Source organism: Piliocolobus tephrosceles, chromosome 4, assembly GCF_002776525.5.
Source record: "Piliocolobus tephrosceles isolate RC106 chromosome 4, ASM277652v3, whole genome shotgun sequence".
Lineage (NCBI taxonomy): Eukaryota > Metazoa > Chordata > Mammalia > Primates > Cercopithecidae > Piliocolobus > Piliocolobus tephrosceles.
The window spans coordinates 46,270,262-46,342,350 of record NC_045437.1 but is presented as its reverse complement, the minus strand read 5'-3'; positions in this window follow the sequence as shown (position 1 = coordinate 46,342,350).

Below are 72,089 nucleotides of genomic sequence, written 5' to 3'. Positions count from 1 at the left end.
AAGATATCCAGGCTCTGGCCTCCCTTGGAAGTATAATTCCAACATCTGACCCATTTAAAGTTGGAAAAACCTTTCCTATGTGGAAATGGAGAATAACAGTTCAGCCTGCTTCTCTAATAACTTAGAAGTAATTATTGTCACATCTTTTGTTTCTCAGCTTCTATCATTAGAGTTTGGTTTTTCTCAAAATACTTGGGTTTTTTTCCTCCAGATTCCCTCCAGTTTTTTCCTTGTGTCTTTTAAAAATACAGATTGAAGCTGGCGGGGAGAATGTGACTATCCATTTCCTCATTTGTGAAGTGAGACAAGATGATTCCTCAGACTCCTTTTTGCTCAAAGATCTTAATTATCGAGAAATTTTGCACAATAACCTAAGCCAGGGATCAGCAGTCTTCTGTAAAAGGCCAGGCAGTCAACATTTTAAGCTTTATGGCCACGTAGTCTTCGTTGTAACAACTCAACTCTGCCGACTTAGGGCAAAAGCAGCCATAGATAATACTTAAAGCAAATGATCATGACTGTGTTCCAATAAAGCTTTATTTACAACTACAGATGACATGCTGGATTTGGCCTATGGGCCTTAATCTGCCCCTGGTTTAAAAGGAAAAAAAAGAAAAAAACAAGCTCTATATCTCCATACCACCCTTCCTGTTCCTGTGTTCAGGCTCAGATTTTCTAAAATGATCCACAATCATTCAGCCATTAGTGAGCCTGGAAATCCCTCAATTGCCTACATTTATAATACACACACGCACGCACGCACGCACACACACACATACACACACACACACGGGAGGGTGGCAGTGGAGAGCCAAACTTGAATAGCAAAATGTCTTCTGCTTTTTGTTGTTTTTACAAAAAACCATTCCTGACTCTCAGGATAAGGGGAAGCCTACAATTTTACTTACAGTGTTTTGTAATGAGACTCAACTTTTACATTTCTTGGGCCATATTTACCAGCAATTCTGACCATATAGTGAGTAGGAAAGTAAGGTCCATAGACCAGTAGCCTCAGCATCACCTGGGTGCTTCTTGGAAATTCAGTGTCTTGGGCCCTACCCCAAACCTACTGAATCAGAGCCTCCATCTAATCAGATCCCCACGCAACTCCTACGCACATTCCATTTGAGAAGCACACAAGGTCAGGGCAAAAAATAATAGATGTCAACCTCAGGTGGAGTGAATGGAGAGGTGACAACGAAGGGACGGCTTAATGGGATGCGGCAAGAGGTAGATGAACCATGGGATGGGAGGAATCTTTGGACCAGCAACAGCTGAAGCCATTACAACACCTGTGGCTGAAGGGATATACAGGAGAAATTGTGATACCGGAGTCCATTTTGCACTGGAGTCCTGGAGGAGGGGCAGTCCGGTAGAGCTGTCTTTGAAGAGGAGACAGCAACTTCTGTAGATGCATCCCCAGAGCAGGGAGCAAATACAGAAGAAATAACCCAAGCTGTCTGTACTCCTGCCTGTCAGGCTCTTGCTGGTATCTTCCACTGGCCAAAACTAACCAGAAGATAGGGGGCCCAGGAGATACAGTCCTCAAGGCCCAGGCTCTAGAGCACTGAGCAGAGAGTCAGGGAAGCAGCAGAGAACAATCGGCCCAGCCAGAGAGTGCTTCCCCCTGGGGTCTGGGTCCCCTGGGGCCCTAAGGTGGCATCCCTTCAGCCAGTGGTTCTAATCTGTCATTGTCACTGGCACTGGTAGCTCTGTGTCCTCGGTTAACACTAGACTGTTGGCTTCTCCTTTTATTCAGAATGCAAAATTGCCCAACCTGTATTATTGCCCAAACTAAAACACCATTAAAAGAAAAAAAAACTTTATATATCTCCATGTCACCTCAAGAAGCCCACACCTCAAAATGGTTTCTTTTTTTTTGAGACGGAGTCTTGCTCTGTCGCCCGGGCTGGAGTGCGGTGGCCGGATCTCACCTCACTGCAAGCTCCGCCTCCCGGGTTTACGCCATTCTTCTGCCTCAGCCTCTGGAGTAGCTGGGACTACAGGCGCCCGCCACCTCGCCCGGCTAGTTTTTTGTATTTTTTTAGTAGAGACGGGGTTTCACTATGTTAGCCAGGAAGGTCTCGATCTCCTGACCTCGTGATCCGCCCATCTCGGCCTCCCAAAGTGCTGGGATTACAGGCTTGAGCCACCGCGCCCGGCCCAAAATGGTTTCTTTTTACTCTCACTCCTTCATGCCAATTAAATTATAATATGCCTGTTTTAAGCCATCAAAGTAGCCAGGCTGTGGGAAGGACTGCCTACCTAAGCTGGCAATTAGCTTGGCTCAGAGAAGGCCACTTTTCTCTCTCTTCTACCTGCAGCAAATTCCCTGAGATGGTTTTCAACTAAGACTTCACTTTGTTTCCTGTCACACAGAGTTATTTCTAAGTAAAATATAAGAATCTACAGTGTTGAAAGGGTAAAGAAAGGAGGTAGTAAGTACTGCCCCTTAGTCACCTTGTCTTTAAGTAAATAACTTCTTATGACAGTTTCAATATCTAAAATGGAGCATTAAAATAATTAATTGGGAAACCATTAGACTGAGGTAGCCCTAGTGCCAGGTTCCCATGTAAGTGAACCCAAACTCAACTCAATGTGAACCGCCATATCCGAGAAAGTGAAACTTATGTTTTCCCAATAAAAAACTGCCAACTAGCCTCTATCTATGGACTTTACCAATTAGAAACCAACAACTATCTTCTAACTATGGACTTGGAGGTTATTGCTCCACTTTAACCAGTCAAATATTTTCTTTGCCTTGCTTCCTAGTTTTGCTTATAAAAGCCTCGCCCAACCCCTCTTCGTTGGAGCCCCAAACCATCTGCAGTCTGGAGCTGCCTGATTCAAGAATCCCAGTCTGTTCAAATAAACTCATCAAAATTTTAATATGCCTCAGTTTATCTTTTAACAGGGATAATAATAATATTACCTATCTCGCATGTTTAAAACAACAGAAATAGCAGTGTATCAGAAGGTTGAAAAAGAAATGATATAATAAAAACACTTAGCTGGGCTAACAGATATAACTTAGTACCATGATTGATATTTAGCAATATTTCACATGCTACCAGAGGAGTTTTTCATTACTCCAAGCTAACCTACACTTCCAGGTTATCATCCAAGCTAACCTACACTTCCAGGTTATCAGGAAAAGGTCCTGTCAAATACATCATCTTTGCTCAGGGACAGCATGTCTTCCCTTTATCCCATCAGGCCAATCTGAGTCATATGAACAACTAGAAAGAAACTGCAGGGTCCTCTTCCTCCCAGTTCTGGGTCTAATAACAACAGCCCCAGGGAGGAAGCTCGCAGGATCTCTACCTTCCAGCCTCATGCGACTGTCTGGCTCTTCAGAGACAAGATGTCTCCAACAGAAAACTACAGGACCTCAGTACCACCCACACCACCCGCCTGTCCCAAAGAGAAAGCATATGCATGACATCACTTCCTGTTCTCTTTTGGGTTCCCATCCATTTTCTCCTAGTAGAGGTCAGAGTTCAGGCTTTGCATGCAGGAGTTGGGGAGGGGTATTGGCAAGAAAGAAAAAGCTGGGGCTGGGGGTTGACCCCACACCCTCCCTGTCTTTTCCATTTTCAGATAACTTTGACCAATCATTTATTGCCAACTCCCTACACCTCTCCCTACATCTCCCATTATATATTCTTGTAGCCACCTACAATCTTTGTCTGAAGACATTACAGTATGGTAGGACAGATAGGGTTTTATTTGGCTTTTTTGTGTGTGTACATCATCGGATTACACAAAAGGTGAAATAAACAGTACTGGGGTGTATGAATTGCAAAACAAAAGCAAAGAAAGACAAAGAAAAGAAGAAAGAAGGGGAAATAAGGAAGAAGGGAAGGAGGGAAGGAAGGGAGGGAGGGAGAGAAAAAAGGGAGGTAAGGAGGCAGAGGAGGAAGGGAGGGAAGGGGAGGGGAAGGGAGAGAAAAGGATGGGGGAAGCGAGGGGAAGGGAAGTGAAGGAAAGAAAAGGGAAAGGGAGAGGGGAAGAGGGAGGGAAGGGGAGGAGAAGGGAAGGGAAGGAAAGAGGAGGGAAGGGGAAGGGAAGAATAAGAAGTTTGGTATACTAGGCTGTTCTCTCATTGCTATAAAGAAATACCTGAGACTGGGTAATTTATAAGGAAAAGAAGTTTAATTGGCTCATGGTTCTGCAGCCGTACAGGAAGCCTGATGCTAACATTGCTTGACTTCTGGGGAGGCCTTAGGAATCTTACAATCATGGTGGAAGGTGAAGGGGAAGCAGAAATATCACTTGGCACGAGCAAGACAGTGAGAGGGGGAGATGCTTTAAACACGCATTTAAACAATCAGATTTCATGAGCGCTCACTGTCATGAGGACAGTACCAAGAGGGATGGTGCTAAACCATTCATGGGAAATCTGCCCCCATGATCAAATCACCTCCCACCAGGCCCCACCTCCAACACTGAGGATTAAAATTTAACGTGAGATTTGGGTGGGGACACAGATCTAAACCCTATCAGTTAGACACTTTGAGATAATTTCAATTTGATATTTCAAAACTGTTCCCAATTAGTCATCAGAGCAAAAATACTGGAATCTCACTGAAGTTCCTTATACAGTTTTTATGGTTTAATATTATTTTCATTTAAAATTATATTAGAGGAGGTGATTCCATTCTCAGCATGCCTGCACCCCAAATTAGAAAAAGGAATGTAACCTGGATTGACCTGGGAAGACCTGGAAGGTATCATGTGGACCACTTCAAACTCTTACTGCACCATTGTAGGCAGGCAAAATGACTCACTAGAAATCACCCTATAAGCCCGCCAAGTGCTCAGGGCATCTGGCCATCAAATCTGTATTCATTTCACCCATACTCTCATTCTCAAGACAAGCAGGTGGTGTTTGTTTTTCAAAAATTCAACACAATTATCAGCCACAAAAATTAGCTGAATGAAGAGGAATCCAACCGCTTACTTTGTTTGAATCAAAGCTCTCTTTCGGAGTGCATGGTACCTAGAGGTCGCATACTTCCTATGTGAAGTAAAAGATCCCAGGACAAAAAGTGTTATTCAATGTGTGTGGATGAATTGCAAAATCTGGGTTACCCAGCACAACTACAAATAGTTGCCACCATCAGCAAGCTTGTTGGGTAACTTTTGCAAATACACATTTGATTCATTAAGCATGTTTTCTTTTGTATATTAGTGTGCAAAAGTCACAGGAAAAAATTACCTAGTAGGAGAACGTCCTTAAGTGCTGTTTAAATAAGATTTTCTCACCATTACTTGGAAAGAAGACAAACAAGTGAAAACTACATTAATAGACAATCTCCTCCAATAATTTCTGCACATCTTTTGATTTTTTTATGCAGATTCTTGACCAAAAAGTGAATATAAGGAGTGGAAAAACCACCAAACTGCAGTTTCCATGATATACTTATAATATATGCCTTATTGTGGTAAAATATACATAGCATAATTTTTACCACTTAAACCTGTTTTGTTTTTTTTTTTTTTTAAGACAGGGTCTCACTCTGTTGCCCAGGCTGGAGTACAGTGGCACAGCCGCAGCTTATTGCAGCCTTGGCCTACTGGGCTCAAGTGCTCCTCCTGCCTCAGCCTCCCAACACAGAGGCACGCCACACAGCCAGCTAATTTTTTATTTTTTCTAGAGATGGGGTCTTGCTATGTTGCCCAGACTGGTCTCAAATTCCTGGGCTCAAGTGATCCTTTCACACTGGCTTCCCAAAGTGCTGGGATTACAGGCATGAACCACCATGACCAGCCCATTTTAATCATTTTTAAGTGCACAACTAAGTGGCATTAAGTACATTCACATCATTATGCAACTATCACCACCACTTATCTCCAGAACTTTTTAATCTTCCCAAACTAAAACTCTGCACCTATGAAATAATAACTTCACATTCTCCCCTCCTCCAGCCCCTGGTAACTACCATTCTAATTCTTGTCTCTAAGGATTTGACTATTCTGGGTGTCTCATATAAGTAAACTCACACAATATTTGTCTCTTCATGTCTGGCTAACTTTAGTTAGCATAATGTCTTCAGGGTTAATCCACAACATAGTATGTATCAAAATTTCATTCCTTTTTAAGGATGAGTAATATTTCATTGTATTACATTTTGTTTATCCATTTAAACATTGTTATCCATGTCTGTTGATGGACATTTGGATTCTTTCCACCTTTGGTTGTTGTGAATAATCCTGCTATGAACCTGGGTGTACAGATATCTGCCAAGTCCCTGCTTTCAATTTTTGGGGGTATATGCCCCCCATGTTATTCTAATTTTCTTCATTGAAATGCCTTCCTCTATCCAAAGATGACCATTCCTTCAACCTAGAATGCATTTTTGAGGGTTGTCGTTAGTCTGGTGACAGAGAGAGTGGGCAGCTCCCCATCTCCATTCACTAAGCCAACTCTGGCAAATCAGTAGAGTTGCAAGACAAGAGTTGCAGCCTGAACACACTCGTGTTCTTTCTTTGATACTTCTTTATTTTATAAATTTTTAAATGTCTGGGGCTTCTTTGAAAAAAGATGGAGGCTATCTTCACCGTGAGAATGTATGGGATGAAATAGCAATTCAGTAGCAGGAGAAAAGATGGCCAGGTTAGGTGGAGAAAGAAGTCTCAGGACCACCCATGGCTGCTGGGGAAGACTGAAGGGAGCTCCTTTGATAAACAAAGATATCCAGGATGGACAGTAAGAGAAAAAATGAAATAGAGGTTCCCAGATAAAGGACAAACAAGATTTGTGTAGGAGAGAGGACCGGGCCTTCTTTAGGATCCTGAGGCACAGGAACCAAGAGCTGCTGATATAAAGTAGCCAAAATTACGGAATTTACAGTGCAGCCTCTAGGGAAACTTGGCCAAGGCCAGACAGGAAAGATAGCAAGCAGATCCCTAGTGAGAACCCAGTTTCTGTTAAAATATCTCCCATGGAGATGACAAGTCTCACAAGAACTTGGCCACAAACTGAAGAGGTGCAACCAGCATCCAGACAGAAAAGACTCTCCTTGCCCCGGAGATCAATGAGCATCTGAAGGCTAGATCAAAGCCCAGGCCTAGAGAGCAGATGTTAAATGGAGTCTCCAGAAGGCCTGTAGTCCCAAGAGACCCAGCACAGAGCACTAAAGGTGGATTGGTACACGTGGGGATCATTCCAGCAAATAGGCTGTATGAACTCAACAAGACTTGGCAAAGACTTTGCCTAAGCTGGTCATCTCAGAGGGCCTCGCAGCCCATTCAGTTTCAGTCAACCACAGGAGCCAACTGTTCATGCCAGATTTCAGTGTAAGGGAAGAAAAGGAGAAAAGAAAATGGCTGGAACCAAGAAGTTCTAAGATAAAAGGACACTTCCTAACATTCCCTCATAAGCCATTTTTACCTTCAGTTGGTATCTTCAAAGAGTGACACCCAGATCTTACCAAGCCCGAGCAGCAGACACGATTCCCTTTGATCCATGTGATCCTTTTCATCCATTTGAAAATCCTTCATCTGGCATTGATTTGATCAGTTCACATTATTAATCCATGATTGTGTTCTTATGTCATACTCAGTTCTGCGCCCGGAACTGAGACACAAAAAGGGCCAATTCCTTGCCCTCAGGGAGCTTACATCTAGTGAGGAAACAAAAAATTAAAGGGACAGTTACACAAAAGAATGGCCAGCACTACAATAGAAAGAAGTTTGACGTGAATTAAAGGCACAGAGAAGTTTGTAACGCAAGAGCGATATGTAACCCAGAGGATCAGGACCACTCAATATGTTTGTGTTAGTTTCCTCTTGCTGCTTAAATGACTTAAAACAATACGACTTTATTATCTTAGACTTCTGGGGGTCAGAAGTCCAAAAATAGATCTTAAGGAACTAAAATCAAGGTGTCCAGTGCTGACAGGACTGCATTCCTTCAGAAGGACCTGCAGAGATTTCGTGCCTTTTGTCAGTTTCTGGAGGCCATCTGCTGCCTTGGTTCAGGGCCTCCATCCAGTGATGGCGTCACTCTGACCTCTGCTTCTACCATCACACCTCCTTCTCTCCCCTGCTCTCATCATCTTCTGATTCTGACACTCCTACCTTCCTTTTAGAAGGATCCTTAGAAGATGCTTACATTTGGCCCACCCAAATAATCTGTGATCAATCTCCAATCTCCCATCTCAAGATCTTTAACTTGATCACATCTGCAAAGTCCCTTTGACCTGTAAGGTAAAATATTCACAGGTTCCAGGGATCAGGACATGGCCGTCTTGGCAGGGGCAGTGAGGTAGGGGGAGTAAGGGGCTGGAAGGTGGCATTATTCTGTCTACCATGTAGTTAATTCCTTTAAAAAATAATCCTTTGTGTAAATAGGTTATATCATTATTATCCCTGTGAAAAGGGTTTTTTTTTTCTTCATCTCCCCCTTTTATTTTTATCAAAGAAAGAACTCATAAATCTTTATCTTCTGAAAACTAGCCACAAATCATCTAAATTACATGTTAAAATTATGTGGATAACATCAAACATCAGAGGCCTTCCATACCGCCTCTGCTTCTTTTACCATTTCTACTTTCTCCAAAATGTTCCCATGGCAAATGACTCTGATTCTGACATGCTGATCTTCTCACACCCTAGTCCCTTTTCTCTTATAGTGGAATCCCATGAGCAGACTCAACTTTTCCCAAACTGATAAAACACACAGTAGTCAATTTCACTTTGTAAGTTAGGTATAGGAATAGAATTCAGAATTATTTCCTGAAATTATTTCTTGGTATCTATAAAATCATGTGTTGAAAGTCTACAGTCTCCTATCATAATTGTATTTATATCACTGTGCTGTGTGAGGGGAAAAAAGGAAAAATGTAATCTAAACTGGAACCAAGAAGAAGTTTCACCCAAGCTTACACATATTATTAATGGTATGACCTGGTCAAAAACCACAGCCTCTGGACTCCAGAACCAGTGCTCTTTACCCTAGCCACACTATTCTGCCCTTCTTCTCTTTCAGATTAAAAAAAAATTTGGTAGAAATTTACTCATTAATGACACACGTTAATGAGTTCAAATACTTGTCCTAATTTTCCTCTTTATTAAAAAGCTCCCACCAGTAGTCCTGATTGGTGTTTCATAAAGAGTCCTTCCTGATGGTTGATGTCTGACTCTGTGAAATATAAACAAGTTTCAACAGGAGGACAGAGAATATGTAATCAATACACCTTGGCTCTTGTTCAGAACAACCATGCCTGGCACTTGATATCTTTGCAGAAAATGGATATTGGAAAGAAATATCACACTTCATTTAAAAGCAGAACAACAGATGTAGGGGCAATGATGTCAATGAGAATCAGTTACATATCTAATGAAAGTCTTTGTGAATCTCAAATAATGACAATATGGCAATCCTTTTACTTCTCTTTAGAATTCCCCAGGACCCTCCTCCAAACCCCCTCCCAACTTCATCTCTTCCTCACAGCCAGATAGCCTCAACAGCTACTGTGCCCAGAGGACACCAACACTGTCCCTCACCAACTCCCTTCACATTCCTCCTTCCCACCTCGCAAACACATTTACCCTTATTCAGCTCCTCTCCCTTCCCCTCAGTGACATCCCCTCTTGTTTGGATATTCTGCCTTTGCTCAGCTGGCTGCTTCCCCTTGATCTACTGGTACGTTGAAATCCAAACTACTCAGCATAGTGTGCAATGCAACTCATGAGTGCCTCCTGTGTCAATGCTACACTTATAGTGTTCTCTACTCCAGCCATGAAGCTCACTGAGATCCCCCCATTCCTTTGCACCTACTGTTTTCTCTGCCTGAAAGGCCATTCCTTCATTTTTTGCCAGAAAACTCCTAATCATCCCTCAAAGCCTAGCTCAACATTGACCTCTGTGATGCTGTTCCCAACCACTGGCCATCTTCAGTGAAAGTTAATGATAGAGGCAGACAAGGGTGGGTCCCTGGTGAAACCCCACCATCAAGCCAAAAAGCCTGAAACCCACAGCCCAAAGTGGAAACTTCTATCCCTGTTTGCCCACTCTCTCCTGATTGGTTCTTTCTGGTGATCCACCCACCCCGGGCCTTCCACAGTGCTGGGATTATAGGTGTGAGCCACTGCACCCAGCTGGTTCTTTCTGAATAATGTATTTTTACCAATCGAATTTTGCCTTTTCCAAAACTACCTATGGCCTGCCCCACCTCCTATCCTGTGCCTCTAAAGACCCCAGACTCAGTAGTAGAGAGGGAGAAGTGTCTTGACTGGAGAAAGGCGACTTGACTTCAGAGGAATGGCTGGACTTCAGAGGAGAGATAGCTTAACTTCAGAGAAGAGCCATGTGGAGACAACCAGACCAGACTTCAGAGAAGATTACCTACCCATCCTGTCCCCTCTCCAGCTCCTCTCTCCACTGACAGCCACTTCCATCACTAAAAAAAAAAAAAAAATTCTCTGCCTCTACCATCCTTCAAGTGTCCATACAGCCTAATTCTTGGTCACTGGACGAGAGCTCAGGACCCACCGAGTGTGGGTACTCAAAAAAGATTGTCACACTGGCCCTTTGCCCTTGCTAGCAGAGGACAGCCACCCCACGTGATGAGGCAAGGGGCCCACTGAGCTGATAACACACTGCTGTCCACAGATGGCAGAGCTAAGAGAGCATTGTAACACGCCCTCTGGGGCTTCAGGGATCGCAGGCACCCCCACCTGGGCACCACCGTGTGGCCACATGGAACCTGCTCCTGCCAGCACCCAAAGCATCCAGCCAGATCCTGCACTCACTTGCTCATGCACTCCCTCCTGCAAAAGGTTAAGCACAGTGGGCCTGGTAAATGGAGCACCACTACTGCAAGTCCGATAAAGGGGCCAAAAAAATTCCTGCATCATTAATACTCTCTGCCCTGCATGGCAAGAGACCCAGGTTTTCCTCTCCCAGAGCTTTTAACACATGACATTAGCCTTGTCTGTTCACCTCTCAGACTTCCTCGAAAAGTTCCCAGACTGAGAGCTCTTTAAGAGCAGAGGTTGCTCCTTTTACGTCTAAATCCTCAGCACTTAGCACAGTCCTAACTAGTAGACACCCAATAAATGTTTGTTGAGTGATTGAAAGAATGTCCAAATCTTTCTATTAAAAAAAGAAATTAAAAAGAAAAAATGATCATTCTGCTGTCTTCTGGAACAGCTATCTAATCAAACGTCCCGTAACCCAGTCTGCACCATACGCAAGCCGATTTCTGTTGCCAGCCTACCCCTGGATCTGCTTTATTGACCTCGATTACTTCCTCATCACGTAGCTTACTGACTGCTCCTCATTCCCCACTCTCCTTTCCCTCTTTGCAGCATCTGATGGCCTTATTTTTAAGTTTTGAGCTGATCCATTTTCCTCTTCCAGCATCTCATCCACCCTGTTTGTCTCAGCAATAATTTGTTTTCTCAACTCCTCAATTGTTAATTTTCTAAAAGTGCTAGTCACAGCTACTCTCCAAAAGCTCTCTGTAGCTTGCCTACAGACCATGTGTCAATGGAAACTAGAATCCTCAGGCCGGTTTCTGGAAACTAGACAGCAATTAAATGAAGCAATGTGCATAAAGTACTTAGCAGTGCCTTAGGCACTTATTGAGTGTTGTCATACCTCCATCCTGGGCAAACTGGCCTTCAAACTGGCCATCCCTGTTCCCATTTATCTTCACTTGAATTCTGAGCACCACTGCTATAATGACATTTCTAATGCAGCGTGCCAATAAAAAGGAGGGGTTCCCAAATGTCCATCCACGGCAAAATGAGAAAGATAAAAGCAGTGCGGTGACCTTTCATCACATTACATATCTTCAACTCAAGGCTTTGCTCTTTATCGAGACTATGTACTTCTGCTTTCTGTGTTAAAATGCCCTTTTTATAATGAAACAATGGCAATTTTGTTTTGTTTATTATTTCCGTATCTTTATTTGGGAAAATAGTTCAGAACCGTAAATGGCCTACATTTTGTATTTTGGAAACTATATTATCTAGTCTGTTACTCTGGATTTCTACAAGGGACCAAGTAATCCCATTCCTACATTCTTATCACATTGATGAGAATGAAGAGGTTACTAATACATACAGCATTTTAAAAGTAAGATACAGGCAGAGACCCCCCCCAAAAAAAGTTTATTATAGTAAAGACCTATTTGAGATGTTCACAGCCCTATTTCTTTTATATTTGCTTATTCACGCATTTCAATGTCTTCATGGTTATTTGCCTTTAGTTTGCCTTTAGTTTTATAGACACATGCATACTAACAGTGACTGTCATCAAACACATACACATACGCATACACACACACACACACAATTTAAAGCAGGCAATTAATCATTTTCTCCCTCAAGACCATATTTTACAGTCAGAAGCCAGTTGTCAGCACACATGCTTCTAAATGAACTGACACACATACCAGCTAATAGATTAATTCGCATGAAGAAGGCGTCGTGGGAAGAAAACCTGTGTTCCCAGATTTCTCAGGCAGGTGCTCTGCCTGTTAACATAAAGATCAGTCCTCCTGGCTCCAACCCCTTGGGCACTGTGCCCAAAATTACTTACAGTTTCTAACACAGTTGATGCCAATGCAGTTCTGCAATTGAGAGCCTGGTTTACACAACGTAACCTAAGAACAGCTCAGCTCGGGAGCAGCCAGTGTAGACTTTTTGTATTTTAGGGGGGTTGGGGAGGAATTCTTTGTTTGTTTTTCTCACGTGTGGCTTTTCTAATAGAAGATAATCATGAAGTAATAATTCATGCCTTAATATTTCTTTGCAGCTATCACTCACTGTTCTTCAAAGCCCTCCCATAAGTGGGTGATGTTATGGGTCCTGAGGAAATGGAGACCTATTGGGATGAATTTGTTCAGAAGAGAGAAGGCTTGCACACACGTGTGCATTCTCACAGGCACACACTGGCTCGCACCAACCTCAGCACTCAGAGCTCTGCTAGTATCCCTTTCCCCTTCCTGACTTTGTATCTCTTAAGCCAGTCGTTTATCCCATGCACTCTGCCTTAGTGGAAAGTTCAGCTTCGCTATAAAACAACTCATTGAGGGAAAGATCACTATAGAGCGTCCTCAGAGCTCCAGAAAAGAAAAGCTGACAGTCTGCTGTTCTATTTCGCCAAATCACCCTCCGCAGAATATTAACGCAAAGGATAGCATGGAGGAGTGGGGAAGGAGGTAGGAGAACATATACATGACACAATTATTAGACTTCCAAAATCCTGTAAAAAAAAATCTATCAATAGTATTCTGTATTTAGTTTTAGCTTTCCTAAATAAGCATCATCCATGCTCTTTTCCAAACAGGATTCACAAAAATGCTAAATGCAGTTTTGCAGACCAGTTCTGGGTCCACAATGACGAGGTCAGCAGTCAGGCTAGGGCTGCTCCTAGGAAATGCTGGAAGGGCCGGATACTCCCCTGAGGAGTCTGTCCCCCCAGATCAACCTAGAGGTCCAGTAGAATGGTTGCATCCCAGCAGGATGTGACTCTTTGTTCTAACTATTCCTCTATTGTGACCCTTCAAAAATTCCACCTGTTTTCAAAGACATCATCCTCATTGTTCGTAACTCCTACCACCACCACCAACAAAAAAGCCAGAATGAGGCTCCCGCTGACCCAGCAACTCTCTTGTTCTGGCACCTTAAGAAGGAAATGAGTTTACTTCCCTTCCGTAACTGAAGCAAAGCCCTTCCCTCCCCACTGTGGATGTGGTACCACTCTGTGGCACGTTTCCTTCAGAGAGTCAGCTTTTCTGAACAATGACCCAACTGTTTGTACAGTATGGGAAACTATCTCTTGCTAGAGTTTGGTGCACACCCTCCTACAAACCCAGACATGCACAAAAGTTCCACATTTCACCGCAGGAAGTAAGACTGGTCAGGATTCAGGCATCATTAATCATTTTGAAGTGATTATTCTTAAAAAGAAAAAAAAAAAAGAAAAAACAGGGATGCAGCTTGAGTTAAGTCATGCCCAATAAAAATCAGCACTTCTCCTCAAAATTACATGTCCCTACTTCCATGTGGAAAGTTAAGAGCTCTCTGTACTGACAAGAGCTGGGGTGAAATCGAGAATCTGCTTCTCTTTAATTAGAGCACAGACAAATGCTTGGGATCTGACATGGTCAGATGGGGAAGAGGTGGGTGGAGTTTTACTTCCTTTGCCTTTCGGCTCAGAAATACACACATTTAGGGGGAGGATAAAGCAAGAACAATTTGAGATTTTGTTCTGGGATCTTCATTTTCCCCCATTGAAATGCCATTAAACAAAGCTTGGGACAATCCTGCTATGAGCACCCATTTAGCCATAGGAACTAAGGAGTGTCCCACCCCCAATCCCCATCACTAAGGGCCTGCAACCCAGCAGGCAAGGACCAGAGAATGATTTAATTCCCCAGATGGGCTGCCCCACACAGAGGTTCCTCGTCAAGGGAGTAGCAGCAGCCCACTCCGCAAATCTGTTCACCCTACAGGAAACACCTCCTTGGCTGCTCCTTTGTAGTAAAAGTGTTTCTCTAGCATGGGAAAAGTGATAAGTAGAAAATGAAATCTCCAACTCTATCTTTCCTGAAAGATTACATTTCCTGCTATCCTGGTTCAGGAGGAAATTCACTTACATCAAATTGGATTAGTTTTCTTTCTGACGTCACCTGGTCTACCAGAAGCATCTTTTGTCCATTGCCTCTTTTTGTAACCTTGGCTATGTCCCCAGTCCTCATTCATTCCTTAATCAGAACATCTGGTTCTCAAGTTAAGATTACAAATCATAAAATAGGGCAGAAAAGAGGCTGCCTCTTCTGTCCTTGTTCCGCATTGCCTCCTTCACCCGAGTCTTGCATAATCATTATGTAGATGCCAGCCCAGAAGGCAGCATCATCTTCGCTTCCTTCCCCATCAGCCAACTACTACATATCCCAATTAAGCCCTAGCATTTGTTTTAATTTAAAGGGTTAAAGTGTAAGACAAGAAAATCAACAAACTTTATTTTAGTATTCTAATCTACATATTTTAAAATATAATATATGTTATTAAATAGGTTTGAGCTTGGGAGTTTAGTTGCTTAAACTTGTTTTGTATCTACCCAAGAGGAGTCTTTTAAAAATCTGCTCGGAGTCAGATTGAAAATGACTGACAGAAAGCCTGAGCAGGGTGAGAAACGGGTTCACGTGGGACGGCGGCCTGCCATAGGGTTTGGAGCCCAAGCCAGGTAAGTGGGGTATCCACAGGGAGATAAAAGCCAGAGCACAAATGCAGCAAGGAAGGAGCTGGGAGTATGAGGTGTCAGAGTCCAGGCAGCTACAATAGAAGAGGGATGCAAGGAGGAGGGGTAGCAACAGAGCTGGGAGACAGGTTACATACAGGAGGTTAAGCAGATATTTTAGGGATAACAGAAAGCGAGAAAACTAGAATGAACCCTGTGTATTGTTGGATTGGAATTGGATATTGATGTGAACGAATAGTTTTCAATATACATACATAAATATAGAAATAAATATAGTTTTGTCCATGGCTAGGACATGGGAGCAATGACATCACAGTGGCAATGAGCACACCTAGTGCCCAGATAGTCACAGTATTCTAAATACTCTTCTCCACTAAAGGAAATCAGCCTACTTAGAGAAACAGCTGATTTCAAACCTGGAAGCAAGTGTAAGATGAGTACAATTTCTCATCATGCCAAAAAGCAAGGAAGATGAGGTAGAAATAGACAAGAGTTTATGTGATGAATTACGTTTATTGATTTGCGTATGTTGAACCAGCCTTGCATCCCAGGGATGAAGCCAACTTGATCGTGGTGAATAAGCTTTTTGATGTGCTGCTGGATTCGGTCTGCCAGTCTCTTATTGAGGATTTTTGCATCAATGTTCATCAGGGACATTGGCCTGAATTTTTCTTTTTTTGTTGTGTCTCTGCCAGGTTTTGGTATCAGGACAATGCTGGCCTCATAAAATGTGTTAGGGAGGAGTCCCTCTTTTTCTATTATTTGGAATCAATTTTGAAAGAACGGTACTAGCCCCTCTTTGTACCTCTGGTAGAATTTGGCTGTGAATCCATCTGGTCCTGAGCTATATTTTGGTTGGTAGGCTATTGTTTACTGCCTCAATTTCAGAACTGTTATTGGTCTATTCAGGGATTTGACTTCTTCCTGGTTTAGTATTGGGAGGGTACAAACAGAACCAATGACAAAAAACACATGATTTTCTCAATAGATGCAGAAAAGGCCTTTGATAAAATTCAACAGCCCTTCATGCTAAAAACTCTCAATAAACTAGGTATTGATGGAACATATCTCAAAATAATAAGAGCTATTTATGACAAACCCACAGCCAATATCATACTAAATGAGCAAAAGCTAGAAGCATTTCCTTTGAAAACCGGCACAAGATAAGGATGCCGTCTCTCACCACTCCTATTCAACATAGTATTGGAAGTTCTGGCCAGGGCAATCAGGCAAGAGAAAGAAACCAAGGGTATTCAAATAGGAAGAGAGGAAGTCAAATTGTCTCTGTTTGCAGATGACATGATTGTATATTTAGAAAACCCCATCGTCTCAACCCCAAGTCTCCTTAAGCTGATAAGCAACTTCAGCAAAGTCTCAGGATACAAAATCAATGTGCAAAAATCACAAGCATTCCTATACAACAATAACAGACGAACCGAGGGCCAAATCATGAGTGAACTCCCATTCACGATTGCTATGAAGAGGATAAAATACCTAGGAATACAACTTAGAAGGGATGTGGAAGGCCTCTTCAAGGAGATCTACAAACCACTGCTCAAGGAAACAAGAAAGGACACAAACAAATGGAAAAACATACATGCTCATGGATAGAAAGAATCAATATAGTGAAAATGGCCATACCACCCAAAGTAATTTATAGATTCAATGCTATCCCCAAAAAGCTACCACTGACTTTCTTCACAGAATTAGAAAAAACTACTTTAAATTTCATAGGGAACCAAAAAAGAACCCATATAGTCAAGACAATCCTAAGCAAAAAGAACAAAGTTGGAGGCATCATGCTACCTGACTTCAAAGTATACTACAAAGCTACAGTAACCAAAACAGCACGGTGTTGGTACCAAAACAGATATATAGACCAATGGAACAGAACAGAGGCCTCAGAAATAGTGCCACACATCTACAACCGTCTGATCTTTAACAAACCTGAGAAAAACAAGCAATGGGGAAAGGATTTCCTACTTAATAAATGGTATTGGGAAAACTGGCTAGCCATATGCAGAAAACTGAAACTGGACCCCTTCCTTACACCTTATACAAAAATTAATTCAAGATGGATTGAAGACTTAAATGTAAAACCTAAAACCATGAAAACCCTAGGAGAAAATCTGGGCAACACCATTCAGGACATAGGCATGGGCAAAGACTCCATTACTAAAACACCAAAAACAATGGCAACAAAAGCCAAAATTGACAAATGGGATCTAATTAAACTAAAGAGCTTCTGCATAGCAAAAGGAACTATCATCAGAGTGAATAGGCAACCTACAGGATGGGAGAAAAAATTTGCAATCTATTCATCTGACAAAGGGCTAATATCCAGAATCTACAAAGAACTTAAACAAATTTACAAGAAAAAAACAGCCCCATCAAAAAGTGGGCAAAGGATATGAACAGACACTTCTCAAAAGAAGACATTTATGCAGCCCACAAACGTGAAAGAAAGCTCATAATCACTCTTCATTAGAGAAATGCAAATCAAAACCACAATGAGATACCATCCCATGCCAGTTAGAATGGTGACCACTAAAAAATCAGGAAACAACAGATGCTGAAGAAGATGTGAAGAAATAGGAAGGCTTTTACACTGTTGGTGGGAGTGTAAATTAGTTCAACTATTGTGGAAGACAGTGTGGCAATTCCTTAAGAATCTAGAACCATAAATACCCTTTGACCCAGCAATCCCATTACTGGGTATATACAAAGGATTATAAATCATTCTACTATAAAAACATATACATGTATGTTTATTGTAGCACTATTAACAATAGCAAAGACTTGGAACAAACCCAAATGCCCATCGATGATAGACTGGATGAAGAAAATGTGGCACATATACATCGTGGAATACTATGCAGCCATAAAAAAAGGATGAGTTCATGTCCTTTGCAGGGACAAAGGATGAAGCTGAAAGCCATCGTTCTCAGCAAACTAACACAGGAACAGAAAACCAAACACCACGTATTCTCACTCATAAGTGGGAGCTGAACAATGAAAACACATGGACACAGGGAGGGGAACATCACACACCAGGCCCTATCGGGGGTGGGGGGTAGGGGATGGGTAGAATTAGGAGAAATACCTAATGTAGATGACGGGTTGATGGGTGCAGCAAACCACCATGGCACATGTATACCTATGTAACAAACCTGCATGTTCTGCACATGTTTCTCAGAACTTAAAGTGTAATTTTAAGAAAAAAGAAATAAATAAACAAGAGTGAGGTAGAAATGCCAAAGGGACACAGAGACCCACTTCACTAGTCTCCACTGGCCAAATCAGTGATAATTTGAGCATCAAAAAATTATAATAGCAACAGATTATAACCCATTGAATAAAATAGTCTATTCTGAAATGAATAAACAAACAAATTGAAAGCTTGATGAGGAACAGAGTATTTACATAGTTTCAAAATACCTCCCCAACAAAATGCTTATAAATTACAAAGAAAAGAATAGCTTTGCAGTGGGAAAGCCTGGCAAACACTATCCTAATCAAGTGATCACAATGACCATCATCAACCGAGAACAATGTAAATCTTGTGCTATCTGATAAGACACAATGAATAGAACACAGAACCACTCCTCTCTTATTTCTGCCAAAAAAAGGCACAGTCTGAATCTAATCACGAAAGAACATCAGACAAACCCAAATTGAAAAACATTCTACAAAATATCTGGCCAGTATTTCAAATGTGTGAAGGTCATGAAAATCAAGGGAAGACTAAGGATGTGGTAGTCTAGACTCAATGAGACTCAAGAGATATCACAACATAATTCAACATGTAATCTCAACCTGGACCCTTTTGCTATAGAAAACGTTGCAAGGACAGGTGTTGAAACTTGAATGGAGTTGGAAGATTAGATGGTAATAATGTGCCCCTGTGACTGTCATGATTTTAGAGATTGTACTGTGGTTATGGAGGAGAATATTTTTATCTGTAGGAAGGACACTCTAAAGTACTCTGGAACGATGGGCATTCTATGAGAACTTACTCTCACATGTGTCAAGAAAAAAACTTTATTTCTATTGCACTTCATACTTTTTCATACGTTTATCACTGTTGCAAAGTATTTTTAAAATCTAATTAACAAAAGAAAAGGCTGTGAGCTAGCTCATGAGCACCCAGAAGGGCAGAGACCATGAAAATTCATTCTGACCAGTACCTGGCGCATGTCCAGTCCAGATGAGTGCTCAATACACACTTGTTGAATTTAAATGTTTGGAAAACTCTCTGAGATACAGAAGGAGCATAATAAAAGGGCTTCCATCAAGGTTTTTGTATTGTATTCTACAAGTACTTGTAGGGTTTACTATGTGACAGACATTGTTACATATTTTACAAATAGCTCTATGGTATCTCCACCTTACGGAGAAGGAAACAGAAGGACAAAGAGGTTATGGAGCTGCAGAGCCACTTTCTCAGGCTGCCTTTCTGAGATTCCACTGGCAGAAAGTTAACATTTTTAACATCTTTCCCATTCAAAATATTTGATTCTTGATTATAAAATTGCATTCTATATATTCTAAATTTATAAAATAATGCCACATATTTTATTTCATAATGGATAGAACCAGCCTGAAAGTGCCATTCAGAGCTAAGCACACATCTTTGTGAGCAGTGCTGGTCACCAGCTTTGGTCTTTACATAAGTCTTGGTCACCCAAGCATATATTTAGTTCTTATTATATCAACAATAGTTTATGTGGTCCCAATTTTTTCAGATTTTTATCTCCTATGCGTTTCCTTTTCTCCTATTTGCATCCGTATTTTTAATGGATTAATATATTTGTGACACAGTTAATCTTCCTTGTAGCAAGGAGTATCTCACTGGCCACTGACCGGGGCCCTGCACTACGACATGGCACCATCGTATTTCTGTCCCTCACAGAAGGGAAATGAGGCATTGACTCAAACACAGCTCCTAATGGAATGAATATTTCCATAGCCCCTAATAAAACAATTGAAGATACTCTGCTCCATGCAGCCCTCTCAGCCTCACTTTCTCCCTCCTGTGAGATTGGAAAATACATTGTTTTATGCTCATTTATCTTGTGGGGAAAAGGAGGACACAATCAACACCAAGGGAAGATGCTCGTTAGACTCTCCTTTATAGCAAATGGCTCATAAAGTAAACCCAATAAATAAATATTCTTCTTTATAATTCAGTGTAGCAAGTTGCCTAATAAAACTATAATAGGCATGACACGATGAGCTCTAGTTCGTGAGCATGGTTTCATGATTTTTGTGGCCTATGATGTTATCACAAAATGTATCACAAGTTTCAGGTAGGCTTAGAGCAAGTTCCACATTGCCAAATAATTCCTGTTAGCATTTTTATCTTCAAATAATATTTAGTCATAAGAACAACATCTTCCATTTGCTACATCCCATTTCCAAAAGGGTGAAAGCAGTACAGATGAAACAGGAAGAAGGAAACTTATTTCGTCTTAAGTACTACTTATTTTTTCTTAAACAGAACCGTAACCTTTTCCTATTCTTCTCTGTGCCAATTTCCAACCATTCAGGTATCATTTCCGCAACAAATAAATGCATATATACATTTTATATATATAAATATATGAGTGTATGTCCTCTGCTGTCCTATCCCCACCATAAAATCCTTTCAGTTGCAAAATCACAGTTGCTAATGCTATCAGCACACCACTCTTATCCACTCGCCCTGAGCACATCTACCCAAGTTTCTGAGCACATCTACCCAAATTTCAACTGCCAGCATGAGTCTTTCTTTACTTAGGAGTGTTTTCTTGTTGCCTAAGCCCACTTTGCTGCTTTAGAGACAAGCAAAGTATTGTGGAATCAATGTCCTCCTGAATAGTCCTCAACTCATGACTAAAAAGAGTTGGTGCTCCCTTGCCCCTCAGGTGGGATGACTTTGAGTGAGTGTTTTCCACACGGGCTGCCAGATCTTCCCCAGAGGGCTTGACTCCCAGTCCCTCAGGGTGGTCGCTGGCTTGATGACACTCTCCTTAATGCTTACCTTCTCACTTTCCTGTCTCACTTCCCCACTCTCCGACCGCTGTTCCCTAAATTAACTCTTTGCACTTTGATCTTTGACTTAGCATCTTCTCCTGGGGAAGCCCCAACTAAGCCAATCACTCTCCAAAGAATACGGAAGTTGACAGAAAGCCACAAGACAAGTAGCTGTTCTGTCTTCTATGGGGGAATTGTCAACAATTGCCAACAATTCTCCCATACAAGAATTTCGAAGCACAATTCATATCCAGTCCTTGATACCGCCTCTTATATCCCTCCTTTCCCCCTACCTTCTACCAACATGCAGCATCCCACTGATAGGCTTTTTTCCCCCAGTTATCGATAGCCCTTACTCCAAAGTTTTACTTTCCTGTTAATCTATTATCAGAGATGTCCACTGTTTGTGGCACTGACTCCTGTTTAATTGGCTCTTACAAACAGCGTACTTATTCTTCCTCTGTGAGCGACAGATAGAGCCTACCATATGTTTATTTCCACCGGGGTCACCCTGCCATCTGGACGATGGAAGCTTATGCCCAAGGGAGACGGAGCCATAAGCCAATTTACATTAAGACACAGATTCTAGACATACAGTCTAAGTTTGGACACAGAGCTGACTCCAGCTGACAATGCCACCAGACTCTGATTGATTTCACCCACAATACACAGAGGTTTCTGTGTCTCATAGTCAGAGGCAAAGACTGTATCTAGGTTGCTTGACTAATCTGATTGTTTATTCCCTTGCTGTACTCATCTTTATTTGATTTGAAGACACCAAGTTCAGGATAATAGTTATTTTAAGTATATTAAGATGCCATTCCCCCAACCCCCTTCAGTGCCCTCAGGTTCGGCCTGAAAGGGACCGAAAGACATTGTGCCTAGTGGTCAGCATTTTCTTTAGGGCTGTTCTTGGCATTTCCATGATCATTAATATTTTTTAAAGATTAAAGGGCTGGTTACAATCTTAAAAATAGCTTAGCACCAATTTTTCACAATCTCTGTCACCACACTTTGCCCCGAAAAATGCAATAAAGTATGTGCAGGCTTGATTTTAGTAACCTTCTGTCTGTTGTCCAAAGCAAAATTTATTCTGCTTTCTCTTATTTTTTTATGACATTGGGTATAGAATGAATTTGTCAGTATTTTCAGCAGTCATCTCTCTTCCCTACCCTGGATCTTCACATGATATTATGGAAAATGTTCTTTTGGAGCCCAGAAGAAGGAAGGAGTGCCCTGCCCTATCTACAGCCACCATCTGCTAGCTGCACTTTAAGAATCCTTTCTGCTTTGGAGTCTTGTGGTGAGGAATGCCAGCATTCCTTGTGCCTTGGAAGGGATAAGATACAACTCTTGCTAGCATCTCATTCTTACCACCCCATAGTCCCTGGCAGCAACACTCTTAGGTAAAGAAAGCCTGAGGCTGGCAGGCTGGAATTTGGGCAGATGTGCCCAGAAGTGGTCAGAGTGAAGGGATCCAAGTGGTGTGCTGATAGCATTAGCAACTGTGATTGGAATTCATAGTGGGGATAAGATAGTAGAAGACACACAGAGCCCAAAAGCAGCTTTGTTGATAGGTTTTCACACACACACACACACACACACACACACACACACACACACACTTCATTTTTTAAAATTAGCTGGAAACTTTCACAAGCTTTTTCCAAATCTAATCTTAACAAGGACCCTCCAGGGGGTCTTCTGTAGCGTTAAATACATCCTTGGTATCCAGTATAGTACCTGATGTATAGTAAGTGCTCGCTAAGTTTGTATTTCTTTGTCTACTAATCTACCAATATTCCTATTTAAATTAGACATTAGGGCAATTCAGAAATATCCAGCAGAAAAAATCTACTCTTCAAAAAAATCAAAAAGAAAAGATTACTTTATGAGAATTGCTATACTAAACAAAATATAGAATTAATATCTTCTTTTTTCCCCCAAAGCTTGATTTTTTTTTTTTTCTTTTTCTCACTCTGTCACCAAGGCTGGAGTGCAGTGGCACAATCTTGGCTCACTACAACCTCCACCTCCTGGGTTCAAGTGATTCTCCTGCCTCAGCCTCCCGAGTAGCTGGGACTACAGGCGTGTGCCACAATGCCCGGATGATTTTTGTATTTTTAGTAGAGATGGGGTTTCACCATGTTGCCCAGGCTGGTCTCAAACTCCTGACTTCAAGTGATCTGCCTATCTCACCCTCCCAAAGTGCTGGGATTACAGACGTGAGCCATCGCGCCCAGCCAAAGCTTGATTTTTTTAGAGAACTTGTCCTTCAGGTCTGAGGTTAATTTAAGTATATTAAGGTGGCTAAGAAAATACCACTCTGTTATTTCTAGAAAAGAGACAATTCAGTTCTCTGATGATTTTGTGTGACAATTTAATCAGTGGGCAAGAAAGCTGCACTTCTATAATAAGAAGGGAATCTTGCTCTCACAACTCCATGATTATAAGAATTTGGGATTTCTTTGACTACTCAGGTACTTGGAAAAGAGACAATATTGATTTGTTTTTGTATCACCTGTGCCTGGCACAATTCTCATGCAAAGCAGGCACTCCATGGAAGTTTGTTGAACGAATGAATGAATTGGCCAGTCATAGGAAATAACCATGTAACCTGTGTCAACAGGTTTTAAGGACCAAAGCACTTACTTGGACAAAGTGGCTTTTTCATAGACAGTTCTCTCTGATTCTACAGTGGACTTAAAAACAAGCTAGAGGCTGGGCGCAATGGCTCATATCTGTAATCCCAACACTTTGGGAGGCCGAAGCAGGTGGATCACAAGGTCAGGAGTTCAAGACCAGTCTGGCCAATATGGTGAAACTCCATCTCTACCAAAAATATAAAAATTAGCAGGGCATGGTGGTGTGCAACTGTAGTCCCAGCCACTCAGGGGACTGAGGCAGAAGAATCACTTGAACACTTGAACCCAGGAGGTGAAAGTTGCAGTGAGCCAAGATCGTGCCACTGTATTCCAGCCTGGGCAACAGAGCAAGACTCTGTCAAAAAAAAAAAAACAAAAAAAACAAAAAAAACAAAAAAAAACTAGAACTTTATGAGGAAAGCCCTTAGCCAATGATGGAGGGGTTAGGAGTATGGACGCCTGAATTCCTGGCCTTGGGTTGGGCACACTTTAGGCCCAACACTCTGGGTCAATTTGGGCTGAACAAATTGACCTGCAAGTTCCTTTCATGATCAGGTTGAAGTCACTCTCCAAGGAATTTTTCCTGAAATTGCACTCTTTCCTGTCTTCCTCTTCCCTATCACACTTCTCCCACTCCCATACCAGTTCCTCCAGAGAACACTCCCTTAATAAATTCATAACACATAGAAGGAAAACCAAGTTAAAAGGGTGGATTCTGCATTAGGAGGTTATAATCAGCTTATACATTCCCTAGAAGCACCCTGCTCTAGGTCAGGGACCCTTCCCTGATCAGGGAACACCTGTTCTATCTAATTTTTGTCTTCTAAATCTCCTCCTTGAGTCTACTCAGTCTGTGCTTCCACTTATTCTCCCCAAAACTGCACCACTGCTGCTTCCTACACATGTTGCCATCCTTGAACTCTAACTTCTCCCCCTGACCAGTGACATTCTTTCCTGCCACCATCAAACTTCTGTCACTCAGCTGGATGGATCTGGCCTCTCTGGATGGGCTGATTCTTAACCCCATTCTGTCTCTAGAGAAAGGTGGGAGAACAAAATTTACTTCCTTGGTGATACAGCAACCTATGTGAGCAGATAGACAGACAAATAAGGACATCTGTTAAGGAAAGGCAGCCCCTATTCTGTCAAATGCATGATACAGATTCAAAACAGGGAAAAGGTGCAAATGGAAAAGAAAACACATGAATGAAGAGGCTAATGTTTTGAAATGAAAAGAAACAATGAGGCTATTTCAACAAATTTATTGAAAGAGGCAAGTTCACTCGGACAGATTCTAAGTTGTAAAACAGCTTTCTTAAGTCTGTCTCCATTCCCTTTCTGTACAAGGAGACTCTCCTTGTCAGTTTACAGAAGGTCCATGCTAGCTTTAAAGCAGCATATTGGCTGCCATTTAGTCACCTGAACTTAGGTGATAATAATTTCCCAAGCACTACAGACCCTGATCATCAGGAATACCATGGCCATACTAAACTGGTTTAGCTTATTTGATGAATTCAGCTTTGTGAGTGAATGCAGAGTCAACGATGATAGAGATAGACTCCGGGGTCCCTTCTTTCTGGGGTCACCTGATGCAGTCATGCAGATCCCTCCTGATTCACTCAGTCTGTTTTGGCTGCTGGGGTAGAAAGCAAAGCTGTATTAGAATCTATTTTTCTTTCTGAACAGTGTTTAATATTCTTTTCATTTAGTACTTTATATTGGTAACTGTAATATTTACAGGGAAGTGTAGCGAGTTTGCTGGTGGTCAATTTGCCTGCCTGCCATGTCTCTTTTAGACAGTGTGATCACCCTACCCCTCTGATTGAACAGCAGGCCCTGGGACTCTGGCCTCAAGTCATGTCATTTAAATCAGAAGTAAGCAACCAAGTCAAGCCTAGGCCCAAAAAGAAACTGCACTTGGAAATAGAGGGTGTCTCAGGGGGCTTTAGGGGTCTTGCCAGTCTCTCTTGCATGCTGAAACTGGGAAGTGATATAAAGTTGCAGTTGGGGCAACCATGTGAGTTCAAAAGAAAATAAAGGGGAGTTTTCTGGTAAGAGGCAGAAGGAATAGGCCAGCAGAGAGAGTCAGAGATGAGAGAAAACGTGGCCCCAGTGAGAGTAATTATCCAACTGTACATGTCACTCCAGATGCTTGCCCCCAGCTTCTATGATATACGCCATATCTTTCTAATAAATTCCTATCTTTTTAAAAGTGGCTTGAATTTCAGAAAAGAAAAAAAAAGAAACAAATTCATATCTATGATAGTGGCCCGGCACGGTGGCTCACGCCTGTAATCTCAGCACTTTGGGAGGCCAAGGCAGGAGGATCACTTGAGGTCAGGAGTTCAACACCAGCCCAGGTAACATGGTGAAACCCCATCTCAATGAAAAATACAAAAATTAGCTGGGCATGATGGTGCATGCTTATAAACCCAGCTACTCAGGAGGCTGAGACAGAAGAATCGCTTGAACCTGGGAGGCAGAGGTTGCAGTGAGCCCAGATCACGCCATTGCACTCCAGCCTGAGCAACAGTGAGTGAGACTCTGTCTCAGGAAAAAAAAAAAAAGATAGGGACAGAAAGGTATGGGGCCTTGGTTAGAGTTTGTTTGAAAACCACCTCAAAGACAGGGAACATTCAATTAACCGTTTCTGTCTGATTTCTCAACTTTACACCATTATCGTTTCTTGATAGATCAGGAAAATGGTCACCTACATTTAAAATAGATTGTGTAGCCTCTTGTCATCTTTGGAAATATTCTTAGATAATAGAATTACTGAATTTCCAGACAACTCAACAGGATCACATAGACTCTCAAATCAACATACCTAGTAATCATGACCATACCGTGTCATGAGCTGATAAATTCATAGAGCCTAAAGCATTACAGAAGAAGGAGGGGGTGGAGAAGTGTGCTTATCTTCCTTGTGAGTTAGCCTCAATTTCAGAACAAACTCAGCAGTGCCAAGAATAACTGATTATTCTCCCTGTGATGAAATGTACTTTCCAACAATATTGAGTCCTTCCCACCAGTACTAGGTTACGATGTCAACATGGGTTAGTTATTCTCACGCCAACATGAAGATTGGCCTAATTATTCAGGTGCCAGCATGGGAGCTGAGACCTCACTTTCTCTCCCAGAAATGAGAGCATGACCACCCCGATAAACACGATACCCCCTCCTGCCTAACATCCCTCCGCAGGAGGCTGTGAACCAATACCGTGTGAGCTGCAGTGCTGTCTCTTCCGGAACTCAATGTCGCATTTCACACATCTAAGCTGGTCGCCAGCCTTTGGCAATTTCCAAGTTTCCCACAGATTAATGAAAAATCCAGCTGTTTCCAACTATTTGGAACAAAACAATATGTGATAAAATGAGGAGAGAAGGGAATCGTTATCCAATTTCTCCAGCAGTCAGAGAGATTTGGAACATATTGGGAAGAAAAATTACAAGCTCGATTGTTCAAAGATGTAAAAAAAGAAAGAAAGCTTTGTATTAAATTTCTGAGAATGCTTTTTATTTACCATAGAGAGAAAGCTAAAAAGCTATTCTTTGATTAATCAGGTATGAGCTCATTCTGCCTTCCTAATGCAGCCTGGGAGTCTTTTAGTGAAAGGTGAGTAGTGATGGCTCCCACGAAGGACATTGGGACATCTTGGCTATAAATCTAAGTGGGAATAGAACTCGGGACAGCAGTTAAAGGAAACTGTTGCGTAGGCCAGTCCTCCTCAAGCTTTCCTAGGGTCTGCCTGTGCAAGAATGACAGATACATGGAATCATCCATTATGTAGCCTTGGCTTCTTCGACTTGGCATAATAGATCTGAGATTCATCAATGGCTACAGAGTGGCTGTGGCAGCAAGGCCTCCCTTTTCAGTATCCAAATAAGGATAGAAAAAAAAAAAAAAAAAAAGAAGAAGTTTCTGCTCATGAGACCCTCTTTTCATCAGGAAGGACCTATTTCACAAAAGCTCTCAGCAATGTGTCCTCAGGTCCCTTTGGTCTGAACTGACTGTCCTGCCCATGTCAAGCTACAAAGGAGGCTGGGAAAGTGAGCAGTGGACATTATTTACCTTGGAAGGTGCCACTGCCAGGAAGGAACCCAGGAGATGCACTAAATCCCTGTATTCCAGGCTGTCCCCTTCATCTCCCTCCCAGGCCAACAAAACTCACACTCAACTTTAAAAGAAGAAAGGCTATGGGTGAAGGAGGAGAAACAGAATACTAAGGAGAAATGTATCAGGAGGTATTCCAAATATATGTCTTTGTTAGAAAATCATCACACACACTTAACCTCTCTGGACCTTAATTCCCTCATCTGTGAAATATAAATGGGTATGCCAATGCCAGTTGTGTGTTTCCATGATGAGTTGTTCTGGGTCTAGAGAAATTTATTTGAATATGACATTTTGAAACAGGAAGAGGGCTTAGAATAGTGAGTGCCTGTGTGTCTTCCACAGTTATCATGATGCCTTGCCATAGAAATGCTTAATGTATACTTAGAGGTGGATGGATGGATGGAATAAAATATCATCACTCTGAGTAATTATGGGTACAAAAAAAAAAAACTTAATTCTAGTATTTCTTCACATCTGGCTTGGCTTTATGGTTAGGTTGTTCAAAACAGCAACCAATAGTCACATATGCCTGTTAAAATTAAATTTTTAACTAGTTAAAATTAAATAAATAAAAATTCCATTGCACTAGGTACAAATTGCACTAGGTACATTTCAGATACTCAGTAGCCACACATGGTTAGTGGCTGCATATTGAACAGCACAGATACAGAACACTCCATCATCATATTAAATTCTACTAGACAGTGTTATCCAGGGAGACTACGCTTGTCTTCCCATCATAGAACCTCTCATGCATGTCTCTGTGAGCATATTTCTTGTGCCTCGGTGATGAATTATGAGGAAACATGTAACTATAAACCCAACCAATCTCCTATTGGCCAAGGCCTTTCTTGTACACTGTGAATCCGTGAGGAGCTGGCCCTTTGGTGCCTGTTCCTACCTCACAGAGGCAGAGTAACTGCCTGCTCCACTGGGTCTCTCCATAGACCAAAGGTGCCATTGACATTTGGCTCCATTCAAACTATAAACATCTAACAAGCTCCAGATGCACACGTAGTAGATTTAAAGTCCTGTCAATATGGACACTAGAGCCTGAAATGAAACACTTGGCATTCAATTTGACTAAAATGTTAAACTCGCAATTTATTGGTTCAATAAAATGTGAATGCTAACAGCCAGTTTTTACGTTGGAGCCTCCACATGTGTGTATGTGTGTGTGAATGTGTAAATGCAAGTTTTCAAGGCAAACCTAATAGCAGAGTTAAAAAACGGTCTTCAAAATAGAGCTTTGACGATAATAATCATTTTTAATGGACCTGAAATGTTATTCATGATAAACGTGTTGCCAAGCAAAATCTTTTCCTGTGCTGGGAGATAAAACAAAATTGCTGATAAACTACAATGTCTATGAAGGGTGAAGACACAGACGGCAGAAGAAATGGGAGCTGTCAGAAAATATGAGCCTTCCCAAAGGCTGTGACATTATCTTCCAGTGTTTTCCTCTGCTAGCGCTGGCTGAAATGTGCAAAGCTACAAATGACCAACCTTGGTGAAAAATAGAACATGCAAGCTTTTGTAGCTGTAGAGGGAGTTTGGAAGGCAATAACAGTTTTATTAAATGTTTGACTCAATGATGACAGTTAAAAACAAACAAAACTTGTGTTTCCCAATCAATAGGAAGAAAACCATACTTTTTTCCCTGACATCAATTTCATCTCTCCCTTTCTGTTTAAAATGTAAACATGGGAAGGTGGAGTAGATATACTTTTCCCTGTTCCTCCCACTAAGTACAACAAAAAAGCCTGGCCGTTACATATAAAACAAACAGAAGACTCTAAAAGGTGAAAAGAAGACAGAACTGTCAGGAACTGCTGGGAGACTGAAAAAACAAAATGGTGGGAAGTTTCCGTGGATGTCTTTTTGCCTCATATATCCAAGACCTGGAGATAAAGAAGCTGGCAACCATAAATGCCATTGATCACAGGCAAAAAACAAAAGCAAAAACAGAACCCCAACAAAAGCTTGCTCACTTTAGCCAAAAGACTAGGAATCAGACAGCCTTGTAAGACAGAAGACTTTTGGACAATAACTGACCTGATACAATCACAGAAAAAGTATGTCCCCCGCTTCAGCCATGCCAACAAAGGCTTAGGGAAAGCCTAGATTTTTACCCTCTGGAGGCTGTTATGCAGTGCTGCTATAGCTTGAATCCACACATTCCAGGTGGTGTGGGAAACTTAATCCCCAATCCAACAGTGTTGGGAGTTGGGGCCCAATGGGAGGTGTCTAGGTCATGAGAGCTCCAACCTCACAAATAGATTAATGCTGATTATCAATGGGCTTGAAGCTGCAAGTTCCTGGTCTTGCTTTTCTTTGCTCTCTCTTTGCCCTCCCATCATGGGATGGTTTAATAAGGAAACCCTCACCAGATGCTGGCCACTCAAGGTCCCCTATGAGGATTTCCCAGCCCCTAAAATTGTGAAAAATAAATTTATTTTCTTTATAAATTACCCAGTCTGTATATTCTGTTATAGCAACACAAAGCAGACTAAGAACAAGCATGCACTAAGAAGGGAGCCAGGACTTTCTTCCCTGCTGATTTTTAACATGTCCCTCCCTTACTCCAAAATATAGAGACCACATGGGGAACTTGAACTACTACCCTCACTCGGCAACAGTAAGGCATTCCTCTTTCCCCGATAGACTACTGTCATAGACCTGGTGGAGAGGCAGGATGCTCATCATTACCATTGTCACAAGTGGTAACAAGGCTACCTCCCCTCCTGTGCTGTCAGTGGAAGGTACATAGGGAGGAATAACAAAGCACGCCTACTACCCCTCCCAGCCAGGCAGTGTCAGAGAAGCCAGGTGGGGTGCTGGAGCTCCCAGGCCTGCCCAGCAGTTATGAGGAGGGATATGGCTTAGATGTTTGCCCCCTCTAAATCTCATGTTGAAATGTGATCCCCAGTGTTGGAGGTGGAGCCTAGTTGGAGGTATTGGATCATGGGTGTGGATCCTTCATGAATGGCTTGGTGCCACCCCTGTGGATATGAGTGAGTTGTCACCTCTATTAGTTCATTCGAGAGCTGGTTGTTAAAAAGAGCCTGGCATCTCCTCCCCTCTGTCTCTGACTCCCTGTCTCACCATGTGACATGCCTGCTCCCCCTTCACCTTCCGTGATGAGTAAAAGCTTCCTGAAGCCTCACTAGAAGCTGAGCAGATACCAGCACCATGCTTGTACAGCCCGCAGAACCATGAGCCAAATAAACTCTTTTTCTTAATAAATTACCCAGCCTCAGGTATTCCTTTATAGCAATGCAAAATGGACTAACACAAGGAGACCCCCCACAAGTGTTAATAGATGCCTGTGAGGAACCCAGACTTCTGTCTTAGTGTGTTTGTGTTTCTATAAAAAAATACCTGAAGCTGGGTAATTTATACAGAAAAGAGGTTTATTTGCCTCATGATTAGGCAGGCTGTACAGGAAGCATGATGCCAGCATCTGTTTCTGCTGAGAGCCTCAGGCTGCTTCCACTCATGGTAGGAGGCAAAGTAGAGCCAACGTGTGCAGAGATCCCATGGTGAGAGAGGAAGTGAAAGAGAGGAGAGAAGTGTCAGGCTATTTTTAACAAACAGCTCTCTCGGGAACTAACAGAGGGAGAACTCACTCACCTCCCCATCCTGGGGAGAGCATCAGTCTATTCATGAGGGATCCACCCCCATGACCCAAACACTTCTCAGTAGGGAAACCACCTCCAGCATTCAGGTCAAATTTCAACATGAAGTTTGGGGAAACAAACATCCAAACTATAGCAACTTCTCTTCCCCCCGACTGGTAATGAGGTGCTTCTTCCCCTCTCCCTGTTTGAGTGGTGGCAGAGGAAGCCAGACAAAACACGAGGTTTAAAATTCACAGTCTCATAGCATAAGACCCAAAATGTCCAGGTTTCCATCAAAAATCACTCATGATACCAAGAATCAGGAAGTTCTTAAACTGAATTTAAAAAGACAATAAAAAGATGCCAACATTGGGTAGACAGAGATATCTAACACCTCTGTCAAAGAGCTTTATCTGACAAAGATTTTTAAGGCAGCCATCATAAAATGCGTCAATGAGCAATTACAAACACAGTTGAAGCAAATGAAACATAAAAGTTTTGTGAAGAAAATAGAAAGACACAGTAAAGAAACAGATGATATTAAGAGCCACAGGGAGGGTGTTTGTCACTTCATTGCTGAATTCCACTGTTCTCCCCTAGACACTCTATTTGATACGCAGTTATCTATGGATTGTTTTGCCTTTGGAGGAGATGAGTGCTGGGTGCCTCTGGTCAGCCATCTTGATAATGCCCTTTCTTTCTGTTATTATTTATTACAACTGCATGTAAATCTATTATTATCTCAAAATAGAAGGTTTAATTAAAAAATAAAAACAGGTTGGATGCAGTGGCTCACACCTGTGATCCCAGTACTTTATGAGGCCAAGGGGGAGGATCTGCTAAGGCTAGGAGTTCAAAACCAGCCTGAACAACATAGTGAGACCCTGTCTCTATCAAAAGAAAAATAAAAAAGTAAACAGTGCACCTTCTAAGGCAAACAACTTCATAAATTATGACCAACTATCTAATGATTTTGGATCCCTTTTCCACCCTCCAATCTTATGCTCATTAAAGTACAATATTTACATTTAAAATTGTATTAACTGAGATAAAGTACAAAATTAATTCTCAGTTCAAGGAGACACAGTTCTGTTCTGTGGACAAAGAGCAGGAAAGAAAAACCTAAGAATAAACAACTGTACTATTTTTCTGGCTATTTAATTCAATTTAATGCTTATAATTCTTTAGGCATAAAAATGCTTAATCTTTAAGGTTAAATTTATTAATTCAAATTCATTTACATATCTACCATATGGCCAGGTTTATATTTGTTTCATTTATTATTTTAGACCTTCTGGTAATAAAGGTCTCTCTGCCCAGAACTGGACAATCACTAAACCTCCTTCCTCTCCCACCCCCACCTCTAATATTAGTAACTCCAGGTCCAACTCCAGCTGTCATCTAAGAACAAACTGTTATGAATAGAATAGTACCTTGTGACCATAACAAAATAATACCATGATTCTATCATTAACAAAATAATGCATTTTCCTTAATATCAACATTGCTGGTGTAGTTAGTACCATAGAAAACCTAAGAGAGACACAGATGGGTTACTGGACAAGGAGAAGATAAGAATTATTTGGAAATTACCGTTACTTTTTACTCATCTCCTACTCCACAGAGCCAATTTGTGTGCTGTACTTGGGGGAAAAAATGCTGGGTCACAGAAATTACTTTTTCATAGGTCTGACAACTGTGTGAAAGACCTAGGGATGGGGAATAACGTTTTCTAAAAGAGCATGTGCTTTGTCAAAAGTTCATTTGGAGGCCGGGTGCAGTGGCTCATGCCTATAATCCTAACACTTTGGGAGGCTGAGGCAGGCAGATGGTTTGAGCCCAGGAGTTTGAGAGCAGACTGAACAATATGGTGAAACACCATCTCTACAAAAAATACAAAAATTAGCCAGGCAGAGTGGCTCACACCTGTAATCCTAGCACTTTGGGAGGCTGAGGCAGGCAGATCATGAGGTCAGGAGTTCAAGACCAGCCTGACCAACATGGTGAAACCCTGTCTCTACTAAAAACACAAAAATTAGCTGGGCATGGTGGCGCGCACCTGTAATCCCAGCTACTCAGGAGACTGAGGCAAAAGAATCGCTTGAACCCAGGAGGCAGAGGTTGCAGTGAGCTGAGATCACGCCATTGCACTCCAAGCCTGGGTGACAGAGTGAGACTCTGTCTCAAAAAAAAAAAAAAAAAAAAAAATTAGCAGGGCGTGATGGTGTGCACCTGTTGTCCCAGCTATTTGGGTGGCTGACGTGGGAGGATTGCTTGAGCCGGAGAGGTCAAGGCTGCAGTGAGGTGTGATTGCGCCACTGCATCTCAGCCTGGGTGGCAAAGTGAGACCTTGTCTTACAAAGAAAACAAAAGAAAAAAAATTCATCTGGGGGTTTACCAAAACAACTGCCTCAAAGTCAACTGTGAAAAAGACGGTGAAAACTCACTTTTATTGTTCAGACCCTGTCACAAGAATCACGGATTTGGAGTTGGGATTCCATCATAACCATCCCCAAATCCATTTTTTTGTGTATACAGAGTGAGGACATAAGGAGTGAAATTAGTGTGACATATTATAAAAAGAAATTATCTAACATTTAAGTCTCTAATCCATCTTGAATTAATTTTCATATAAAGAGTAAGGAAAGGATCCAGTTTCAGCTTTCTACTTATGGCTAGCCAATTTTCCCAGCACCATTTATTAAACAGGGAATCCTTTCCCCATTTCTTGTTTTTCTCAGGTTTGTCAAAGATCAGATGGCTGTAGATGTGTGGTATTATTTCTGAGGACTCTGTTCTATTCCATTGGTCTATATCTCTGTTTTGCTACCAGTACCATGCTGTTTTGGTTACTGTAGCCTTGTAGTATAGTTTGAAGTCAGGTAGCGTGATGCCTCCAGCTTTGTTCTTTTGACTTAGGATTGTCTTGGCAATGCGGGCTCTTTTTTGGTTCCATATGAACTTTAAAGCAGTTTTTTTCCAATTCTGTGAAGAAATTCATTGGTAGCTTGATGGGGATGGCATTGAATCTATAAATAACCTTGGGCAGTATGGCCATTTTCATGATATTGATTCTTCCTATCCATGAGCATGGTATGCTCTTCCGTTTGTGTCCTCTTTGATTTCACTGAGCAGTGGTTTGTAGTTCTCCTTGAAGAGGTCCTTTACATCCCTTGTAAGTTGGATTCCTAGGTATTTTATTCTCTTTGAAGCAATTGTGAATGGAAGTTCATTCCTGATTTGGCTCTCTGCTTGTCTGTTACTGGTGTATAAGAATGCTTGTGATTTTTGCACATTAATTTTGTATCCTGAGACTTTGCTGAAGTTGCTTATCAGCTTAAGGAGATTTTGGGCTGAGACAATGGGGTTTTGTAAATATACAATCGTGTCATCTGCAAACAGGGACAATTTGACTTCTTCTTTTCCTAACTGAATACCCTTTATTTCTTTCTCTTGCCTGATTGCCCTAGCCAGAACTTCCAACACTATGTTGAATAGGAATGGTGAGAGAGGGCATCCCTGTTTTGTGCCAGTTTTCAAAGGGAATTTTTCCAGTTTTTGCCCATTCAGTATGATATTGGCTGTGGATTTGTCATAAATAGCTCTTATGATTTTGAGATATGTTCCATCAATACCAAATTTATTGAGAGTTTTTAGCATGAAGGGCTGTTGAATTTTGTCAAAGGCCTTTTCTGCATCTATTGAGATAATCATGTGGTTTTTGTTTTTGGTTCTGTTTATATGCTGGATTACATTTATTGATTTGTGTATGTTGAACCAGCCTTGCATCCCAGGGATGAAGCCCACTTGATCATGGTGGATAAGCTTTTTGATGTGCTGCTGAATCCGGCTTGCCAGTATTTTATTGAGGATTTTTGCATCAATGTTCATCAGGGATATTGGCCTAAAATTCTCTTTTTTTGTTGTGTCTCTGCCAGGCTTTGGTATCAGGATGATGTTGGCCTCATAAAATGAGTTAGGGAGGATTCCCTCTTTTTCTATTGATTGGAATAGTTTCAGAAGGAATGGTACCAGCTCCTCCTTGTACCTCTGGTAGAATTCAGCTGTGAATCCATCTGGTCCTGGACTTTTTTTGGTTGGTAGGCTATTAATTATTGCCTCAATTTCAGAGCCTGCTATTGGTCTAAAACCCTAGAAGAAAACCTAGGTAATACCATATAGGACATAGGCATGGGCAAGGACTTCATGTCTAAAACACCAAAAGCAACGGCAACAAAAGCCAAAATTGACAAATGGGATCTAATTAAACTAAAGAGCTTCTGCACAGCAAAAGAAACTACCATCAGAGTGAACAGGCAACCTACAGAATGGGAGAAAATTTTTGCAATCTACTCATCTGTCAAAGGGCTAATATCCAGAACCTACAAAGAACTCAAACAAATTTACAAGAAAAAAACAAACAACCCCATTAAAAAGTGGTCAAAGGATATGAACAGACATTTCTCAAAAGAAGACATGCATACAGCCAACAGAGACATGAAAAAATGCTCATCATCACTGGCCATCAAGAAATGTAAATCAAAACCACAATGAGATACCATCTCACACCAGTTAGAATGGCAATCATTAAAAAGTCACGAAACAACAGGTGCTGGAGAGGATGTGGAGAAATAGGGACACTTTTACACTGTTGGTGGGATTGTAAACTAGTTCAGCCATTATGGAAAACAGTATGGTGATTCCTCAAGGATCTAGAACTAGAAGTACCATATGACCCAGCCATCCCATTACTGGGTATATACCCAAAGGATTATAAATCATGCTGCTATAAAGACACATGCACATGTATGTTTATTGCGGCACTATTCACAATAGCAAAGACTTGGAATCAACCCAAATGTCCATCAGTGACAGACTGGATTGGGAAAATGTGGCACATATACACCATGGAATTCTATGCAGCCATAAAAAAGGATGAGTTTGTGTCCTTTGTAGGGACATGGATGCAGCTGGAAACCATCATTCTCAGCAAACTATCGCAAGAACAGAAAACCAAACACCGCATGTTCTCACTCATAGGTGGGAACTGAACAATGAGATCATTTGGACTCGGGAAGGGGAACATCACACACGGGGGCCTATCATGGGGAGGGGGGCGGGGGGAGGGATTGCACTGGGAGTTATACATGATATAAATGATGAATTGATGGGTGCTGACGAGTTGATGAGTGCAGCACACCAACATGGCACGAGTATACATATGTAACAAACCTGCACATTATGCACATGTACCCTAGAACTTAAAGTATAATAATAATTAAAATAAATAAATAAATAAATAAATAAAGAGAAATTCTCATGAATTTCAAGGAATTCTTATAAGATATAACAGTTTTTAGTCAACACAGGTTTTGGATGAACTAAGTGTAAACAAATATAAAAATGGCTATTAAATTTCCATTCAGATTCATGCACATGGGTTTAATATTAATAAGTAAGAAAAGAAAGCTGACAAAACAAATGTAAAATTTAGCCAAACCCAAAACTTGAAAAATAAGTCAAAGTTTTCTGAAAACATAGAGTACTACTGGCTTACCCAGCCCTAGTGACAAGAAACTGAGAAACTGAAACTAACTGCATTTAAATATTCTCTCTGCTCCAACAGATGCTACAGTTCATTCCTGCCAAGGAGCCCAAGAGACTGGCTCTTTAGTGCCAAGAACAAAGCGTAGGTCTTCACATGCCCCCCATTCTGTCAGGGCTTCATGCTCAGATGCCGAAAGGATGTTATTTTCTCTCTTCCACCTTCAACCAGGTGACATGTTCTTGCTTTTGAGTCTTTCTTACCTCTGGTTCTTGAAAAATATATCAGCTCACAATTTGGAGTAAAAATAATTATCAACCCTCTGGAATCCTAGGCCTGAACCTATCCTGACTTGACGTCCCTTCGGTGACATTACAAGACCTAATATGATTTCATGATAAGACTGATGCCCTGTAACTGCTATCAATTCAACATAGCAGGGCAGAAAAGGAGGGGTGGGGCAGACTTGCCATACATTGATAGGTGAGAATGTCAAGGGTAGGAATGTGTGTAGTTAAACCCTATCAATGCTTAGCCACACCTGCTTCTAACAGGGTTAACACAACTGTAATATGTGATATTGTATAGAACGCCACAGTTTATCAAATATTTTCATCCACATTATGTCATTTAATCTTCATGATAACCCTTTGAATAGAGTATTGCCATTCTCCTGATGAGGGGACCATAGCTCAGAGAGGAACGTTCTCAAGTCAGTAGTTTGTAAGGAGCTGTCAGGACTTGAACCCAGGGATTGCAAATTCAGTGCTGTATCAGTCCATTCTCACACTTCTATAAGGAACTACCTAAGACTGAGTAAGCATGTCTTACATGGGGGAGCGAGAGAGAGAGAGAAAAAGGGAAATGCCACATACTTTTAAACAACCAGATCTCATGAGAACCCACTCAATATCACAGAAAACATCAATGGGGAAATTCACCCCTATGATCCAATCACCTCCCACCACGTTCCTCCCCTGACATGTGGGGATTACAACTCGACATGAGATTTGAGTGGGGACACAAATCCAAACCATAACAAGGACTTCATCCACTACACTACTGCCGAGGTAGGGCAGAGCCGTACATGGCAGCCAATATACGCTCAATGCTTTAAACACATAACCCATATGGACTTAAAAAATCTCATGCTCTCCTGGAACGCTGCTGCTCAGCTCTAAACTGCTAAGCCAGGAGCTCAACATTACCATGAAAGTATTGGTAGTATACTCTTAGATGGCATGAATCAGAATGTTTCTATGTGAAGAACTTAGAATCTCCTCCATGTTTAACTCTATTTTCTACCATACAAGATCCTAAATACTCCATAGATATCAAAGATATCTCTGAAAAAATGTCTGTCCGAATGTTTTTAAGAAATGATGGTGCTTGATGAACTAAGGCTTTTATTGCATTTTTTACAGACAGAATAAAAGAAATATCTATCTGAAGTTTAACGAATTTGTGTAGGTTTTTTTGTGGTTTTTTGTTTGTTTGTTTGTTTGTTTGTTTGTTTGTTTGTTTGTTTCCTTGAGACATGATCTGTCACCCAGGCTGGAGCATAGTGGTGTGATCTTGGCTTACAGCCAGGCTCAAATGATCCTCCCACCTCAGCCTCCCAACTAGCTAGAACTACAGGCATGTGCTACCACACCTGGCTAATTTTTTGTGTGTGTATTTTTTTGTTGTTGTTGTAGTGACAGGGTTTCCCCATGTTACCCAGGCTGGTTTCTAACTCCTGGACTCAAGTGATCTGCCAACTCAGCCTCCCAAACTGCTGGGATTACAGGCATGAGCCGCTGTTCCTGGCCTAGTATTCTTTTTCATTAGCCAAAAGATATCTAGTCCTCTCATTCAAACCTGGGCAAATAAATTAAGTTGAGATGCCACTATATACCTGCTATAGTTTATATTTCATGATGATTGGAATATAAGACTATAACTCATTAAAGAAGTGTGTTTTGTTTCATATTAACTGTATAAAATAGTTCCCTAGAAGTTATTTGAATGAGGAATGCACTAACTTAACCTTTATCCAAAAGCCATACCAGCTGATTTTATGAGTATCAAAAACAGGTTTATTTCTATAATTTATGAAAATAGTTTTTATTTCCTTTCACTCTTGCATACTTTGGAAATATTTTATTGAAACTGGAAAGCCAAATGTTGAAAAACAACCAGAGTTACAGTTACTGTAAATTTTGGCCCAAACAAAAGCAGACAGATCAGCAAATTTCATGAGAAAACAAGCTCTGGTGAAATTTTCAGCTCATTAATCTATTTCTATGACAGAGTAATAGGCCCAGTAGATTGAAGAGAAGCAAATGACATAATAGATCTTGATTCAAAAAAGATTTTTTTGACTAAGTCTTGCTTAACACAAGAGTAACTAATAAGAAAAATATTCAGAACACAAAACTATTGGTAGGTACATAGGTAGTTGGAGAATTATATCCAAGAAGTAGCTACGAATAGGTCAATGTCAGCAAAACAAAGATATTTTCCATTTTAATCTATGGCATAAATATTTTACAGAAAAGCATGCTCACTAGGTTTGAGAACACTGCCCAGTAGACAGGGAAACCAGCCCCTTAAACAGGGATACCCCAGTGTGGTGAGACACAACCCTTGAGAAAGTTCCTGGGAAACACTGGAGAACAAGAGAGGAGGAAGAGCCAGCAGGAGCAGGTGGGACAGGTGATGGGGGGAAAGAAAGATGATTCAAGCAAAAAAGGAGTTACTTAGAAGGGGAAAAAATGAATAAGGAAGAAAAGGATCTTTGGGTCACAGTGGATTATAAGTTGAATGCAAGCCAATGCTATATCTAGAGGGAACTTTGCAAGGTCACTTGGCTCAGTATTTGTCAAATGCCAGTTTTTATCAGTCTTTGGTGAAATAAAAATAGGACACCATAGTAAGTTGTTCATAGTAGGTGGTGCTTTGGTACTTTGTAAATGCTCTTATTTGGCAAAGAACAAATGTTAATAATCCTATGTTGGTCTCCAAAATCACTTTAGAAATTTTATCGGTCAGTGAAATTCAAAAATCAAGAAATTGCTAGGCAAGTCTATCCTTTGGACCTTTTCATTTAAGTAAATTAGTCTGTTAAGTATCCAAGTCCACTCAATTTGAAAGTTCTCTGGCAACTCATACAAAAATTCAGTCTCCAAATGTCCAGCTGGTCCAAGATTTACTCAGTGCCAACTGAGCCACTTGCCTTGCATTTTCAACTAACCGTAAAGGAAGGTGGTGTGATGCGGGTGTATTTTAGGTGTACCAGAGGACTTGGTTCTCACACACAATTATGAAGGGAAGATATTAGCCCACATCCCTATACCAGAAACCAACAAATTAAAACAAGGAGAGTCCTGACCCAAAAAGGAAACATCAGGAAATGATTGTTTAGGATTAAGATTTTTGTTTCTAGACACGTGCAGTAAAATATTGTCTGGTTCAATTTTATTTGCCTCCTTTGACGAGGCCAAATTAACTTAAAGCAATTGTTAGAAGAACTGCTGGTTATGGACGCTAACTAATGTCACATATTCTAAAATATTCACCCTGGAGGCTTCTTGGTTAAAACATTTTAAAACCTCTTTGATAATTAAGAATCTCTTCAGTAATAATATTCATCAGGAATTACACCTTGGTAGGTTCTAAACTAATCACTACAGAAACTTCAAACAGAAAAGTCCTACCCAATTCTCCCCGCTCCAGTCTCCCCAAGAAAGCTGCCTCCACTTCCAAATCCTTGGTTCAAATTAGTGAAGAAAAGTGCTAACCAGGGGTTGGGTCTCACTCATGTGGTCCCTTCTAGGAGCACCAGTCTACTGTGTTTCTCCAGCACCACAGGAGCCAAAAGCTTGTCCTAACAGGAGAAAGAGAAGGGAGACTCTTGTGATGGTGAATTGTATGTATCAACTTGATGAGGCTAAGAGGTGCCAGATAGCTGGCAAAACATTATATCCGGGTGTGTCTGTGAGGGGGTTTTTGGAAGAGATTGGCATTTGAACCAGTAGACTGGGTAAATAAGATTGCCCTCACCAAGGTGGGTGGACATCATCCAGTCTGTTGAGGGTCTGAGTAGAACAAAAAGGCAGAGGATGGGCAAATTTGCTCTCTTTGCCTGGGCTGGGACATCCATCTGCTCCTGTCCATAGACCTTGGCACTCTGGGTTCTGGGCCTTTAGACTCTGTCTGGAAGTTATAGCACTGGCACCCATCATTCGCAGGCCTTTGGATTGGTACTGAAACTATGCCACTGGCTTTCCTGGCCCTCCAGCTTCCAGACAGCAGATCTTCCCAGCCTCCATAATTGCATGAGTTAATCCCTCATAATAAATCTTTTTTCTATAAACATATACATATATTTAGGAGATATATATATATGTGTGTGTGTGTGTGTGTGTGTGTGTGTGTGTGTGTATGTATATATCTCCTATTGGTTCTACTTCTTTTGGAAAACCATAACACAACTTTTTAATTTGCTGATTCAGGTCACATTCAGGCAGAATTAGAATTTGGCAGGTTTAAAACCCTGCTGATCCCCTTAACATACACTTGTGTGTAGACACATATACAAGTGCTTTTAATTATATTATTTTTGTATTCTCATTTCCCTCATAAAAGTCTCTGGCCTGAAAAACACATTGGGCTACATATACACATATAAAGCTGTCAATCACCCACACGGACCGTGGTGGTCAGCAGGTGTGTACAATATGCTGTTACACTATGTCATCCAGTAACAAGGTACCATTAAGAAGTAAAGAGCTCTGTCTGAACAGAGGGAACTCTTTACCACTCAGCTCTGCCACTTGGTAGCTGTGTGACCTCAGCCAATTATTCACCTCTCCAGGCCTCTGTTTTCTTGTCTATAAAAAGACAGAAGTAGAATACTGGTGCTGTTAAATTCTCTTATAGCCATAACATTCAAGATTCTGTACAACTACAAATGACTTTAATCACCACCACCAGGAAAACTGAGTGTATGTATCCCAGCCAGAGGGTTAGCAGAATCTGTGGCTGACCATAGCCAAACTTAGACTTTAATGTGGGGTTCTTTTTACAGTTAGCTTTGGAATACACTCAAAAACCAAAAGGAAGTTGGATCCCAATCCCTAAGTCAGTCCAGCCGTTATTTTCCACGGGCAAAAGGCGGACCTGCAAGCCTTAGGAAGACAAGGAGAGGTGCAGTTATTGTGTATCAGCAGTTAGATTACACAGGAGTCCTAGGGATGGGGAGCCCAGGGGCCAGGCTCCCTGTGGAACCTGGTCAGTTATCCAGCTCACTCTCTGAAAGCAGGCAGGATCAGGCACTGCTTCCTCATGGGCACCAGCTCAACATTACCATGAAAGTGTTGGTATTTTACTCTTAGATGGCATGGATCAGAATGTTTCTATGCGAAGAACTTAGAATTTCCTCCATGTTTAACTCTATTTTCTACCATACAAGATCCTAAATACATAACAGGGACTACCATGTTACCTGCCATTCAGAATAAAGGCACACAAGTTCTGAGCTACCTACCCATCCTCACCCATATATTATGAAAATCAAGTGGCCCCCTAGACAAAGCAAAAACATCAGTATTTATAAGAATGCTGATGGGTTTTCAAAAATAGGCTTGCTCCCAGAATGGAAGAAAGCAGTTCTTTGAATAATATGGCACAGCTTGAGGGCCTGCCTGGGGTGAATGGGAATTAAAATAATCAAAATCAACGGTAATAATGTGCTCTAGAAGCAGTTCTGAAATGCAGATTACCCACTCAGTAGTCAACTCACTAATGACATTAGGTAATATGAAATACAAACAGGAGAAAAAACAATCTAAGCCAATTATGCTGATTATGCTTCTGACATCAAAAGGTAGGACAGATGAAGCTAAATTTCCATATATTAATATTTAAGCAAGTATAGCATAGAAAATACTGCACATAATGAAGACCCACTAGATTTCAGTACACATAGCTAAGATTTCTAATCAAGCAAAAACAATTTTCTAAATGATAATTAGCAGTAATCATGTTCTTTAAGTGCAAGATATTATGGAGCACAAACTGCAATATTTAAACAAGATGCAAAAAGCAGAATTCCATGTATTAGCTATAGCTCAGCAAATGGAATAAACAGAGCATACGACAGAGCAGCCCTTTTCAGATCTTACCAATAAATACACCTCCAATCAAGGAAACGGTTACCTGTGTGATCGGTGTGACCAAAAAGTAGATTGATACTTACCAAAGAAAGACAACATTAACTAGGCAGTATGTTCCACACCAGAGAAAGAAAGGAGGAAAGAAGGAAGAGAGGAAAGGGGAAAGTAACAAGAATGGGAGACAGGAAAATGAAATCTACACCTTCTGAAATGTCTTGCTGAAACTACAAACAACTCTGTCCAGGGGCTTACCTGGCTCTTCTTTTTATTTCTCAACTGTAAGATTGTTTTGCAAATAATCATTCACATAGGGCAAGACAGAATTCCTACCAAGCAAGCAGTGAAGAATATCAGCTTCATTTGTTTTAATACCTGCGTTCCTACTAGGAGTTAAGTAAACAGGGGGAAATGGATCGTTAAAGCAATGACATACATTCACAACAACCTTACACACACACTCACACACACACACACCCCATCCAGAAAGTATTGGAAACTCTTGGTGTACAAGATACTTTATAAGAACAAAGCAGGTTTAGCACACATAAAATTTTAAAAATTCTATTGTGCCAGTCTCATAGATCTCATGATTCCTTTCAGCTCTTCAGTAATGTGAAAAATGCTACTATTATCTGCAGAAGGAACCATGGTACAGGACAGAATATAACTTTCCTAAAATCCTGTGACTGGTCCCCAGGACCAACATGGGAGGTATAGGAGGACAATGTGTTTTCACTCACTGTTTTTAAGAGACACGTCAGATGAGCAGGAAATTGATCCCAGCCCAGGAACGAACACCAATTTGGAACACTAGCTTTATTTTCTGACAAACATTTGATTCCTGAGGTTCCAAAGATGTTTTAACTGAATTGTCACATGAATGAAGTTCCCTTAACATCATATTTGATAACAAAGCCAGGTTTGATTTTCGGCTGTACAACTGTCACCACCACCACCACCACCAACACCAACAACCATACCCTTTAAAAATAAAATCCAAATTGAGTTAGTCTAAAATTTTTAAACACAAATAAAAGTTTCAGGCTAATTTATACAATGCCAAGTGCCAATCTGTTCACTCTCCAGTTGCCTCATGGGCCTACGACAAAAAATCTTGAGGAGAAAACTCTAGTGTCAAAAAATCTAGCTAAACCATGAATGTACTTGTGAGGGTAAATTTTAGGTGTCACCTGGACTGGATTGAGGGATGCCCAGGTGGCGGGTGAAGTGTTGCTTCTGGGCACCTGTGAGGATGTTTCCAGAGGAGACTGAAGTGGGAGGCTTTGGACTGAGAGGAAGACCTGCCTACCATAACTTTGGCTGGGGGCCTGGCTGGAACCAAGAGGCAGAGGACAGGGAAGTCATCCTGCCTGCTTTCTCACTCCCTTCAGGCATAAGATGCTTTTTCTCCTGCCCTTGGACATCAGACTCAGCTTCCTCCATCTTTGCACTCTGGGACTGACCAGCAGTCTCCCCAGGGCCGTCAGGACTGACTTGGAGCTGCACCATCAGCTTCCCCAGTTCTGAGGCTTTGGACTTGGATGGAGCCATGCTGCCGGCTTCTCTGGTTCTCCAGTTTGCAGTCGGCCTGTGGTGGAACTTCTCACCCTCTGTGATTGTTACGAGTCAGTTCCCCCTAATAAGCCCCTTCCAGATATTCTACTGGTTCTGTCTCTCTGGAGAAATCTGACTGATATAATTCAGGAGGTTCTTGAATAATATCATTTTGATCAAAGTCATTTCATTATAATGTTGATGAGGAAAATATTGATTCCTGGCTAGGGCCACTGTCTGTGGAGTCTGCACATGCACCTGTGTGGGTTTTCTCAGGTACTCCAGCCTCCTCCCCATGTCCAGAAAATATGCACGTTAGGTTTATTGGTATGTCTAAATGATCCCAGCATGAGTGGGTATGGGTGTGAATGCACCCCGCAATGGGAGGGCATCCTGCCCAAGGTCAGTTCCTGCCCTGTGCCCTGAGCTGCTGGGATAGACTCCAGCCACCCGTAATCCTGAACGGAAATAATCAGGTTGGAGAAAGAATGAATGAATGAATGATTACAAATTATTATAAAATAGAAAATTATAATTTATATGATAATCATACAAATGAACTACAATAAACAATGCTGTACAAAAGCATTCAGCAAGCCCGCCTTATTTGTTCTTGTTTTTGAACTGCGTGGTGATAGGAGGTACTCCAGACAATTTTTGATTTGCAAACATTTATACCTTGATGTAACCCACCATCGCTCCGACTGCCATCACTCACCAATTCACCAAAAATTGGATATATAATTTTTGCTTGCTTTTAATCCTTCTTTCTTAAATGTATGTATAGCTCACATTTGTTTCAACATTTAATATTAGAAGTGTTTAATATTAGAAGTTTGGTGATGTTTTTGTGACCAGAAATATGATTTAGAAACTTAACTCTTGTTTATATCAATTAAGTTATGTTAAACTGGCTACATTATAGGTCATTTCACTTAAAGTCATAGTTTCCAAGAACCTATCAACAACATTAAGTGAGGACTTACCATACTCAGTATCACTGAACAGGACACTTAAAACAAGGCAGGTGGATCATCTGTGGTCAGGAGTTCGAGACTAGCCTGGCCAACGTGGCAAAACCCCATCTCTACTAAAAATACAAAATTAGCCAGGTGTTGTGCCGGATGCCTGTGATCCCATCTACTTAGGTGGCTGAGACAGGAGAATCACTTGAACCCGGGAGGCAGAGGTTGCAGTGAGCCGAGAATGCACCACTGCACTCCAGCCTGGGTGACAGAGTGAGACTCTACCTAAAAAAAAAAAAAAAAATCATCAGAATGGTAAATTTTAGGTCATGTGTATTTTACCACAATAAAAAAAAAATGGAAGAAAAGGTCATAAAAAGTTACACCTGTGGTTGAAAATAGAAAAGCCAAGAAAACAACAGCTGCTGGGAAAAGTAAATAACTGCACAGGATGTCAACAAGGAATATCTCAGTGCTCTCTATTGGGACCTCATGCTAGTAAGTAAGCATATATTACTTGCTTTCTTTTTTTTTTTTTTTTTGTATAATCATCCAACAAAGCTAGTTGTTGATTTCACAGTAAAATCTCTTTTCAGGCAGCTACATAGTGCTGCCCGGGACTTTTTCTGACCCATGGAAGTCAGACCTCTTTCGTACAACAGCCAGTCACTCAACACTGCCAGACCACAGAGCTCTCCTTCTCGTTTTACTTAGCTTTGCCAAATTGCTTTACTCACACTGTATTGCCTAATTTTTCCAGTCTGTTGTAATGTTCTGTTATCTGTCTCCAGCCTGGAGCAGAAAAAGATAGCAAGATGCAGTGCTTACCCAAAAAAAAGCTGTTTTACAGATTTAAGGGAGACACAGCTATCTTATCTGTGACACAAAGTAGCAAGGTAAGCTGCAACATGAATTGCTGTCTGCCTCTTCTTCCTCTCATCTGTTCCATCAAAGGTCCAGCGGCCCCCTGGGCCACCTCGTAAGCATGCTTGGTATCATTGTGAAGAACCAAGACAGCCATGGTTGTTTTTTAAAAAATAAAATTCCAAATGTTTATAGACAGTATTTAAAAATAAGAATTCAGAGTGAGGCCAAGTACAGTGGCTCACACCTATAATCCCAGCACTTTGGGAGGCCAAAGCAGGTGGATCACCTGAGGTCAGGAGTTCGAGATCAGTCTGGCAACATAGTAAAACCCCCTCTCTACTAAAAATACAAAAATTGGCCAGGTGTGGTGGCACACCCCTGTAATCCTAGCTACTCAGAAGGCTGAGGCACGAGAATCCCTTGAACCTGGGAGGCGGAGGTTGCAGTGAGCCAAGATCACACCATTGTACTCCAGCCTGGGCCACAGGGTGAGACTCTGTCTCAAAAAAAAAAAAAAAAAAAAAAAAAGAATTCAAAATGAAGCTTTAAAAATAGCCTGTGTATTCCATTGAGATTTAACATTATATTTAGAAAATTTACTCTCAACTGAATATAAAAAAGCATGAGGTTAAAGACAAAAAAAAAAGCCAGGCACAGAGGTAGGCGGGGCAGGCAGTTCAACATGGGATATGGAATGAAGGTTTGTGAACTTATGAAGGGCTGGGTGCTTTTCATGGTGCTGTTATCATCTGCTCAGTATGACCTTTGAGAGGCCCAGTGGTTTCCCCATTTCACTTGGTGAGGTGGTAGACGCCTGTAGTAACAGCTACTCGGGAGGCTGACGCAGGAGGATTGCTTGAGCCCAGGAGTTCGGGGCTGTAGTACACTATGATTGCAAATGTGAATAGCTGATGCACTTTAGCCTGGGAAACACAGCGAGACCCCAAGTCTAAAAATATACATATATCATTTTTTTAACTGAAAACATTTTTTAAAAGTCCTCCTGTTTTATGCAAAATTGCTAAGAATAACAATCTACAAAAGAAAGACAATTATAATCCCTTGGTATTTACAGAGCATCTATGATGCATTCAGCAATTTGCTGGACACTGTAGATAATAGGGTAAAATTAACATGGCCAGGTCCCTTAAGGAATTCACCCTCTTTTCAGAAGACAAGCCTAATCCCACAAGTCTTTATTGATGCAAGATAAGATGTCATGTCAAACAATTAGCTTCCATTCTTAAGTAACGTGGGAGTTTGGCAATGGGAGTGTCCACTGTGATATTTGTCTTCCTTACGGTTGATTTGTTTGGCAGCATCATCAACAAAGGTGCTCATGCTATTTAACCCTGGGAAAGGGATGCATTTAAGGAAGGGATTGGTATATATTCACTGTGGGGTCTCAAATATTCTGACTGATTCAGTAAGTCTACCATGAAATCTGTGTCAAGTCATGCCTGCTGAGAAGTTCTATTTTTAAGTTGTATCATTCCCACAGCCTCAGGATGAGGATGTAGCCAGCACTCAGGTTGCAACCTCACATATCCTTCTGATGATCCTTCCTCCCCAAGAGATTATTTTTTCGTTTATACAATAAGCATTTAATGGGATCTAATAGACATTATGGACTCAGAGATTCAAAGTTCTAATTCATAGTCTAGTAGGAAAATAGACATGTTAATTACAGCACTATATGAAGCAAACTAAGAGAAAAGAAATGAATTTTTCATGAAATAGTGGGAAAATGCAATCGCTTTCTAAGCATAAATGAAAGAAACCTTTAATGAGCAGGTGTGACTTAAAATTTGTTTTATTTATGAAGAGTTGTATCATAAACACTCACATATTTAACATCCACATTTAACAAATAGATATTTGCATTTGAGCACATAAAATGATGTAAACATCTGTCTACCAGAAAATATTCTAGGTAAAATTAAAATCCAACAACAGAGGAAAATCAGTTTTCAAACAATGTGATAAAGGTTTAATGTTCTTAATATGTAAAGAGTTGCTATAAATTAGTGGGAAAAACAGTAGCAACCAATGCAAGATAGAGATATGCAATTAGATAATTCTCGAGAAAATACATCTGGTTAATAAACATTAGAAAATAACCTTACTAATTACCAGTTACTAATTATCATAGGTATGCAAATTAAAACTACAATGAGATACTACTATTAAGTACTAGTAAAAGTATAGAGAGATGTCTACTTTCATAAACTGCTGCTTAGGAAGGTAAATTGGGTTGTCTTTCTGGAAAACGATTTTGAAATATATACTTAAACGTTTAAGTACATACACTTTAACTCAGCAATTTTTACATCAAGAAATCTTCTCTAATGAAATAATCACAAATGTAAATAGATTTATATACAAAAAGTTCATTGTAGCATAATTTATCAATGTAAAAATTGGAAACAATTTAAACACTCAAAATAGAGAAATGGTTAAATAAAGTTTAGAATAGCAGTAAGATATGGTCCTATAAGTCTGTGCAGACGTGAGTGATTTCTCTCTCTCCTTTGGAAGAGTGGGAGAAGTAGTGTACAATGTCACACAGTTGCCATCTCTGAGTAATGGGATTATGGGTACCTTTTTTCTTTTTACTTCTTTGTATTTGTCTGTATTTTCCAAATTAATACAATGAACACGAGTCCTTTTATAAGCTGAAAATACTTTTTTTTTTTTTAATAGAGACAAGGTTTCACCATGTTGTACAGGCTGGTCTTGAACGCCTAGGCTCAAGCAATCTGCCCACCTAGGCCTCCCAAAGTGCTAGGATTACAGGCATGAGCCACCACGCCTGGCCTGAAAAATACATTTTTAATTTTTAAAACATTATAAACCCTCTGGTGTGGGGAGGAGGTACTTATGACTCAGAAATAGTGTCAACTAATGGAGTGCTCAGGAAAGCCTTCCTGGGAAGGTCGCTTCTGAACTGAATTTCAAGAATGAAATGTTTGCAAGATAAACAGCAAATGGGATGCCAGGCAGAACTCTAAGTGCCTCTTCCCCCATAACTACAACCTAATCATAGATTGTATACCTCAAGCATGAAAACGTGTGTCACTTTTGCTTCATTGTTTTCCCTCTAGTCATGAATTCAAATGTTTGAAACTCATCAAGGCATTTTCTCATGTTATTCCCTTCTAGTCTCATAACAGCTCTGTAACACAGAATTTATTCAGGAGATCTCAGCCATTTCCTGCCTATCAGCCACTCCCTTCCTAAGAATTACTGCCCAGTCCACACCATATTTCTAGGCAGCCATATTTCTACCCTGTGATCTCAGTTGCAACAGCAGTCACGGCTCACTGGACAGGGAATGGGCTCCTCAGCAAAAGGCAGCAGATCCATGACCAGTCAGCAATTTGTGTCCTAAGGGTAAAAGACAAGCTGGGCTCCATAGAATTCCTCTCTTAGAAATCTGAGCTAAAAGTTTAAAAAGAAAGCTTCAGCTGCTTTGGGAAGAGAGATGACACATCAGCATACTGGATCCTAGCGGTGTTGGAGCCCCAGTGTGAAAAACACTTCTGCTCCTCAAGTCCTGAAAGTAGATTTAACTATAAAGTAAACCTTCAACTCCCATCCCGTGGAGCCCCTCTCAGTATTGTGTTGTTCCTGGTTTCCATTAGTTCCAGTGTCTTCTTCCCTGATCTCCAGACCCCTACATCTAACCATCTGCTCATGATCTCCATCTGGATTTCCAACAGGCGTTTCTATGTGTTGGAAACCAGACTCTTGATCTTCCACTTAAGCCTGCTCCTCTTGACGTCTTCCCCATTCAGTAAGTGGCCACCCTTCCTAGCAGTCACTCAGATCAAAAACATGGGTGTCTTTCCAAACTCCTCTCTCACGCATGCTCCTATTTTATTTGTTGGCAAACTCTGTTGGCTTTTAGCTATGAAATACATACGAAGTCCCACTACTTTTTCACCACCTGCACTACTACCCCTCCAGTCTAAACCATGGCCATAATGTCTCTCACCTGATTTACATGGATGATCTGCTAATTAGCTTCCCTGCTTGCCTCCAACACAAATCAGATCGCGTCATTTCTGCTTAAAACCGTCTCATTGCTTTTGATCTCCCTCAGAATACCAAGTTCTTATCTTGGCTTATGAGGCCCTACAGGATGTGGCCCCACTGCCCACCCCTCTCCCACTCCCCTTCCCGCCCTCAGCTCTCAGCTCTCATTTCATACCAGTCCCTGCTGCGTACTCACATCCAGCTACCCTGGGTGCCCTCACTGCTCCTTGAACACACCAATCACACACCCACCTTAGGGTCTTTGAACTTATTGTTTCTTCCACCTGGGATGCTTGTCCCCTAAATGTCTGTAAGGCTCTTTCTCTAATTCATTCAAATCCCTATTCAAATATCACCCTATGAGAGAAGGCTTCCCTGACTACATTATGCAAAATAATACTTTTGCTGCAGTGGTTCTGTCACTTGAAGGGCTGCCATGTGGCTTTCAGGATATGCACTGCACAACTCCAGGGGCACCATTCACATCATAGTCATCAAAGATTTGTGTATTAATTAAGACATCTTTCAGCAGTAAAGTACCTAATTTGCACAAAAATGTTATGAAGGGTAGCAGCAGCCCTGCCCATCCCTGCCTCATTATCTTTGTAGTGCTCATCACCACCTGGCAGATGCCATCCATCTCCCGTCTGCTAAGCGCTGAGAGAGCAGGCACTTTGCCTGTTTTCGTTCATGACACTAGTTCCAGTGTCTGGAACAGTACTTGTGATATATATTGGGTGCTCAAGATTTTTGAATGAATCAATCATTCAGTCAATTAATGATCAATGGATACTACGTTCTTGAAGAAAACCTCCCTTTAAGACTCCTTTGAATGAGTTTATCATCCTTGCAACTACACAAATCCAAAAAAAATTATAAGATAGCCTCATTTTATAGATCCATAAAATGATACCTCTAGATTTCAATAAATCATGCAAGTTCTGACAGCTAATAAGTGGTTTCTACAACTACAGAGGCCACATTTCTAAAACATATCCTGCCTCCAGAGAATGCTGTTTCTAAATACTATCACCAAATAATATGGAAGCTTCACATGTATTAAATAATGAAGCTTAACAGAGGAGAAAATTATATGCTTTAATGTTTTGTAGCAATGAATCACAATATTTATTAATAATAATTCCTTAATAATGGAGAATTACAGCAATTTGCCTTTTGACATTGCATCTAAAAGATAATGCAATAAACTTTTATTTTACATGAACTGATGAAAAAAATGTCAAGAAGGGTAGTATTTATGGGTAAAGAAGAGTCACAGGGAAATTAAAATCCTAAAGCTTTATTTATACATTAAAAAGAAGCAGCAGCGGAGGAAATAAGCAATTACAGTAAGTTCAAATGAGATAATGGTAGATGCTTTTTCCAGCTATTTAATTAGGAGAATCTGCAGGCTAGGATAGTTGTTTTGAAGCTCTGCATGAATACAAATGAGCACATCACATTACAGCAATATCAATCCAAGAGTATAATATTTTAGTATTACCATTTTTTTCAGGGAGAGAAAGAACTGCTTTCTAAATACAATGGTGTACCGCTTATTAATATTTAGATGTCGTACACCCTCAGCTTTCCAGGGGAGCCATGAAAGGGCATCTGACCATGAGTAGCAACCAAAACAGCCAAGATGACAGAAGATAGGCTGTGATCAACATAGTCACTATTGCAAAGAAAGTGGCATCTCCCTGCCCTGGTGGGGATGGCTATAAAAACCAGTATCAAAACCAATACTGGAAGGTGAGGATAAACTAGGCTATTTTGCACAGAAACCAAGAGTCCTGCCTGCCCCAGCCTTCTCTGAACACACACCAAGGCACACACTCAGGATTAGCACAATAGTTTAGTTTTTCCCAAATCTGTAATAAGTGACTCTTAAACATTAAAATGCAATCTCAAAGAAAAATACATTTGGGAAACACTATATAACATATGTCCTCTTGGAGAGTCTCTTTGGGACAATAAAATCCTGTAACAAACATTTATCTTTGTTTCATACTCACTTGTCATGGACTGAATTGCATCTTCCCAAAATGTATTGGTTGAAGCCCTAACCCTCAATGTGACTATTTGTAGATAGGGCCCTTAAGGAGGTAATAATGGTTAAGTAAGGTCTTAAGGGTAAGGCTCTAATCCAACAGGACTGGAGTCCATATAAGAAGAAGAGACACCAGGAGTGTGCACACACAGAGGAAAGGCCATGCGAGGACACAGCAAGAAGGTGGCCATCTTCAAGCCAAGAAAAGAGGCCTCATCAGAAACCAACCCTGCCTGTACCTTGATCTTGAATTTTTCAGATAAAAAATAAATAAAATACATTTAAAATAAATTTATATTGTTTAAGCCACCCAGACAGTGTTTCTCTTGTGGCAGCCTAAACAGATGAATACGCCAGTATTTCTCAAACTTATTTGACACAGAACACTCAGGTCTCCAAAATCGTAGTAACAATTCTCTCTCTCTTTTTTCTTTTTCTTTTCTTTTTTTTTTTTTTTTTTTTTTTTTTTTTTGAGGCAGTCTCACTCTGTCGCCCAAGCTAGAGAGCAGTGGCATGATTTTGGCTCACTGCAACCTCCACCCCCCAGGTTCAAGCAATTCTTCTGCCTTAGCCTCTCTAGTAGCTGGAATTACAGGTGCGCACCACCATGTCCAGCTAATTTTTGTATTTTTAGTAGAGATGGGGTTTCATCATATTGACCAGGCTGGTCTCAAACTCCTGACATCAAGTGATTTACCCGCCTCGGCCTCTCAAAGTGCTGGGATTACAGGCGTAAACCACTGCACCCAGCCAGTGACAACTCTCAAAACAGCTCAGAAAATGTTGTTCAAGGTAATTCAAAGAATTAGCTTATTGCTGTCTCTTCATACCTAGGAGTGAACACCTAGACTTTTACATAGAATACGTAAACATTTATATAAACGTAGAATAGGATTGTTTTCTCACTGTTCACTCTCTTTATTAAGAAGCCAAGTAATAAATGTATCTATGAAAACTGTTTACTTTTTGTAGCAATGCTTAAAAGATTTAACTTCATTTATCTAAAAGCCTCCAATATACAGAACCACTCTTTAACAGTAGTAATATTTGTGCTTATTGTGGACACTTATTTACGCACTATGTTAAGAACGTCATGGACACTAGCTCATGTGATCTTCCCAACAGCCCCTGGCAACAGATACATACAATCAATCCTTCACATCTGTAAGCTGCACATCTACAGATTCAATCAAGAGCAGATCAAAAATATTTGGAAAAAATAATAATTAAAAATAATACAACAGTAAACATAATACAAATTAAAAATACAATATAGCAACTATTTACATGTTATTTACATTGTATTAGGTATCATAAATAATCTAGAGATTATTTAAAATATATAGGAGGATATATGTAGTATATGCAAATACTATTTTATATAAGGGACTTGAGTATCCACATATTTTGGTATCCATGAGGGTCCTGGAACCAATCCCCTGTGGAAACTGAAGGATGACTCTACTTGATAAAGAAACTGTGAGAAGGAAGAAGGTGTTGACCAAGACCATACAACTAACAAGCAGCAGATCTGGGACCCAAATCCAGGTCCTTTAAAGCCACCGTCCATGTTCTTGCCCATGCTGCTCTACGCTGCCTTAATTCCTTCAATTCCTTCCTGGGGGAACTGATCTAAGTCAAGCTTGTCACTCAACAATGGTCAGTTCTTTAAGTAAACAGTGACAGCCTTCAGAGAGGAAAAGTGAAAAAGGATACATTAGGTTAGAATGAAAGCAACTTTCACATCAAATTGGGCCACCGATATGATATTGATTAGTAAACAAACAAAAAAATAGCCAATACAGCCAGTCCCTTAAAGCTGGGTAAGGTCTCTCTTCTTCGTCCTCAGGCTCATCATCACACTCCTTGCATGAGAGGTTCACTCAGAGGTAGGCACAAGGAAACTCTAACAGAAGAATCAGCTAGACTCCTAGTTGGATCAGGCTCGGTAGAGTCCTCTGTAGGGCAGGGGGACATGTGGCCTGGCCCAATAGAGCTCTGACTAATGCTATTGCGCCTCACAGATTCTTGTAACTCATACTGATAAGGGCAATGGTGTCTGAAAAATCTCTTTAGCCAGCCAAGCATTTTTAAATATACTCTGTATCACCAATTTAAAAAATATTTATATTATTCTTTACGCTTATTAATAAACCTTTTCGAATAGATTTCTATAACATCTTATGAAGATGCTGTATCTGTCTCTGAAGGAGAGAGCCCTCACTTGGGTGCTTTGAATGATAACAACTACCTGTATTAGTCAGAGATTACCAGAGAAACAGAACCAAGAGGCATGCGCATGTGTGTCGTGTATACGGAGAGACAGAGAGAGGTTTATTTTAAAGAATTGGCTCGTGTAATTGCAGAAGCTTGGAGAGTTCAAAATCTGATGGGGTAGGCCAGCAGGCTGGAGACTCAAGAAAGAGCTAGAGTTCAAGTCCAAAGGCAGTCTGCTGATGAACCAGGAAGAGATGATGTTACAGAAGCAGCTCAAAGGCAATCTTCCAGCAAAATTCTTTCTTGGATGGAAGATGTCAGTCTTTGTTCTATGAAGGCCTTCAACTGAGTGGATGGAGTCCATCCACATTATGTATACTAATCTGCTTTACTCAAAATCCACCTTTTAAAACTTTAATCTCATTCAGAAACACCTTTACAGAAACATCCAGAACAATGTTCAGTCAATATCTGTGTACTGTGTCCCAGCCAAGTTGACAACAAATGAAATTATCATGCCACCCTAGTAATAACTACTCATACCTTATACAGCTTATACTAAAGTATTTTAAATAAATTTCTACACAGTACTCATGAGACTAAACTAAGATCCTATAACAAATACCGCTACACAGACACACTAAAATCCAGGGGCTTAAAGAATACATTTATTATCTCATGTAGCAGTCCAGGGTGAAGACTCTAGGTCAAGGGCTCTCTGCTCCATGGAATCACTGAGAGAGCCAGGACCACAGCAGCCATAACTCTGTACCAGCTTCCGAGACTACTCTGGCCACTAAAGCCCACAGGCATAAGGAAGGAGCATGGAGAAGGAGGTATAGAGGCTCTGTTTGCCAGGCTGGGAAATGGCCCATATCACTACAAGTGAAACTGGGTAATGACATCAGCTGTGTGCCCAGGTAGGAGAATGGGAGAACTAGTGGTCTCCACCATACACACATGGTGTGTGTGATAGCTGGTGGTGGCAGAAAGTGAAAGTGCCATCAATATATTAACTCAACATTAATACATTTCATTTTCTTCAGAGCACTTTTCTCTCTTCAAAATTATCTTTTCTGTGTACTAGTTTATCTGGTTTGCAGCGATTGGGAGGAGACAAAACAGCAGCTCAAAATGTGAGCCATTAAAAATCAACTTCTTATTCTTTAAGCACCTGGATTTCAGTGTGTGTGTGTAGAGGGTATTGGTTACAGGATATTAGTCTACTCTTATGAGTACAACACAGATGCATGAGAGTCATCAGACTGCCTGGGGTTCATCATGATACCTCAACTTACTACGTGTGTGACCTTGGGCATGTGGTTAAACTCTAGGAGTCTCTGTTTTCTTGTGTAAAAATGGAGATAATACCATGCTGAATGCTATGGGGGGCTGCCCAGACAGTCCCACTTCAGTGCTATTGCATCTATCCCCAACTGCTAGAAATATTGACAGGTGATGGCTCTCAGCTGATGAGAAATTGTCTTCCCCAGGGTAACACCTTCTGCTGGGGGCATCTATATCTAATGAGCATTGATGGGGTGTGTGGGTGGGGAATGGGATGTATAAAAGCCTACTGTCTTTGCCTCAAGAAGATACAACTCTCAGGTGGGTGAGGTGGCTCATGCCTGTAATCCCAGCACTTTGGGAGGCTGAGGTGGGCAGATCATGAGTTCAGGAGTTTGAGGCCAGCCTGGCCAACATGGTGAAACCCCATCTCTACTAAAAATGCAAAACTTAGCCAGGCGTGGTGGTGCACACCTGTAATCCCAGCTACTCCGGAGGCTGAGGCATCAGAATTGCTTGAACCTGGGAGGCAAAGGTTGCAGTGAGCCAAGATTGCGCCACTGTACTCCACCCTGGGCAACAGAGCAAGACTCAGTCTCAAAAAAAAAAAAAAAAAAAAAAAGATAAATTAAAAGAAGATACATCTCTCGGAGGCCTTCCCAGCTCAAGCACGAAGTGGGATCTGCTGAGACCTTTGCTTCAGTGACGTCTTAGGGCAATTCCTTCCTCTCCCACTGCCTCCCAGTCTCACTGCCTTTACTCCCCACAGGTGTTGATCACAAAGGCATTCACCAACAAACTTTCTGCATGTACATCATATATGTCTCCACCTCAGTGTCTGATTTCTGGAGAATTGACCTAAGGCTTGTGTGAATTAGAGGAAATAAGCCTGAAAAAGCACTCAGAACGGAGCATTGCACATAGTAAGCACTCAATGAATATTTGTTGAGTTGAAGGAATGAATGATGCTTTGTCCATATTGCAAATAAAAACCATTAAACAAGAGAGGTTAAGAGAACATCCATGACTACATAAACTTATCCATGTCTAAATTATATGGATAACAAAAATTAAAAGAAAGTTCGCACAGTTATTTCAATATTTCAATGCTATTATTTTATAACCAGAAAAAGTCCTCATGATGTATGATTCTAGCTACAAACTGTGCAAGAGAAAGCTGTGAAATCAAGAGCCATGCATTATCAAAATTTTTTATTTTGTCCTAATTTTAGATCAGTTATGTTATTCTTCAGATCCACATGACAAGTATTGAAATGGGAGTGATAGGCAATTTTTGTCACCCTAATTTTCTTGGAAACCTACAAACTGTCTCATTTCTCACATTTGCCCTTCAATTCTGATTCTTGCTGCAGACTCAGTAAAGATGTAAAATCTCTTACATCTCTGTACCCTTGCTAGCACCAATGTGACAGACACACAAATATCTGGGATGCACTTTTCATTTTCCTGCCTCCAAGGCTGTTTACATCACCATTCAAATCAGCTTGCTTCCTCCTTAGAGTGCTGCCTTCACTTTCAATCTTGTTCACCTTGGGGTTTTATTTCTCACAACGGTGTTACATATTCTGAATATGAAGAGGATATTAAATTAATGTATTCCCCAGACCACTCAAAGCAACTTTTAAAAAGCAACCACTAAAAGAGTTCATCTGCCAACTCCCAAGTGCTGCGAGCACTCCACCTTTGCATTCATTTCCCTCCCACGCAAATATGCACACAGCCCACAAGGAAGGAGGCACAATTACCAGCCTTAACCAGATCAATCTCCCGAAATTCAATGTCAAAGAAACATCCCAGGATGTCAAAATTTACTTGCAGGCAACTCATCACCCCTTCTGAGATGGACTACATTAATTCACAGGAGAGAATAACCTTCTCGGAGACACACATTTACATTACATAAAGCAGAGTTGAAAATAATCATGCTTCTCCACGAGCAAATGACAGTTACATAAGGATATTCTTCTACTTTTTGTGTGTCACTCATAACACTGCTTTCAAAATTACATCTGTGGAGAGGATGCTTGGAAAGGCAGTGCTGTTTGCTACAAGCATTGTTCAAAACCACTCACAAATGCCTTCACCTTTTTCCTTCTTCTAAGTACACCTTGCTTAATTTTAGTATGTGTTATCCTCTAAAAAAAAAAACAAAAATCACGTAAAAAACTTTCACCCTAGAAAGGTTTCTCAGAACATTTCCCCTCTGAGAGCTTTAAGCAAAGATTGTACATTAAATGGTTTCATAAAAGATCCTGAATAAAGGCTATTATCTACATGTAACATTCACTCTCACTATATCTCATGATCTAATGACATAAAGCAGTTTATTGGTCAATCTCACTGGCCAAAGACAGAGACAGAGGTATGACTCCAGCCATCTGGAAATCTATTATCAAGGCTAATGCATATGCCTTTCATTTCTAAAGATCTGGTTTCAGTTTCATCAGTTAAAAGTGAATTGGGTGGTCTTGTCTTACCCACATTAAAGAACCATTATGCAGTTTAGCCTAACAAAACACCATCAGTCATGAACATCATTTAGCAGAAGTCAACCTAGGCAAAATGTCCAGTCTGTTAAGTATGCCTCCTTCTCTAACCTCTCATTCCCTGATCAGGCTAATCATGGGCAAAATTATAAAGTAGGTAGAGTTAGTTTGAGGTTATTTTCAGTCTATTAGTCAAAAGCACAGAGTGGGAGACACAGATATAGATTTAAGAATAGAGCAAGAGACAAAAATACGGGTCCTAGTCCTAGCTGGTCACTACCTCTCTGGGGTTCAGTATCTTCAGCTATAAAATGGGGATAACAACCACCCTCAAACTTTGAGGGCTCCTGGAATTGAAAGGTTCCCTTATCCCCATCACAGGATGTTAGACGGAGGTGTGGCTCACTGCTCCACCACTCAAACCCCTAGGGAAGTGACACATATACACCATGGAATACTATGCAGCCATAAAAAAGGATGAGTTCATATCCTTTGTAGGGACATGGATGCAGCTGGAAACCATCATTCTCAGCAAACTATCGCAAGAACAGAAAACCAAATACCGCATGTTCTCACTTATAGGTGGGAATTGAACAATGAGATCATTTGGACACAGGAAGGGGAACATCACATATTGTGGGTAGGGGGGAGTGGGGAGGGATAGCATTAGGAGATATACCTAATGTAAACGACGAGTTAATGGGTGCAGCACACTAACATGGCACATGTATACATATGTAACAAACCTGCACATTGTGCACATGTACCCTAGAACTTAAAGTATGAAAAAAAAAAAAACACCATAGGGGAAACATGCAGATGGCAGGTGCAGAGGCCACGGGGAGTGTTTTTGGGCTCTGGCCCCATGGCTGCATCTAGGGGTGGGTGTCTGCGACTCCCGAAGCCCAAGTGTCACGTGAGCGTGTGTTACAGTGTGCTCTTTCAGCTTTGCCATCTGCAGACAGCTTGTGTTAATCCGCTCAATAGACCCTCTGCCTTATTGCTAGGGCAGGGGACCAGTGTGACAGACTGAGTTCTTGCCCCTTGTATCAGGAGAATCGGATCACACGTGGGCTGGAAGGATGAGTGCAAGGTCTTATTGAGTAATGGAGGTGGCTCTCTGCGAGATGGATGGGGAGAAGGAAGGAGGGGATAGAGTGGGAAGGTGATCTTCTCCTGGAGTCAAGTCCCCAGTAGCCGAACTCTTCTCTGACCGCCCCAGCTGAACTCCTCTTGGTGTCCAGACGTCCCTCCTCTTCTCTCTTTCTCGCTGTGCCGCCCCGCCACTCTCCGCCACTCTCTGCCTCTCTGTCCCTCTGCTCCTCTCAATGTCCAGCCGCTTGTTTTTCTGTCCACTAAGGTCTCAGGTTTATATGGACACAGGATGCAGGGCATGACGGGCCAGAGTGGTCTTGGAAAATGCAACATTTGGGCGTGAACACAGGAGTGTTTGTTCTCACTTAGGTCTGTGGGCACAGGCCCCAGGGTGGAGCCCTCCTCAGGGACCCCGCCTTTCTCTACCCAGCACTTCCCTGCCCCCCTCCCATATCAGAATGATCAAAAGAACATATGGCTATGAAAAGCCATACATCATTTGCAAATAACAAGATTACTACTATCCTTTCTTGCCCTCATTTTTACTTTCCACATTTTCCATATGGCCCTCCCCATCTACAGAGACCCGGTGCTCTCCCACTGTCTCCTCCCCTACCTGGATTTAACTGTCTCCTCCCCTACCTGGATTAAGCTGCCGTCAGTCCTGCATCCTGGGTCTTGCCTGTCCCCTAAGTATCAGTCATATTTCTCTGCTAATTTCCCTTCTTACAAGGTGTGATCTCTGCTATGTGTTAACTGGTCAATCTGGGAAGCTCTTATTCCCTATGGTATCAGAAAAAGTGCTGCCTTGCCAATCATTTATTAGAGACCCTGAATTTTCCAGAGCAATTTCAATTCTGGCACAGGATGGCTAGGAATGCACAGAAGTGAAGGTAGAGCTTTTGTCAGTTTTCAAGCCTGGGCTGGTGAGGGTGGTGACTTACTCGATATCACTCTAGGTACCAGGCCTGGGAATCCAGGACCAGCCTAGACCTAGAGAAAATAAAGGTGACTACCATACATCCATATCACACACTCAGTGTGACTCTCTACATTCCCGGACCACAGGGAACTCTGTAACAATGTCTCACCTGTGATTCTCAGAGACAGGCCTCAGTTTGGAACTTCCTACCAGCAGCATATCCATTGTTTTCCCTTTTATTTATCTCATGTTACCTCAGATACATTAGTTGGTTACATAGAAATCAGATCAGCTCAAAATTATCCACTTGTGGATTGTCGGTGAATTTGTTTTTACCCAAATAGGTTTCTCCATATATCCATCAATGCTTCTGGGTCACTTTTCCATAGCCACAACGTGGTTTATTCTCAGGAAATGCAAGCTACGGTTTTTACAGATCTGAACCAAACCACTAGAGAGATAACCATACTGCCCTGAAATCATATCCAGTTAAGTGTGCATCTCACTTTTCTCTGTTTTTTCATAACCAGAAAAACTCTTCATCATGTGTGATTCTAGCTGCAAACTGTGCAAAATGAAAGCTATGAAATCAAGAACAGAAATGGAAATGTTTTCATATCAACACCTGCATGGAATATCCCTGGCTGTTGTACTCCCACCTTCACCCCCACCATTCAGGAAGACCCAGTGTGATCAAGGTCATCCTATGAGGGCAGAGCCCTGGCACGAAAGCACAAAACTCTCCCGCTCCCTCACATCAGCTTGTCCCCCAACACACACACCCATTCCCAAGTCAAGGAATGATTTAATTTGTAATGCACAATTTAATTTGCTTCGCACATTACATCATTTCTCCATACACTTTAAGGAAAAAACATACAAGAAGAAACCAGAAGGGTTTAAGACCTGGTGAGGAGGGAGATGATGGGTTCAGGTGCAGGGGCCACAGAGGGGTTGGCGCAGTGACCAGGGAAGACAGAAGAGCAGGTGTTAATGGCTGCTTGTGCATATGGGGACCTGAAGGGTTTCTTAGTACCAGACAGCCCCCACCCTCAACATTCCTTAGCCAGTTCTCAAACTTTCTTAAGCATCAGGAATAACAATAATAATTAGGGAGCCTACTAAAAATTCAGATTATCATGCCTCATCCCCAGAAATGGGTCCATAGGTCTGGATTTGAGGCTCTGCATTTTTAACAGGTACCAGGTACTCCAGGTTATTCTGCTGCAGGTGGCCAGAGACCCACACCTTGAGATCTTCTGGCCATTGGCCTCATTCAGTAGAGCAAAGCATGCAGTGAGTGACTTCGAGGAGAAGGCTCAGGGCCTTATGAGTGGAAATCCCACATGCAAGCATGATTCCACGGAAGCTGTATGCGAAAACACTCGAAGAGAAGGGTGTTACTCGAGAGCAATCAGCCGACATGTGACAGCTACACTATATGCTTGCCTAAAAGGAGGTGTTACGGTGTCTAATTCTTACCTTTAGACAATTTTAAAGATGGATTCTATGATCCTTGAGCACTTGAAATTTTGAAACAGGGGAAAGATATCTAAGAACAATCCCTATAAATAATAGCAATGAATAGGTGTGAAGAGTGACTATATTTGGCCACAAAGTGAGCTGATATAGGCATTTCCCCCAACTTTAGAGGAGCACTATTTCTGTATTCTTTTTACTCCTACAAGATATACATGATGTTTACATTGTGCTTTGTGTTATACAAAGAGTAGATACTTAAAACAGGCCTAGAATTTTTAAAACATAAAATAAATGCCTATGTTGTTCATTCTATTCAGTTGACTATCTCAAAACAGAATATTCCAGCAGTGATATCCCCCTTGGGAAACTCAATTTTGAAGTACTCAAAAATAGTAATGTGGATCCAAAAAGATTCACATTATTTCTAATATTCTATAAAGGAAATCTTATTTCCCTAAGTTAAGGCCATATGGGCTAATAGTACATACTCTTAAGCATTTGAGTATATTAAAAATCTTTTAGCAAGATACAAGGAAAAATAATAGCAGAGGTCCTCAATAGGAAAAAGAAAAAAAAACTGGGGAAATTTTATTTCAGAGGAATAACTCACTCTTCAGCTATATCCTGGTAACAAGTTTACTTAATAAAGAGTCAAATTCATTGCACAATTAAAAGGCTTTGGAAATGTTCTGCTCAAGATCTATCTCTGGAAGCACAAATCACTACATCTGCCATGGAATCACATGCAATGTCAGGTTGGATTTTTGTTTTTTAATGATTTTATTTTGGTCTCAACAAAGTAAGGCCGGAAAGATAGCACAAGACAGAGAAGCTGTCAGAAAAATGAGCGCATTCCAAAAACCAAATAAGCTGTCTCCCCAAAAAAGCATCACTTTCTTTGTTGTTTATCATATGCTAAAGGGATTTGCATATTGTCTTTCAAGGTGGAACCTTCTACTGCATTTGCATTATCTCGAGAGCCAGTGGCTGCCCCTTCTGCATGCTGTCTTGTTGCTATGGAAATGAGGGTGTATAGTAGGACAAGGAGCAAAGGTAACAGGCTTTAAACAGAACTATTAACAAGAGAGTCATCTTGCTCTGTCACCCAGGCTGGAGTGCAGTGGTGAAATCTCAGCTTACTGCAACCTCTGCCTCCCAGGTTCAAGCGATCCTCTTGCCTCAGCCTCCCGAGTCGCTGGGATTACAGGCACATGCCACCATGCCTGGCTAATTTTTGTATTTTTAGTAGAGACGGGGTTTCACCACGTTGGCCAGGCTGGTCTCGAACTCTTGACCTCAGGCAATCTGCCCGCCTCGGCCTCTCAAACTGCTGGGACTACAGGCGGGAGCCACCACACCTGGCCAAAAAAAATTAACTACTTTTGTAATCCTCCCTGTAATAATATCTAGCAATAAAGACACTTAAGCAAACTGATTTTATTTTTTAAAACCTCAATATAAAATCATAGAGTATCTATTACACAGCTTGGATTTGATTTACTTGCTAAATGCCTTTAGCTTTTCATGTATAAAGAGACTGGTTTAAAACTGACCACACTAAATTGGTAAAAGTCATGTCAGATTCCTCTCACCCATAGAGAAGTTTCTAAGACTCAAGTTATCAAAAGTGAGTGGTTAACCTAGAAGTCATTCTGCTCTGCTTTGAAATGTGTGTGTGACCCCAGACAAGTATGTTGAACTCTCTAAATCCTTGTTGCCTTCTCTGGAAAATAAGATAATACCACTTACATTACAAAATTGTATAGAGATTTGACCTAATGAAAAGTCTGGCATATGATAGGCATTTGACAAATGCAAGCATAGTGGCGTTAAAACCGATTTCCTCAGCACACATCAGCTGAGTAGAGGAGACAGTTTAGAGGATCATAGTGGGTGGCAAGACAGTTGGGAGAAAAGGATCCAGGCTTGGCCTAAAATTTGCTGTGAATAATTCATAAAGTGAGTTATCCACAGAAGCAGATCATCAAGCATTGGCTATACATGGAAAAGGGCTTTCCCTACCCATCCAAGATGAAGGCCCTCCTGGGCATGACAATTCCAGGTTGTGGTTTGACTCCGAGCACTGGGAATGTTGGCTTTCGCTGCAAGCTTGGCTATTCAGAACACAGGGATATCACATTATAGTAACTGCCCTGTGGCAAAGACGATTTGAGAGCAGTGCAAACTCCTCCCTTTTTCTCTCCACTAGCATCCAGACTGCTAAATATTTGGTGCCAGTGGTTACAGTTGATTCAATTTCCAGAAATGCAATGCAGCTGGAAAATATTTTTTCTCATAGTGGAAAAAGGCTGGACTATTACATATCTCTTCAGCAAACACAGGAAACGGTTATGATACATAAAGAAATTAAATTTAATGCAATTTAAAGCACACTGTTTACCAAACCCCAAAATGGAGAATAATGTCTATGTTGGTACAGAAGTCCTTGTCACCCCGCTGCCCCATCCACTGTTTTGCTTTTTGCAGTTTCAGTTACCCATGCCCAACCACAGTCCAAAGATATTCAATGGAAAATTCCAGAAATAATTAATTTATAAGTTTTAAATGGTGTACTATTCTGAGTAGTGTGATAAAATCTCAGGGCTGTCCCTCTCCATCCTGACTGAGACAGGAATTGTCCCTTTGTCCGACAGATCCACGCTGCCGACACTCCCTGCCTGTCGGTCGCTTAGTAGCCAGCTGGTTGTCCAATTGACTGTTGTGGTATCCCAGAGCCTGTGTTCAAGGAACCCTTATTTTACTTAGTAATGGCCCAAAGCCCAGGAGTAGTGATGCTGGCAATTTGGACATGCCAAAAAGAAACTGTGAAGTGCTTCCTTTAAATGAAAAGGTGAAAGCTGTTGACATAAGGAAAGAAAAAAAAATGATGTGCTGAGGTTGCTCAGGTTTACAGTACAATAAGATATTTTGAGAGAGGGCACGTTCACATAATTTTTATTATAATATATTGTTTTAATTGTTTTCTTTTATTGTTGTTAATCTCTTACTGTGTCTATTTTATAAATTAAACTTTATCATAGATATGCATGTATGGGAAAAATAATAGCCTATATAGCAGGGGCCCCCAGCTCCCGGGCTAGGGACCCTTACCTGTCTGTGTCCTGTTAGGAACTGGGCTGCACAGGAGGAGGTGAACAATGGGACAGTGAGCATTACTGCCTAAGCTCCACCTCCTGTCCGATCAGGCGGTACTGGATTCTCACAGGTGCATGAACCCTACTATGAACTGCACACATGAGGAATCTAGGTTGCACGCTCCTTGTAAGAATGTAACTCCTGATGATATGAGATGGAACAGTTTCATCCTGAAACCAATCCCTCGCCGCAACCACTCCACCATCCATGGAAAAATTATCTTCCACAAAACCAGTCCCTGGTGCCAAAAAGGTCGGGGACCACTGCTATAATGTTTGGTGCTATCTGTGATTTCAGGCATTCTCTGGGAGTCTTGGAATGTACCTTAGGGATAAGGGGGGCCTACCGTACTATCATATAAATTTGCCCACATTTCATATTAGCATTTGTGATCACTGGCTGTAAGGAAAACTAGCCCTTTCTTCTATAAATCTGGCTGGGTGGACTTGGAAACATTTTGGATACGTAAATTTGTGTTTCTTAGCATAGGTTCTTTCCACTCAATTCCTTTAAGTATTTTTCGAGAAAAAAAAAATGAGAAACTAAGCTGACACTGGCCCTTATACTTTTGTTGCATCTGTTTTTATCATGTAAACGAGCTGGGGACCTAAACACTAGAAATATATTCAAAAGGTTTAAATAAGCCACACTTAGCTCTATTGTTTTTCTTCCAGGCTCAATAAATCTACTTTTAATTTAATTTATATTTGGAAGAAAACCTCTGCTTATAGGCACCAAAAAGGTGTCATGAAATGTGGTAGGTATGTTACTATATTATCACGTTTATTCCTCACAACAACCTTGTGAAGTAGGTATATGGCTATTAAACAAGGGAAGGAACCAAGTCTGGAAGAGACAACATCACTTGCCTAAGGTCATAAAACTAGAAATTGCTGGAGATAGAATAGCTCTTTTGATTCCAAGCCAAATGCTTCTTCTCCTTATTGAACTTCTCTAAATGTTGGAAGCCAAGTTGTCCCGTAACTTTATTAAGAGTCACCCTTAGTTGGTCTTTGATTACTGTAATTTTTCCTTCCACCAAAGGCTATAAATAACAATGGTTTCAACTCTTGGGGGCTTTTTAAATATAGATGCATATTCTCCCATCTCAATCAATTTAATATAATCTCTGAGGTGAGGACCAGGCATCTGATTTTTTTTAATGTTCCAGATGATTCTAACATTGAAAGCATTAGCCAGGGTTGAAAACTACAGCTTTAAGATACCAGCTCAGCCAAGACCCTAGAAAGTCTTTGATTTTTATTGACCCTAGAAAGTCTTTGACTATAAGTCACATCCCAGAGATGTTAACATTGGAAAATTGTTAAAGGGGATTATAAGACACCAGGAATTATATTTTTATATAAATAACATTTATATAAATAGCTATATTATATAAATAACATATTTATATGACTAAGTTTAATAAAAATCTATTCTCCTTATACAGGATACAGTTGGAAACACTGGTTATATTATGAAGGCATTGACTGGAATGTCATATTTTCAGATGTGACCAGACAACTTAAGGAACTAAAGTTGACTTTATGGTGCCAATAAAGCCTCTTAGGGGAAAAAAAAAACTGACCTGATATCCTGCATACATGGTTCTTATAAATGGTTCCCTTACATAGTTACAGGTGAGTAAGGGATGTCACTTCCTGGCAGGCCGAGGAACGTCAGAAGATTTTGAGGACTTTGAGAAGAGAAGAATTCAACAAAACTATAGGTTTTGCAGAAGTCCGATGGCCAAGTCCTTGGATGAGGTTCTTAACCTCAAAAGACTTTTAAAAATCTAGTCTGAGATTCCTTATGAAAAGTTCCAGCAAAGCAAACTTTAACCGAGCCTACATGGTCAGTCACTACTCTTGCTACACTTATGTATATAAACAGGCCAAGTTTAATGAGACTAAACTTAATTTGCAAGTGAATTTGTCTACTTTGGTTATCTTTGGTAAAACTGGGGATGTCCACAGAGAAATAAATTATGTTTCAGAAAAAATTTATAGTGTGGCTGTTATTAGATTCTAGCCTTGTTCATAGTTTTTGAGGTTTTGTTATTTATCTGCAAACTGGATTGGATTCTAAATTCTTACAGTTTCCTCCAACATCTGGCTGCAACTCTCCAGTCTAATGTTTCCCCGCCCTTTTGACATAGATTCACTGAAATTAAAACTGCCCCTTTCCTGAAGCCTTGTGAACTGAAGCTAGATGACTTGATATAGACTTCTGAGAAGTCACCACAATAGCTTATGTATGGACAACCTTCATGATATTCAAACTGCAAACCAGAAAAATCTGTCAGAGTGCCCCTGCTTGTCCTCACTCCATCTGAAGATGCTTCAAGCTCAAATTTAGAAATCTCGATTATCTGTCATCTGGATTCAGAAACTGAGTTTATAGTTTGCTTTAACCATTAGCTTTTGTTTTTCTTTGTTTTCATAGAAATGACTCATTTAAATAGCTGATTGATCAGACCATATAGATGTCTAAGTCTAATGGAAGCCGACCTGCCACACTAACTCCTGACATGAAACACAACTGTTAACTGTTTAGCTGAACTGTTCTATACCCACGACTAAAAGACAGGTTCAATAACTTGTAGGACAATCCAATACCCAGTTTCTGGACTGTAAAACTTCTTGGGGAAGTTTCAGACAGGGAATGATGGGGTTTAAAACACACTAACCCCAAAATATGGCACCTTGGCATTTGAGAAAATAGCAGAAGCATGTTCTCTCTGATTTTCTTCAGCCATTCTCCCTTGAAGCTGGCCATAAAAGAATTCTCTGACCTTCCCCTAAAGTAGATCATAAGACCGTCATAGACAAGTTCTCCCTATACCCAGAGGAAAGGAACAAAGACACAGGGATGCAGAGAAGAATCGGAGAAGAAACAGGCCTTGCTAAGTTCCTCTCCGTTTACTGCCATTGGATCATACCCATTTGTCTTTCATTCATACTTCTGCATGACTGTGCATAAAAAAACACGGATTTCTCAGTTTCTCTGGGTCTTCATTTCTGAAGGCTTCCAGAAATTCTTTCTTCCCTATACCACCCAACAGTTATCACTTATCTCCTTAATATGGAAGGTGAGAACTACACAGTATGTTGCCCCAAAAAGTTTACCCTGCAAGTCAACCAGGAACATACCTAAGTCCCGAAGAAGGTAAGGGTGGAAGATAAGCATTCACCTTCAACCTACATAGAGCCCTTTTTAGATGAGAATCAAGGGCAACACCCCTCCCACCCATTCCTCAGAGCACAGGGGTCTTTCCTTCAACATTCTTCAGGCCTGGCTGTTCCCTCTCTGGTCCCACCGGTGTTGCCAATAGATTATTCGGTTTTCTCTCTCGTGTTTACAGATGTGAACAGAGTGAACATGAAGAGTAACAGGAAAATTCATTAAATGTGTGCATATCTTAATCCATATATAATAGAATTATATATAGCCATTCAAAGTCATGTTTTAGGCTGGGTGCAGTGGCTCACACCAGGAATCCTAGCACTTTGGGAGACCAAGGCGGCAGATGGCCTGAGCTCGGGAGTTCAAGACCACCCCGAGCAACATGGTAAAACCCCATCTCTACTAAAATACAAAAAATTAGTTGGGCATGGTGGCGGGCACCTGTAGTCTCAGCTAGTCGGGAGGATGAGGCCTCCTGAGAATTGCTTGAGCCAGGGAGGCAGAGGTTGCAGGGAGCTGAGACCACACCACTACACTACAGCCTGGGTGACAGAGCAAGAGACTCTGTCTCAAAAAATATGTAAATAAATAAAATTTTTAAAAATAAAGTCATATTTTAGAACAATTATCATGGAGGAAATTTTCATGATACATTAAACAAAAAAATTAGAGCCACAAAACAACAATCAAGACTAGAGAAATATACAGAAAATACTATTACATCAAAGTGCTGCAATGACAGATAATTTCACTTTTCTATGAACTTTATTTTCTAAATTGTTATAGCAAGCGTATATTTATGAAAAGTGCTATACAAATATAAAGTATATGTGGTTATTATAAAAATTAGAATAATTACATGGAAAATTCTTAACAGCCAATATTAAATAAAAAGAAAAAGATACAAAATTATAAATATATGATGAAAATTATTTTACTATGCATAGGCTAAAAAAAAGACTAAAAGGGAAAATACCAAAATATTATTAGTAATTATCTTCAGGTGGTAGGATTATAGATCACTTTTAATATTTAATTACTTGATATTATTCTTTATATTTCTGATTTTTTCAGTGAGAAGGTGTGGCTTAAAATTTTCTTTAATTATGAATGTTTCAAGCCTATAATAAATATCACACATATCCACTACTCATATTTAACAGATATTAATGTTTTGTCATATTTAATTTGAGTCCCTTTAAGGAATAAAACATAAATACAGCTAAAATCTAACCCCTCCTTCATTCTTCCCCCTCCCTCTGGTTTTAGAGGTAACCATTATTCTGTAATTAAGATGTATCATTCATGGGCATGTTTTATAACTTTTGCTACTTATATATGTATCTTTGAACCACATGATTATGTTTGAAGTACAAAGTAGTATCACTATACATGTCCTTTTGCAATTTTTTTACTTCAAGATTTAGTCATGTTAATACATTTAGATCTAATGCCTTTACTGCATACTATTCTGTTGTATGACTATATCACAATCTATCCATTTCTCTATCCCATTGGTCCTCAAACTGCAGCATGCATCGGAAGCACCTGGAGGCCCTCACAGTACAATACTTACACGAATGTGTGTGGTTGTGTTCCAATGAAACGTTACTGTGGATACTAAAATTTGTATTTCATAAAATTTTTACATAATATAAACAATATTTGTCTCTGATATTTTTAAGCACTTAAAAATGTAAAAACTGGCCAGGTGCAGTTGCTCACACCTGTAATCCCAGCACTTTGGGAGGCTGAGGTAGGCAGATTACCTGAGGTCAGGAGTTCGAGACCTGCCTGGCCAACATGGTGAAACCCCGTCTCTATTAAAAATACAAAAAGTAGCTGGACATGGTGGCACACACCTGTAATTCCAGCTACTCAGGAGGCTGAGGCAGGAGAATTATTTGAACCCAAGAGGTGGAGGTTGCAGTGAGCCAAGATCGAGCCACTGCACTCCAGCCTGGGTGACACAGCAAGTCTCTGTCTCAATCAATCAATCAATCAATCAAAATGTAAAAACTATTCACAAACTGTGCAAAGAGGGAGTTGGCCGGATTTGACCCCAGGAGGCTTAATTTGCCCAGCCCCTGCTCTGGTCACCAGAGAGTTTGGTCCGTTCCACTGTTTTGCAGTAACAGAGTTCCTTTAGCTTTTGTGATAGACCTTTAGAGTAAATACAGTCATACACCACATAATGACATTTTGTCAACAACAGACCACATATATGACGTTAGGCCTATAAAATAATACCACATTTCCTCCGTCTCAAACAAAAAAATTAATAAGAATACCATATTTCTACTGTAACACTGTACCTTTTCTATGTTTAGATATGACTAGGTACACAAATACCGTTGTGTTACGGTTGCCTACAGTGTTCAGTACAGTACCACGCTATCCAGGTTTGTAGCCTGGGAGCAATAGGCGATACCAGATAGCCTAGGTGTGCAGTAGGCTATACTGTCTAGGTTTGTGTGAGTACACTCTATGATGTTCACACAACCCAACCACGCCTTTCTCAGAATGTATCCCCATCATTAAGCAATGCATAACCATACTTAGAAGTGAAATAACTAAGTCATAGAGGACTTACTGGGTATCACCAATTTGCTCTACAAAGGAATACCGCAAAATCTGCCTTCTACCAACAATGAATATGAGTTTCTATTTACCTAGATCCCTGACAAACACCTGGTGTTAGCAGGCCTTTTGAAGTTGGTCTGTCTGGTGGATATGAAATGGTACCTACTGCTGAGTTCATTTGCATTTCCTTGGTCACTCATGAGGTTGAGTGTCTTTGCAACTGTTGTTCACCATTTGCCCTTCCTCTCTGCGGAACTGTCCCTTTATACTTTTTCCCATTTTTAAAATTGTTGGTGTGAAATCACTCATATATTTTTGATACCTATTGTTCGTGGAATTGTAGAAATGGAAAAATGTCCCAGTCTGAATTTTATTTTTAGCTCTATTTACAGTGCTTTGTCATGCAGAAGTTTACTAATTTTAATGTAGTCAGGTGTATAAATCTTTGTTATATGTTCCTTATGTTTCAATTAAGAAATTCCTTTCTGTTCCAATGCCTTCAAATGTTAATCTTCCCTCTCTTTTCTCTAAAAGTTTCTAAGTTTTGATTTTCATATTTAACTCTTTAATCCACTTGAACCTTATTTTTATATTGGCGAAAGGTATACTTTTTTGGGGTGGGGGGGCAATATGGTTAGATAATTGTCTATGTTGATTTGTAACACCTCCTAGTTTAATGTAAATGTAAAGGTAAATTTTTTTAATGTAGAAAAACTTTGCCTAATGTTTATCCTAGAGGCATAGATATGGGAACAAAGTTAATGTGCTACAGGATAAGTAGTAAATAATATGCATTGCTGTGTTGCTGTGATACAATATCCAATATATGCATCAGCAATGCCAGAAAATATCTG